This window comes from Pocillopora verrucosa, chromosome 6 (assembly GCF_036669915.1).
Source record: "Pocillopora verrucosa isolate sample1 chromosome 6, ASM3666991v2, whole genome shotgun sequence".
Taxonomy (NCBI): Eukaryota; Metazoa; Cnidaria; class Anthozoa; order Scleractinia; family Pocilloporidae; genus Pocillopora; species Pocillopora verrucosa.
In genome coordinates this window covers 20,958,186-21,028,126 of record NC_089317.1, presented here as the reverse complement: position 1 = coordinate 21,028,126, position 69,941 = coordinate 20,958,186, and the positions used below count along the sequence as shown (strand labels likewise).

General features: G+C 37.3%; 7 protein-coding genes and 1 pseudogene across 8 annotated transcripts in view; all 8 read right to left on the bottom strand.

Annotated features, from left to right (window-relative positions):
* The window catches only part of LOC136281803 (uncharacterized), a 4,945-nt gene extending 1,481 nt beyond the window's left edge, over positions 1-3,464 (bottom strand). Inside the window, exons 1-6 of the mRNA XM_066168810.1 lie at positions 2,910-3,464; positions 2,168-2,262; positions 1,751-1,910; positions 1,327-1,390; positions 412-665; positions 1-131 (exon numbers count right to left, since the gene is read on the bottom strand). The exon at positions 1-131 is cut by the window's left edge and continues 47 nt beyond it. Of these exons, the coding sequence (XP_066024907.1) occupies positions 1-131; positions 412-665; positions 1,327-1,390; positions 1,751-1,910; positions 2,168-2,262; positions 2,910-3,464 (1,259 nt within the window). The remainder of the gene's footprint in view (positions 132-411; positions 666-1,326; positions 1,391-1,750; positions 1,911-2,167; positions 2,263-2,909) is intronic.
* A 5,086-nt stretch (positions 3,465-8,550) lies between these two features.
* Positions 8,551-13,073, bottom strand: LOC136281992 (uncharacterized). The gene is made up of 7 exons (XM_066169027.1): positions 12,519-13,073; positions 11,793-11,887; positions 11,375-11,534; positions 10,939-11,002; positions 10,024-10,277; positions 9,561-9,738; positions 8,551-9,140 (listed from the first exon to the last, which is right to left on the bottom strand). The coding sequence occupies exons 1-7, from the start codon at positions 13,071-13,073 to the stop codon at positions 8,998-9,000; spliced, it is 1,449 nt and encodes a 482-aa protein (XP_066025124.1). The 3' UTR covers positions 8,551-8,997.
* A 10,763-nt stretch (positions 13,074-23,836) lies between these two features.
* LOC131792515 (uncharacterized) lies at positions 23,837-28,029 on the bottom strand. The gene is made up of 7 exons (XM_066168816.1): positions 27,475-28,029; positions 26,969-27,063; positions 26,598-26,757; positions 25,982-26,045; positions 25,586-25,842; positions 24,425-24,596; positions 23,837-23,982 (listed from the first exon to the last, which is right to left on the bottom strand). The coding sequence occupies exons 1-7, from the start codon at positions 28,027-28,029 to the stop codon at positions 23,837-23,839; spliced, it is 1,449 nt and encodes a 482-aa protein (XP_066024913.1).
* A 4,331-nt stretch (positions 28,030-32,360) lies between these two features.
* On the bottom strand, positions 32,361-37,456 carry LOC131792995 (uncharacterized). Its single transcript, XM_059110415.2, has 8 exons — positions 37,418-37,456; positions 35,776-36,342; positions 35,310-35,404; positions 34,919-35,078; positions 34,314-34,377; positions 33,916-34,172; positions 32,911-33,082; positions 32,361-32,506 (listed from the first exon to the last, which is right to left on the bottom strand). Exons 2-8 carry the CDS (start codon positions 36,331-36,333, stop codon positions 32,361-32,363), a joined length of 1,452 nt encoding a protein of 483 aa, XP_058966398.2. The 5' UTR covers positions 36,334-36,342; positions 37,418-37,456.
* Positions 37,457-46,082: 8,626 nt separating this feature from the next.
* LOC131794058 (uncharacterized) lies at positions 46,083-50,352 on the bottom strand. The gene is made up of 7 exons (XM_059111565.2): positions 49,789-50,352; positions 49,277-49,371; positions 48,898-49,057; positions 48,284-48,347; positions 47,880-48,136; positions 46,719-46,890; positions 46,083-46,276 (listed from the first exon to the last, which is right to left on the bottom strand). Exons 1-7 carry the CDS (start codon positions 50,350-50,352, stop codon positions 46,131-46,133), a joined length of 1,458 nt encoding a protein of 485 aa, XP_058967548.2. The 3' UTR covers positions 46,083-46,130.
* A 3,556-nt stretch (positions 50,353-53,908) lies between these two features.
* Positions 53,909-58,783, bottom strand: LOC131794036 (uncharacterized). Its single transcript, XM_066168775.1, has 8 exons — positions 58,665-58,783; positions 57,626-58,187; positions 56,897-56,991; positions 56,480-56,639; positions 56,043-56,106; positions 55,127-55,380; positions 54,669-54,846; positions 53,909-54,249 (listed from the first exon to the last, which is right to left on the bottom strand). Exons 2-8 carry the CDS (start codon positions 58,178-58,180, stop codon positions 54,107-54,109), a joined length of 1,449 nt encoding a protein of 482 aa, XP_066024872.1. The 5' UTR covers positions 58,181-58,187; positions 58,665-58,783; the 3' UTR covers positions 53,909-54,106.
* Positions 58,784-59,452: 669 nt separating this feature from the next.
* On the bottom strand, positions 59,453-61,505 carry LOC136281941 (uncharacterized; annotated as a pseudogene).
* Positions 61,428-68,014, bottom strand: LOC131794084 (uncharacterized). Of its 2 annotated transcripts, XM_066168334.1 has the most exons (9): positions 67,882-68,014; positions 66,834-67,395; positions 66,364-66,458; positions 65,948-66,107; positions 65,511-65,574; positions 64,596-64,849; positions 64,134-64,311; positions 63,548-63,693; positions 61,428-61,514 (listed from the first exon to the last, which is right to left on the bottom strand). In XM_066168334.1, exons 2-8 carry the CDS (start codon positions 67,389-67,391, stop codon positions 63,551-63,553), a joined length of 1,452 nt encoding a protein of 483 aa, XP_066024431.1. In that variant the 5' UTR covers positions 67,392-67,395; positions 67,882-68,014; the 3' UTR covers positions 61,428-61,514; positions 63,548-63,550. The 2 variants fall into 2 exon arrangements, with proteins under 2 accessions (XP_066024431.1, XP_066024430.1); XM_066168333.1 differs by lacking the exon at positions 61,428-61,514 and having other exon boundaries at positions 63,246-63,693.
* Positions 68,015-69,941: the final 1,927 nt, after the last annotated feature.

The window sequence follows — 69,941 nt, the reverse complement described above, 5'->3', positions numbered from 1 at the left end:
AGTAAGTCCCATATTACTCCAATACAAAGCATTCCCGCCAATACTCCAAGCAAAATGTACAGGAGTATTTTAACAAAGCTGGAAGAATCGTCAAACAAACTGAATTGTTTGGCTGGATTACTTTTGGTGTACTGTCAAAAAAGAAAGCATTCATGATTATCTTATAAATATATCAATTCATCATAACTCAAATCGTGCCAATCATGGGATTAAAGCAAGCGATGACAAGAAAGAAGTCATAAGGAATTAATTTCTCCTCTCTTGCATTCGAATTGGTTACTTTTCTCTAAGTGACCTGGGTAACAGAAGTTGCTGACCCTGTTAAATGTTTTTCATGTTTCACGCACAATAGCTGATAAAGCAGAGATCTGAGCTCGCTGTTCAAATAATTCTCTCAACTTAAAGCTGTACCTTATATGTTGCAGTGATGGTTTGAGCCGACCTCAAAATGGTGGAACGCTGATAATTTAAGCAATCTGCCAGGTCTTTTCTGTCCTTTGAAAAGAGAGCCCCGACATCTCTTTGAAGTTCCAATTTCTTGACGGTGAGAAGCGTTTTCAGTTTTTCTCTTGAGTGGTAAAAGGTGTTTGCGTAGTGATCTATGAATAATCCATCAACTTTCTTGGACTGCACATCTTTAATAGCGTCTTCGATACTGTTGCGCACTAGATACAGTATGAAAAAAAAACAACAAAGTATTAACACGGCAGACAGAATGCCGACCCTCGTACAATACAGAGACTGGCATGAATTTAAAAGAAAGAGTGACGAGAAATTAAATAGTGTCATCAACAATCACCTAGTGAAGCGAACTACATCAATAATTGAGATTTCCCGCAACTTTTAACTTACAGCACCAACTACTTTCAACGACTGACTCTGGAAAGCTGGGGTGCTAACTAAGAAAAGACTCCTCAAAAATGTCAACAACCACTTTCAACATACCCAAGAATTTAATTAGTTCATTTAAAAACGAACCGAGCAGAACGACCTGACGTACCAGTCGGTTTATTACACCCAACTGACGTACAAGACTGTAGCTGTTGACTTTTGAATAGGTTGTTGAGACGTCGTTCTTGAGGCTAACGGCTCACAAGGAAAACCAGTTGACTATAATTCTTAAATTAAAGCAATTAATTGAAGCAAATGGATTGATTGAATATGAGGGTGCATACTCCGTCGACGTATCCGAGACATTTTACCCTTTTCGTGTCCAGGGTTGATGGGCCATGCTTGCAACGGGTTGCTTATTCAATTGGTAAAGCTTACACTCTGGTTTTAGAATAACTACTTGCATCCAGTGCTTATGGAATTGTACATATATACCTATTGGTTCAGCCTCCTCCTGTAGTGCATGTTGGTACTCTGTCCCATTTCCTATAACTGCAATCTGATTAAAAAAATTTTTTTTATCAGACAGTATAGTTTCCTACAACACTGTTGTATAATTATAATAATCACTTTTTAGATCGTTTTTAGAAAGGACATGACGACAACGAGAAAGAAAAAGAGGACGGAGGAGAAGAATAAGAGGAATAACGGCAAGAACATGAATGAAATTTAACCAAGAAAAAGAACAGAAATGGGAAAGTCACAACATGGTTACGCGTGTCTTCACATGTAATGATGACATTTTCTTGGTGATCTGCAATCTGTTCGGGAATGCATGGTGTACGTTGCACGGTGTTAGCCTAATTTGTCCACAACAAGCCACATTTTTTTTCATCGTTTAGCAATCTATCAGCCTCACTTTCTTATTAGCAAAGCTACTTGGTTCGGTTTCCAGGGAAAGAGCCGTCAGTGCTGAAGTGACGTTCGCTGTAAAGATTGCCATAACAATCAGGCCCACGAGAATCCAAACAATAGAGAATATCCGTGCAGGAAGAGATTTGGGAGATTTGTCACCATACCTAAGACGAAAGAGATCATTATCACCTAAATCTGCTTGCACACTGATCATGATAGAACATCCAAAATTAGATGGCTGGACCATGCTGAATCGGCTCGAAATAAACATTGGACATCAACGAGGAAGGCTTCTCTGGTCCACTGTTTTGAGGTCCAATTAAAATTTGTAGTGTCCATAAACTTAAATAAAATCTCCAAAATTAATTAGGTGTTTGACAACATTTTTTGCAAAGCTAGTTATGTAACTAAAGAGGTTTACCCTACTGTGGTCATCGAAATAAAAGACCACCAAAATCCATCCCATGAGCCTTTGATGAATGAACGTGGAAACTCTTCACTATTCCAGTAAGTGTCCTGAAAAAAGTGAAGAAACAATTCTTAGTAAACAAGAAAAAAGGTGTTAATATTATTAATGAATAAATAAATACGATCAAATTTCTCAATGTGTATCCCCAAACGGTTGCTTACCCGCTGCAAGATGTGCTGGTCACTGTTGTTGATAAAGAGGTAGGAAGTGAATGATTTCAAAATATATCTTTTTTGCCGTGACACTTCCTAACCGTCTCTTAAGGACACAAAATAGTGCTCCTAAGATCAAATAATCCAAACTCAAATGCTTGCTCCATACTCCACACTTTCGACAATGTTTTTCTAAGTGTAGCCTTTTAGTTCTTAACTACACGAAGAACGCTTGTCACATTTTATAGTTAAGAACCGGGTATAGTTATTAATATTTATAATTATGAACTGCGCAGGTGGCCTAGCTCCCCGACGAGTACCCTCTAGTTAAGTCAGACAGTCTGTGGTTGACTTATTTTTGTCCTTCAATCATGATAATTGTTTCCCACCTTTCGCAGATAAAATGGGTCGTTGACGTTGAAAGATCACATAAATTATTTTGCAAAGGTTTCAATTTATTAAACAGTAAAAAAGTAGTGCATATAGTTAGAAAATACCATTTGGGCGCTAGAGAATGTTTTGTGACACAAACTCAAACTTACTAAAGCCCACATAACAACTCCTGAAATGGCTGTCAGGACCAGAGTAACAGCTAGCAGTGGCCAAGACTTCAGAACGGCATCCAAAACATAGCTGATCTTGTTGTTCCCTTCTTCAGTGGTAATGTAGTCTGTTCCTGGATAATCAACGACTTTGAAAAATGGGAACTCGCTGTAGTGCCTGTCTCCTTTTGGCTCAAATATAGGAGCTGCAACGTGGACTTTGTTTTGCCTCAGAAGTGCGATCATTTCATATTCACTGTTAACTTGGCGGTCTTCTACTTGGTATTCGATGCCATGAAGAATACCGCATTCATACGTCATGTATCGTAAAAGTGTATCTCGGATCAGTCCCTGAGCGCCGCTATCTATATATCCATTGGTGGGTCGAGCGACATACGGTGGTTTGGCAATCCAAGTTATTGTTAGATTTAGGTACCATTCGATCTTCCATTCGTCTTCCTCTGTAGAAGAGTTATCATTGGCTGACACAGTGATGAAATTTGTAACAACAGCTCCGATGAAGACAGCTGAAAACACCTTAGTCCAATCTTTCATTATCACCCTGATTAAAAAGACAATTGTTTTCGTTGCATTATCGAAATATTTTAGGGACGATTTTAGTCCGAAACTGAATCAAGCTTTCCAGGGAATGGTTGTATTAGACCTTCATATTTTTTTATCTTCTCGAATCTAGTAAAAAAAAGTGAATTGCTAATCGTTAAAATTATTAGAGAGTTTAGGTGGCCCGCTTCGAGAAGTTCTTTACTCTTCATCGGCTTTTTAAGATGAAAATTAAAAGAAGATATCTCGACAAAAACAATTCCTCTGAGAGAGCATAATGACGCATAAATTCAGTAAGTAAAATACGTGTCTTGAGCACAACATTCACCAAGCAAAGTAAAACTGTAAATATCCCTGGCATATGACTGTGCGCGTTGATCGAGAAGAAAAAAGAAAAAAAAAAAAGGAATGATGACGAGAAATTTTCGAAGTCAGTCGAATGCCGCAATAGTCGATCAAATTCGTACCGGGCTACCTCAACGTGTAAACTTACCCAAAATTAGAGCTGAGTGTTATTTTCAGAGTTAGAGTACGTCAAAGATACTTCTTAAACTGCTTCGTAGTGTGGACGTTGTCTATGTAACGCATTTGATCTGTGAAATACGGCTAGGCCATCACTAGGCCACTGGATGTATAATCTTAACAACTAAAACGAAGAACCCACACGTTAATTAAACATGAGAAGCACCTGTCGTTAATTTGTACCTCGACTGAGAAACAAAGCACAGAATACGTTAAGTTGCCACACGACCATCCTTATACCGTCAAATTGTTCAATTCAAACTGTATCTTGATTTCGATTGGCTGACACTTTGGTAGAAACTATCGTTTTCTCGCCTTTTAATACCTGAGTTAAATTTTGAATTAATTTTAAATTATCAATGCACTTCTTTGCTCTCTAAAGATGCCTCAGAAAATATCCCATTATAATGAAACAGCCCCAGGACACAGATTTATTTGACTCACTGTATTGATTGTATCCAGTTGTCACCAACTGATTTAGCCTAACGCATAATATCGGCAATATGGTTATTTATATATTTCATAGGTTTACTATTCTCACTTAGAAAAGCTGATAATTAGTAGATGTCGAGATAAAATGAAGCAAGAACTGGCATGGATTCTAAGTAAAAAATTTAAGTCTTATCATTTCGGATAGTCAGTAGGGACATTCTAACTATTCTTTGCCATCGATGTTTTTTATTTAAAAACGCCACTTAGTTAAAAATTCACGCCCTAAGGGTAGTTAAATATCACATTAACATGTATTTGTATAAGGAAAGCAGTGTGTCGAATGAGTCCTCTGAATTTCTAAATAATATACATTGATCTGTTGCGGAAAGGTTTCTTCTTTAAAATCGTCCAGTTTACACGATGAACTCCAAAGGCTAAATTTCAAGTTTTATATTATTTTGACTGGAGAAAAAAAAAATTCGATTTCTTTCACAAGAAGCCAATTAAAATGCAAATTTTGATGCACTATGCCCTTAGCACATTACTGGGAAAAAATACTTTATTATACTGAACAGACTTTGGCAAATTAATTATGAGAAAGCTGGATATGAAGTCATCATCATTTAAGTCACATTTTATTTTCCTTAAAATGAAAAAAAGACCCACCTTTTTAAGGAAGAATCAACACAAAATGAAAACGACTTTGGTGAGAACTTAGCAAATATATTCATCATTTATCAGCTCAATATCTCTTTTTTCGTTACGTTCCTGATGGAAGTTTTAATGTCGATTTACTTCACATGTATTTGCAAATGGTAACACTAAAAATCTAAATGGCATGCACTAGAACCGTAAGTAACTCCGGTTACTTTAAGAAAGATGGGGAGAACAACCTTTATCATTAAAAAAACAAACGTTTGACAAATGTACGGGAATATTTTGACCAGTATTATTATTGGTAATTAAAAAAACGAGAGAGTTAACTCTCATTGAGTGATATTTTTTCAAAGTAACTTGATTCAAGTTGCAGAGAGAGAGCTGTCAATGCAGTAGTGACATATGCCATGAAAATTGCCATAGCTCTGAGGCCAAATAAGATCCAGACGACAGAGAAAATACGAGCCATAGCCGACTTGGGTGCCTTGTCTCCATACCTTGCCAATAAGAAAGGTACGAAATGAAAGAGGTATTGGTGATGATTTTATCTGCACTCGCAGGACGCTGTCCTGGGAAACAAACCTATGGGGCTTAATCACGAAAGAGCATAAGACACATGGACGACTCGTGGACGAGAAAGAAATTACCACATTCTGACCACTTAACAGCTCACCCTACAGTGGTCAGCTTACCCTACAGTGGTCAGCTTACCCTACAGTGGTCAGCTTACCCTATAGTGGTCAGCTTACCCTACAGTGGTCAGCTTACCCTACAGTGGTCAGCTTACCCTACAGTGGTCATAGAAATAAAGGACCACCAAAATCCATCCCATGAGCCTCTGATGAATGAACGTGGAAATTCTTCGCCATTCCAGTATGTATCCTGGTAGAACAAAAAAATTACATATGAAGTTTTTTCTCTTGTTCCCGGTCTCATCCCCTTGTAATCATAAAAATGTCATTCCTATTATTTCTTAACTTTGAGAATTGCAAATAATCGTTTTACACAATCTGACTTTTAATGGGTGGGGGGAGGGGGGGGGGAGGAGGGGTAGGCAAGATTACATTCCGTTCTGTTGACCAGCTTAAAGAGATATATTGGGTGAGATCACAGCTGCTTAAAATACGGGTTTGGTACCAACTTAAAGCACCTTGTCGGCAGCATCTGCTTTCATTTTGTCGGTTCAAAAAACCCTTCAAATTTCTTAAAAGAGACTGACCTGTAAGGATAAATGGATTTGTGCGGGCATTTTAATTTTGCAACCATGCATTGAAATTTATCTCAGAGGACAGCTGTACTTATGAACTTAATCTTAACAGTGCCCACATGATGATTCCAGCAATGGCCGTGAAGATCATGGTCATGGTGACGGCAAGCAATGGCCAAGACTTCGATACAGAATCGAAAACTACATCAAGAGCGTCGTTTTCATCGTTGGCCAAAGCTATGTATTCCGTACCAGGATAATCCAGTAATTTGAAAAAGATGAATTCAGAGTACTTTTGTACTTTTTTGTTGTTCGAATATAGGAATTGCTATATGGACTTTGTTTTGCTTCAGCATTTGTATCATGCCAGATTCACTTTCAGCTCTGAGGTTCGTTATTTCATAGCGATCGGCGCTGCAATCCCATCATACGTATCTTAAAATGGCATCTCGTACTATTCCATGAGCTTGATTGTCCAAGGAACTGTTATCGGGTCCTCCAACGTCGGGAGGCTTGTAAATCCAGGCAATGGTTAGGTTTTTCTTTTCATTATCATCATTATCATCGGATTCGGATGAGCTTGATTTGGCTGAAGGCACTCGGAATTTAAAAGCGACGAGACCAATGAAAAGGGCCAACAATAACTTAAACCAAGTCGCCATTATTGTTATCTGCCAATGAAATGAGTTAATAAATCCATCAATCAATTAATCAACAACGCCAAACGAGCAAGTCGGTCAGTCTGTCAGTCAGTCACTCAGTCGATCAGTGGGTCAGTGTTTATGGGTGATAGACATTCAGTCAGTCAATCAATCTGTCGGTTGGTCAGTCAGTCAGTCGATCAGGCAGCCTGTCAATCAGTCAGTCAGTCAGTCAGTCAGTCATTCAGTCAGTCGTTCAGTCAATTGGTCTGTCGGTCAGTCAGTCAGTCAATCTGCTAATCGTAACATAGATTTATTCTTGATAAACAGGAAAGAGGAAGAGGATTTTGTGGCATCCTTATTTCGCAACATTGACTTGCATTATTCCTAATAAAAAGATACTTGCATAATTTCTCTTCCAACAGATACTTGCAAAAATACTTTTTATATAGATACATCATAAGATGAGATTTTCGTGGACATGCTCCGTGCATGAATTTTTTCTACTCTAACCTTTAAATGTTTTTCAAGTTATTCAACTGTTTCAATTAATTTGGTGACAATCGTCTTCGTGTCCTTCGTGCTTTCCCAAACGCTTCAGCATTATGTAAGGGGTAACTCTCACTTTGTTGGCCTGTTTATGCTTTCTAAACAATAATGGTTCCAAGACACAGGCTCTCGAGCCACGCGCTGCTATACATTGCACGGAGTAAGCAACACTGGGTTTCATTATATGTGCTCTTTGACTTCGAAAACAAGGCATTTTCTGCACACTAATTATCCAATTATGGAAGACCAATTGGCAGGTCAAGAAAATCATAATAATGGAAAGTCCATCTAGGAAACATATTGGTATTAATGATGAACTTCCCAACTTAACTTCGCTAGTAGTCACTGCCACGGTTAACAAAATGTTGTCACTCGGCCAGGCTTATCATTCTTTGAGAAAGTGTGGAATTATATTGCGAGAAAGAAATAAAGCAACACAGAAAAAAAAGCAAAACAAACAAATTGAAAAAATCAAAAAGGACAAAAACAAGAAATAGGAAAGCTTGTATTAGAACTAAAAATCATTAGCATTTAATTCATATTCGGTTTTATGATTTTGAACATATTTTTATTTGTTTTGTCTTTCTTTTTTTCACTAAGTGTTATGTGTACATAAATACATTCGTATTTTACGTATTTTCCATTCTATTGAGCAAGGAGTAATAGATAAACGCGGTTGCTTGCGTGCAGGCCACCCTCGCCATCAAAGAATAGTAGCCTAGTGTGTTTTTAATCTCGCTAAGTCACCTCTGCGGTCGAATTGGCCTCCAGTTAAAATAATCAACCATTTACTGTTCGCAAGGCCTTATGGTAGTCTCACTCCTGCCGCTGGATGCACGCAGCTGGACTTCCTGAACTATTGAACTACTCAAACGACAAAATACAATGCATTTTAACTAAGTAAGAACTTAACAAAGACTTTTGTTGTTATCTATTGAACTGATTATGAGAGACAATGATGAAATAATTTGCTAAGTAAAGTTTTTTTTATCTGAAAAAAGGGGCTGAAAACCTTATGGAAAAAAAAGGCTAAGTTTTGGACTAATACAAGAATTTGAAAACTTTAAAGAGATCGATGATCTGCATTCGTTAAGTTCGTAAGTACAGTGGAAGTAATAAGCTACCTGTAAGTTTACGTAAGAATAGATAACTTTACCCCAAGCCAAAATGTCAAGATGCAGATTGGCAGATATAATAAGGAGTAATTAAAGAAAAATTAAGCTAGAAGCTGGAGAAGAAAAATTCAGTTAACGCATGACGAAATCATACACGGAAGCTATTTTCCAGTACGATTGCTTTAACAAACAAGCACACTGCTTTTCAGCAATTTCCATCAAGTTGTGATAGATAGGTAGATGATGCTGTTCTAGCCTTGTCCTCTTACATAGATGTTGAGATGTTGAATATTGTCTGCCTTTGGAGTGAAATCAGTACATACATAGATATGCAGTCAAGATTTTTTTTAACCTGTACACGTGTTGTATGGTTTGTAACTTGCAAAACTCACTGAACGCACCGTTTACTGGCTACCCCGAAGTTTTGAAACCTTTGATTCCAGTATTGTAAAGTGATCTTGCATTTGTTTAAGAAGTCTTTTGGCTACTTCAAAGTCGTTGAGAATACTTTCTCTCTCAGTTAACACCATCCCTTTGTTTTCAGCTTCTGTTAAATGAATGAAATTGATTATTTCATAATGCCACTTAACCACATTAATGGATAAGGCCCGCCGTTGAAATCAAACTGACGACAATGTTAAATAGAAAAAAAACATGCAAAAATGAAAAAAAGAAGATATATTTGTGGATGAAGTGAATGAATTAAATGGATAAATGGATGGATGGATGGACAGAAGGATGAATGAGTAGATTGATGAAGTGATGGCTGGTAGAAAAAGTAAATAATTGTATAAATGAGTAAATCACTTAATCCGTAATGATTGATATGGGGTTGAATGGATATATTGGAAACTTAAGTGAAATGAAAAGACCGATGGATAAATGGATAGATGAATGAATTACAGGCAGACGATACTATTCTCAATACGATGAACAAATGGACACCGTCAAAAGAAAACAAGCTTACGCCACTCTATCGTGGAATTTTGCTGCTTGCCAGACTTCTTCCTGATGAGTAAGTCCCATATTACTCCAATACAAAGCATTCCCGCCAATACTCCAAGCAAAATGTACAGGAGTATTTTAACAAAGCTGGAAGAATCGTCAAACAAACTGAATTGTTTGGCTGGATTACTTTTGGTGTACTGTCAAAAAAGAAAACATTCATGATTATCTTATAAATAGATCAATTAATCATGACTCAAATCGTGCCAATCATTTCATGGGACTAAGGCAAGCGATGACAAGAAAGAGGTAATAAGGAACTAATTTCTGCTCTCTTGCATTCTAATTGGTTACTTTTGTCTAAGTGACCCGGCTAACAGAAGTTGCTGACCCTGTTAAATGTTTTTCATGTTTCACGCACAATAGCTGATAAAGCAGAGATCTGAGCTCGCTGTTCAAATAATTCTCCCAACTTAAAGCTGTACCTTATATGTTGCAGTGATGGTTTGAGCCGACCTCAAAATGGTGGAACGCTGATAATTTAAGCAATCTGCCAGGTCTTTTCTGTCCTTTGAAAAGAGAGCCCCGACGTCTCTTTGAAGTTCCAATTTCTTGACGGTGAAAAGCGTTTTCAGTTTTTCTCTTGAGTGGTAAAAGGTGTTTGCGTAGTGATCTATGAATAATCCATCAACTTTCTGGGACTGCACATCTTTAACAGCGTCTTCGATACTGCTGCGCACTAGATACAGTATGAAAAAAAAACAACAAAGTATTAACACGGCAGACAGAATGCCGACCCTCGTACACTGAAGAGACTGGCATGAATTTAAAAGAAAGAGTGACGAGAAATTAAATAGTGTCATCAACAATCACCTAGTGTAGCGAACTACATCAATAATTGAGATTTTCCGCAACTTTTAACTTATAGCACCAACTACTTTCAACGACTGACTCTGGAAAGCTGGTGTGCTAACCAAGAAAAGACTCCTCAAAAATGTCAACAACCACTTTCAACATACCCAAAAATTTATTTAGGTCATTTGAAAACGAACCAAGCAGAACGACCTGACGTACCAGTCGGTTTATTACACCCAACTGACGTACACGACTGTAGCTGTTGACTTTTGCATAGGTTGTTGAGACGTCGTTCTTAAGGCCAACGGCTCACAAGGAAAACAAGTTGACTATAATTCTTAAATTAAAGCAATTAATTGTAGCAAATGGATTGATTGAATATGAGGGTGCATACTCCGTCGACGTATCCGAGACATTTTACCCTTTTCGTGTCCAGGGTTGATGGGCCATGCTTGCAACGGGTTGCTTATTCAATTGGTAAAGCTTACACTCTGGTTTTAGAACAACTAATTGCATCCAGTGGTTATGGAATTGTACATATATACCTATTGGTTCAGCCTCCTCCTGTAGTGCATGTTGGTACTCTGTTCCATTTCCTATAACTGCAACCTGATGAAAAAAATTTTTTTATCAGACATATTATAGTTTTCTACAACACAGTTGTATAATTATAATAATAACTTTTTAGATCGTTTTTAAAAGGGACATGACGACAACGAAAAAGAAAAAGAGGTCGCAGGAGAAGAATAATAGGAATAAGGGCAAGAACAGGAATGAACTTTAACCAAGAACAAGAACGGAAATAGGAAAGTCACAACATTGTTACGCGTGTCTTCACATGTAATGATGACATTTTCTTGGTGATCTGCAATCTGTTCGGGAATGCATGGTGTACGTTGCACGGCGTTAGCCTCTTGTATCGCTAATTTATCCATAACATGCCACGTTTTTTTTCATCGTTTAGTAATCTATCAGCCTCACTTTCTTATTAGCAAAGCTACTTGTTTTGTTTTCCAGGGAAAGAGCCGTCAGGGCTGAAGTGACGTTCGCTGTAAAGATTGCCATAACAATCAGGCCCACGAGAATCCAAACAATAGAGAATATCCGTGCAGGAAGAGATTTGGGAGATTTGTCACCATACCTGAGACGAGAGAGATCATTATCACCTTAAATCTGCTTGCACACTGATCATGAAAGAACATCCAAAATTAGATGGCTGGACCATGCTGAATTGGCTCGAAATAAACATTGGACATCAACGAGGGAGGCTTCTCTGGTCCACTGTTTTGAGGTCCAATTAAAATTTGTAGTGTCCATAAATTTAAATAAAATCTCCAAAATTCATTAGGTGTTTGACAACATTTTTTGCAAAACTAGTTATGTAACTAAAGAGTTTTACCCTACTGTGGTCATCGAAATAAAAGACCACCAAAATCCATCCCATGAGCCTTTGATGAATGAACGTGGAAACTCTTCACTATTCCAGTAAGTGTCCTGAAAAAAGTGAAGAAACAATTCTTAGTAAACAAGAAAAAAGGTGTTATATTATTAATGAATAAATAAATGCGATCAAATTTCTCAATGTGTATCCCCAAACAGTTGCCTCCCCGCTGCAAGATGTGCCGGTCGCTGTTGTTGATAAATAGGTAGGAAGTGAATGATTTCAAAATATATCTTTTTTGCCGTGACACTTCCTAACCGTCTCTTAAGGACACAACATAGTGCTCCTAAGATCAAATAATCCAAACTGAAATGCTTACTCCATACTCCACACTTTCGACAATGTTTTTCTAAGTGTAGCATTTTAGTTCTTAACTATACGAAGAACGCTTGTCACATTTTATAGTTATGAACTGGGTATAGTTATTAATATTTATAATTATGAACTGCGCAGGTGGCCTGGCTCCCCGACGACCACCCTCTAGTTAAGTTAGACAGTCTGTGGTTGATTTATTTTTGTCCTTCAATCATGATAATTGTCTCCCACCTTTCGCAGATAAAATGGGTTGTTGACGTTGAAAGATCACGTAAATCAATTTATTAAACAGTAAAAAAGTAGTGCATATAGTTAGAAAATACCCCTTTGGGTGCTAGAGAATCTTTGGCGACACAAACTCAAACTTACCAAAGCCCACATAACAACTCCTGAAATGGCTGTCAGGACCAGAGTAACAGCTAGCAGTGGCCAAGACTTCAGAACGGCATCCAAAACATAGCTGATCTTGTTGTTCCCTTCTTCAGTGGTAATGTAGTCTGTTCCTGGATAATCAACAACTTTGAAAAATGGGAACTCGCTGTAGTGTCTGTCCCCTTTTGGCTCAAATATAGGAGCTGCAACGTGGACTTTGTTTTGCCTCAGAAGTGCGATCATTTCATATTCACTGTTAACTTGGCGGTGTTCTACTTGGTATTCGATGCCTTGATGAATACCGCATTCAGACGTCATGTATCGTAAAAGCGTATCTCGGATCAGTCCCTGAGGCCCGCTGTCTATAGATCCATTGGTGGTTCCAGCGACATACGGTGGTTTGGCAATCCAAGTTATTGTTAGATTTAGGTACTGTTCGATCTCCTCTTCGTCTTCCTCTGTAGAAGAGTTATCATTGGCTGACACAGTGATGAAATTTGCAACAACAGCTCCGATGAAGACAGCTGAAAACACCTTAGTCCAATCTTTCATTATCACCCTGATTAAAAACACAATTGTTTTCGTTGCATTATGGAAATATTTTAGTCCGAAACTGAATCAAGCTTTCCAGGGAATGGTTGTATTAGACCTTCATATTTTTTTATCTTCTCGAATCTAGTAAAAAAAAGTGAATTGATAATCGTTCAAATTATTAGAGAGTTTAAGTGGCCCGCTTCGAGAAGTTCTTTACTCTTCATCGGCTTTTTAAGATGAAAATTAAAAGAAGATATCTCGACAAAAACAATTCCTCTGAGAGAGCATAATGACGCATAAATTCAGTAAGTAAAATACGTGTCTTGAGCACAACATTCACCAAGCAAAGTAAAACTGTAAATATCCCTGGCATATGACTATGCGCGTTGATCGAGAAGAAAAAAGAAAAACAAAAGGAATGATGACGAGAAATTTTCGAAGTCAGTCGAATGCCGCAATAGTCGATCAAATTCGTACCGGGCTACCTCAACGTGTAAACTTACCCAAAATTAGAGCTGAGTGTTATTTTCAGAGTTAGAGTACGTCAAAGATACTTCTTTAACTGCTTCGTAGTGTGGACGTTGTCTATGTAACGCATTTGATCTGTGAAATACGGCTAGGCCATCACGAACAAATGAATGTAACTGCAATCAACGCCACTGGATGTATAATCTTAACAACTAAAACGAAGAACTCACACGTTAATTAAACATGAGAACAACCTGTCGTTAATTTGTACCTCGACTGAGAAACAAAGCACAGAATACGTTAAGTTGCCACACGACCATCCTTATACCGTCAAATTGTTCAATTCAAACTGTATCTTGATTTCGATTGGCTGACACTTTGGTAGAAACTTTCGTTTTCTCACCTTTTAATAACTAAGTTAAATTTTGAATTAATTTTAAATTATCAATGCACTTCTTTGCTCTCTAAAGATGCCTCAGAAAAGATCCCATTATATTGGCAGGATCAGATAAACAGCCCCAGGACACAGATTTATTTGACTCACTGTATTGATGGTATCCAGTTGTCATCAACTGACAAAAGTAATAATATTTAGCCTAACGCATATATAATAACGGCAATATGGTTATTTATATATTTCATAGGTTTACTATTCTCACTTAGAAAAGTTGATAATTAGTAGATGTCGAGATAAAATGAAGCAAGAACTGGCATGGATTCTAAGTAAAAAATTTAAGTCTTATCAATTCGGATAGTCAGTAGTTATCGGGGGAGATAGTTAATATTTTCAGTGAAAATTAAGACATTCTAACTATTCTTGGTCATCGATATCTTTTATTTAAAAATGCCACTATTGGCTGAACCAATAGGTATATATGTACAATTCCATAACCACTGGATGCAATTAGTTGTTCTAAAACCAGAGTGTAAGCTTTACCAATTGAATAAGCAACCCGTTGCAAGCATGGCCCATCAACCCTGGACACGAAAAGGGTAAAATGTCTTGGATACGTCGACGGAGTATGCACCCTCATATTCAATCAATCCATTTGCTACAATTAATTGCTTTAATTTAAGAATTAAAAATTCACGCCCTAAGGGTAGTTAAATATCACATTAACATTTATTTGTATAAGGAAAACAGTGTGTCTAATGAGTCCTCTAAATTCCTAAACAATATACATTGATCTGTTGCGGAAAGGTTTCTTCTTTAAAAGCGTTCAGTTTACACGATGAACTCCAAAGGCTAAATTTCAAGTTTCTTATTATTTTGACTAGAGAAAAAAAATACGATTTCTTTCACGAGAAGCCAATTAAAATGCAAATTTTGATGTATTCTGCCCTTAGCACATTACTGGGAAAAATACTTTATTATACTGAACAGACTTTGGCAAGTTAATTATGAGAAAGCTGGATATGAAGTCATCAGCATTTAAGTCACATTTTATTTTCCTTAAAATGAAAAAAAGACCCATCTTTTCAAGGAAGAATCAACACAAAATGAAAACGACTTTGGTGAGAACTTAGCAAATATATTCATCATTTATAAGCTTAATATCTCTTTTTTCGTTACGTTCCTGATGGAAGTTGTAATGTCGATTTACTTCACAAGTATTTGCAAATGGTAACACTAAAAATCTAAATGGCATGCATTAGTACCGTAAGCAACTCCGGTTACTTTAAGAAAGATGGGGATATCAACCTTTATCATTAAATTAACAAACGTTTGACAAATGTACAGGAATATTTTGGTGACAAGAAAGAGGAAGAGGATTTAGCGGCAACCTTATTTCGCAACTTTGACTTGTATTATTCCTAATGAAAAGATACTTGCACCATTTCTCTTTATATATATACATGCATAATTTCTCTTCGTATAGATACTTGCAAAGAAAAGATGCTTGCATAATTCCTCTTTACAAAGATACTTGCATAACTTCTCTATGAAAAGATACGTGCATAATTTCTCTTTATAAAGATACTTGCACAAATTCTCTATGAAAATATACTTGCATAATTCCTCTTTAAAAAGACATGTATCATTTCTCTTTATAAAGATACTTGCATAATTTCTCTTTGAAAAGATGCTTGTATAATTTCGCTTGGAATTAATAATTCAAGCCATTCAAGGTTGCTTTCGATTTATGTGTGAGGCGTTGTTAAACTTGTACACAGCGAGACAGACACCTATATTTGAATACACCGTTTGTAATGCCTTTAATTTTTTAAGATAAGGCAATCATCTGGTGGCAAAAATGAGTTGAAATACGGCAGCTAAGATTATGTTGCGCCATTCCATTTCCAATTTTTGCTCTAAAAGGAGCTATGATCATACCGCATACGATAAGTATAGATTTATTGTTTTTTGAGAGGGCACGGTAACGAATCTTACAATCTGATTGGTTCTTTACCCGGTCAGTATTTTCCTATCTCTGCCCACGGGCCGCGGTAACGCTTTCGTGAGTCGCCAAGTCCATCCCAACTTTCGTTGCCATTTTCATAAATATATCTCGTTTTTCCGGCTGGGCAGTATTTTTAAGCAAACACGTCGGTCACTACCTCAAGCCGATGAATAACTTATGAATCCTCTCTTTTCTATCACTCAAATCACCTTGGTTGACAGAAAAATATTGGCTTCAGAATGAATTTGTATAAACAATAGTGACATTACGTTGCTTGGCAAGCGGCCTAAAAACCGTCTGCAATTAATTTAATCGTTCACAAAAAGTGCCTAGAAAGTTAAAACGTGAGGTTACAGATTATTTGTTTACAGTTAACCTGAACGATGGAACTTTCATTCATTTAATACCTGAATTTTCTCAAGCAATTTGTTCGCAGTGAAAGAGCGAGCGAAGTTTTAATTTAAGTTCTACAACAAATAAACGCTTTCGGTGAGTCTTTCCAAGTCCGTTCAATTTGAACATCTGTACCGTAAATTGCACAACAGAAACTGAAGGAATTTTTTGAGAAAAGGCCGCATTAAATCCCTTGTGTCTCGTTGGAGTGTGCCATTCGAATTTACTTTTTTTAGAGGAAAGACCAGATTTACACACGCCACTGCAGCAAACAAACGAGCAAACTCTCACAACTTCAAAATAAAAAAAATTGAATTTACTCACAATCACTTTCCTCGACGTTTACTTAATGAACAGAGGTAAATCTTCGAACATGAATGAATCGTCGATGAGAGTGAATAATACTTTCCGTTAAATCAGACTGTTTTTGAAGAGGCATCTCTCTTGAATTGCATCACCCCTATTTTAACTACCGTTTACTCGCTCAAAAACTGTTCAGTTTATGGAAGATCTTGCCGTATTTAAAGCCCTAAACCATTCGGGTTCTTTCGGAAAGAATTTCTTCAAGTTTCAAAAAAACAAATATGTTATTTACCGGCTAAGGGTCGGTCCGTATGATGTAAAACTGTGACCTCGGTCTTGAAAATGCTGCCCTCGGCCTACGGCCTCGGGCGGTATTTTCAAGACCTCGGTCACAGTTTTTCACCATACGGACCTCCCAGCCGGCAAATAACATATATATATCAACATCTCACTTATTTTCAGAGAAGCATCTACGCCACAACAAAGACATATCACATGAAAACTCTTTCTTTGAAATATGAGATTATAGATACTGTGTATGAATAAGCTTACCTCTTAATTCGTATGACTGCTTTTGCTATCCGAGTTTAGGGCTTTACTATATACATAATTAATGCTTCGCTGAAGATTTATTTGCTCTTTTATTGTTTCGTTTAACATCTGTTGTTTTTAATTTGAGAACATCCTCCTCATTCTGTAACTAAGGTCTAACGAGGGACATGTACCGGTTAAAACATTCGTGATAGTGTGACAGAGCATTCATGACTTAACTAAATCATTGTGAAAGAAACATTGAGATGGCCGGTAGAAGGTTCAACCATTGATTATTGCGTGCTTTTAATCATGACAAACATCTTCCATGCTGGGAGAAGCAATAATCCTAAAATACTTTAAAATTCGTGAATCGTGAAAAGAGACTCCTGGGATTCAAATCAATCATGTTAACAAAGATGCAAAGGGTGTTTTGAGGCGAAAATTGTAAATAGCATCGGAACTCTGGAGAGAAACATAAAACAAAAAATTGGTTTCTCATAAAAGAAAACTGTGGGATTTCTATACGACGATGCTTCACTATTTTCTTATGGGAAAATAACCAACAGCGATAAATACAGAGCAAAATTAAAATGCAATCAAATGCAAACAAGAAACATAGGGACTACCTCTCGTTTATTTTCCGGTTTTACTACCTTTGTTGGTTATCGAATTTTATGGGGAAAATTGAGCGAACCTTGCTTTGCAGGAGGTTTTTTTACACTGAGCCTTAGTTCCAATTATCTTTGAGCAAGAGGACGATTCTTAGCAGGAGCGGTTGACGGAAGGCTAAATTTTTACGGAGTAGATGTAAAGCTTTCTTAATTTTTGACAATTTCCTCGAACTTGATTACGACTGCGTGCATAACTGTAAATTTTTCTTTTTTTAGACGATTACAAAAGAACGCCGCCAAACCAATAGTTATGGGTCATTGACTAATTGTGATAGTCAGTAGATTTAGTGGAGCCACAAAGCTGTTTCACCTCTCTCCACCAATCACGAGGCCTGGAAGCGCGCAAACCTTCAACCTTGTTTTCTTAATAGACCTTCCGACAGCGCTTACGTTCTCGATTCACTTTATTTCTTAAGATCTTAAATAGGTACTGGTTCCCGGATGCAAATGCCTTCTGACGACGGGCAATTAGTTGTTTGAGTCGTACAGACAACCAAGGCCGGTCAGTTTCGTGCACCTTTGTAGAACGCTCGGGCATGATCGTGTTCAGCCCAAGGTTAATAATGTCAGTGAGAGTTCTAAGCTTGAGTTCACATGACAAATCAGGTGAGAGAAGGTCGGGCCAAGGCACTTGAAGAAAAAATCTGCCCACACTGGCTCTTTTGCTGAGTCTCTTGTCTCTGGAGAGGATGATCTTGCATTTAGACTTAGAGGGCGCCTCCCTGATTCCCGGCACCATTAACACAGACAGGTGGTCAGATAAACCAAAAGGAGGAAGGCTACATGGAGCAGAGAAAAATTCAGGGAAGTTGGTGAAAATTTGATTCAGAGTATTATTACCTCTAGTAGGAAATGAGACAGTAGGCTTGAGGTGAAAGGCCTTAACAGCAGATTGGACCATAGGAAGGAGCGACCTGTTAAAGTCACCAGCCAAAATAATGGCACAGTTTGAAAAATTTGCCTCAAGAGATATTAAGGATGACACCAAATAGTCCCTCATAGCGGAGTCGTTGGCGTCGGGGGGTTGATACACCACGCCTACGATAATGTTGGAGAATCCGCGCGGTAATCGGGTGGGCCTAAGGGCGGCCCAGAGAGCTTCGTGATCCTCATGATGAAGGTCAGATAGAACCTTGCACTGGGTCGAGTCTTTAACGTACATACACACACCTCCATGTTGCCAGCCGACACGGTCGCGCCTAAAAAGCTGGTAGCCTTTGATGTTAATCGTGGAATCAGGCACACAGCCACTCAGCCAGGTTTCCGTAAAAAGGGCGATATCAGCATCAACGTTGATTAAAGTGTGAGCGATTTCATCAATTTTAGGCGCCAAGGACATTGTGTTAGACAAAAAGATCGACGGAACGAAGTGAGGCCTCCCAAGGGAGCTTGTGGTCACGCTATTGACTTCGGATCTTGATGGGGTCGAAGAGGTGTGATTTTGAATATTTAATAAGTTCCCATGATTTACTGAATCATGCTTTCCCTTAGCCCTCAGACAGCCAATATCGAACTGATTTCGTCTTGAGATAACTGTAGGAATACGGTTAACTCTGTGATCCGCCTGTATTTTGCGTAGGATCCCGCCGCGTGTTCCTCTGGTTGGTTTTAAGATTCCAGCAAGTTTGCAAGCGGTCCACTCCGAATGCCGCAAAGGTTTGATGAGTTGTGTCGGATTTTTCCACCAGAATCTGAGGGAAAGCAGTGTAGATCGGCTGTAAGTCAAGGCCATAGCGTTAGAGACGTGTTCACAACCTTAGAACAAAAAGGGCTTCACCACAAGAGTAGAAAAAAGCGAGAACTGAGGAGCCAAATTTATGCAGCCAGACGGCGCAGTAACATCATGTACGTAACTACAGTCATTTTTCATCAGTTGGATGGTTTATTTGGACCCATCACCTCTCAGTTGGCTTGTTAGCTCAGTTGGTAGAGCGCTGCATCAGTATCGCAGAGGTCATGGGTTCAAATACCGTACGGGCCAAAAAATTTTTTTCAGGTCTTATTTCAGCTACTAGCTCAGTAATGTTCATAGCTGCGAGGATCTTTTATAATCGTTTCTTCACCGCAGCGCATATATATGATTTTCATATATTTACAATCATTAGTCCCAGAGTAGTTTTACTTAAATCCGATAAATCTAGATTTGCGTAAACTTTGTATCAATTGTAATTTCATTTGCTACCTCAGTGATTTAGCATACCGATCCTATTGTATCAACATTCACGTTACTGTATCGAGCTTTCTATTTTAGCCTTGCCGACTGCAAAAAAATGTATTTACGGTAAACCAATAAAAACAAGTAAGCCATATGAAGATCTAATAATAGAAACAGAATAATTTGTTTTCCATATTTTGAATCGACTAGGAATTCAAGTAAGTGTGATAACGACCTCTTTAAATGTACTCTGCAAGGTCAAGCCAAAGATTTTCGTTTGTATGAAGTTTGTGTTTGCTCTCCATCTGATTAGTTAACCATAGTTTTCGGCCTACTCTCACACCTTTTTTTTGCGACACGCTCCGACTTAGCAAGCTGTTTTTTCAACAAAATTTCATTCTATTTTCAGAAATATTTCTCTACGATGCTTCTCCACGATGATTTACAAAATTCAAAAGCGAAGTCTGAAGTTCGATGGTGCTTAGCTCATTAAATTGATACTGTCAATATTTATTTATATTAAGGGGAAAATCATTTCGTAGAGAATATACACCTATAGTGAACCAAGCTTTTCGCTACTCTTTCATCGTTTTGTTTTTGGAGTATGCTATAAAATTATGCAAACATCATTAGTGTCATTCAAGATTATAACATAGCTAGTAAATTTGTCGAATCAAATTCAATCGCGTAAGCGTGCTTCATATTCCTATTGGGCACGCTCATGACGTCAGCAAACAAATCCCTCGAGAAAAAAATTTATCCGCGATTCTTTACTTTGGGATTTTACTATTAAAAAACTGGTTAAGACTTCGGCGACAATTTAAGCTAGACGTGGAAAGTTATGAGCCAGCTGATGAGGAAGAACTGCCTACTTTTTCTTTGGGAATGGAGTTTTTAACTCCCCCAAAAGAACGAGTTCATTTACACGCATGAATTCACCTGTCAGTTTTTTGACCAATCTAAGATAAGATCGTTTTCAGCGTAGCAAAATGTTTTCCTGAAACAAAATCATCAACGCGCTGAAGCATAGCAAAGGGAATATTAACCCTTTTAGAACATTTAAACCATCGGGTTGAAAATGTTATAAAACGATTGGTTCATACATCAGCTGTGCGTTCATTGCCGAGAGCCGGTAGTTCCAATGACAACAAATGCAAATATGTTAAACAAGTAAGCCATACGAAGATCCATGAATAGAAACAGAATAATTTGTTTTCTATGTCTTCAATCGACTAAGAATGCAACTAAGTGTGATAACGACCTCTTTAAATGTACTCTGCAAGGTCAAGCCAAAGGTTTTCGTTTGTGTTTGCTCTCCATCTGATTAGCCAACCATAATTTTCGGCCTGCTCTCACAACTTTTTTCGGCGACACGCTCCAACTTAGCAGGCTGGTTTTTTCAACAAGAAGCTAAAGTTGCTCGAGGCTACACCTCGAGCAAGTTTTACGCATCTTTCGTGCTCTCCAAACTTTCCGCATGCTTCATATCTCGATGAACGCATGCTGACGTATGAACCAATTGTTAATTAATTTTTCATCGTTAGCTTCGAATAAATACTCAAAATGGAATGCTTTTACGCGGATGGAATATAACTTAACCTCTTTTCATCATTTTATCTTATCTTCCGCGTCTGTTACTAATCCGGGAGAGGAAATATAAAACATCGTGGTATCATTGCAGATGAAAGAGAGCAGATGTATTAACAAGCTAGTGGTGCAAACTGGACTCACTCTGCCTTTACGTTTTTAATAAATTAGATCCATTTCTACTTTTTTTAATTGCGTGAGCCCAAGTTAATGATCTCAGCATTTTAAATTCCTGATAAAAAAGGATTGTATATTTCATAGTTTGATACACTGATTTCTTCTTTTTTGAGTTTTGTACCACAATAGGCTTCATTAATAGTAAAAAGGAAATAGTTACCTTTACACTTGGCTTTAGGAGTGATCGGATGAGAATTCTACGCCCTTCTCTTGATTTGCAAATAAATGAAAACACCAAGTATCAATTACACTTGCTGACAGGTAATTGACGGTTTAAAATCAAAATGCTAGGGCCGGTTATTTACACGAGGTCTAACCCAAACCGCGGTTTTACAAAAGCAGTGGGCCGTAGGTTTTCTCTGTAAAAGGGTTGTTTCCATGAAATAAATGTTTAGTTCCACTGTTAGCTTTCGGTCCTCTTAACACTGTTCACAAAAATAAATTGACCCTTAAAGTTGGTCATCAAAAAATGGTCGGGCAAATCTTTGACCATCTCTTGGATGAGATAACTTACAGAATGAGAGGCTCCGATGTGACACCAAGTCATATCTGGACCTTTCAGTGACCAATAGAAAGACTAATATATAACTGATCGATGAATAAGTTTAAGACTCACCTGACAGCGTTAATATGTAGAACGAACCAACTTTCTATTTTCGTCTTCTTGTTTCATGTTTTCTCTTTCTAAGTCAGCTGCATGACGACTCCCGTATCTTGCTGGGGTGATTATTACTTGTCACAATCACAAAGAGAATAACTAATATCGAAGTGGGGCGCTGACTAAATAATTAAAACATCTCTTTTTGTTTAATTGAGGGTATTGTACTGAGTCTATTTTTTCAAGATTGCAATTTTTAGAGCATTTCAGGTAATCACTATAATTTTCATTTTGAAATTCATAAAAAAACGAGCGGCGTGCAGAGATGTGCCTTAGGTGTAGTGTTTTGATTAGGGACCAACAAATTAAAGCAGCAAGCCTCGAGCTAGATGGTCGTAAGATTAACTGACGAACTTTAATCTCGTCGTTGATTGAATGAAAACAACTTAATTATCTGTAAAAGTTATCTTTACAGTTAGTAATACTCCTAAGCAACTGCCTCATTCCTTTGAAAAGCAGCAAATAGGTTATGGGGTCGACCCCTTGAATTTTCTCGAATATGTTAGCACTATTTATATTAATGTATTAGTTTCCTCAAATCTAAGGTTTTCCACTCTTCTTAGCCTAAACGTTCAGTAAAGTAACTCACAGAAATCCTCGAATCAAAATAAGTTGGAAAAAAGCTGCTCTCGAGTATCACAAGATTGAGTTTTGGAGATCGTGCAAACAGAGCGGCGTGCTGGTTTGTATAACTGTTGTTGTTACTAGCACGATTTTCAAGGTAATTCGCATCGCGCTTGTAGATATTACAACAAAAGCTGACAAGCTGGAAACAGCTGATCGACGCTCTTTTGGGAGGATTGACAAAAATATCATGCACCGACACATAAGTATTAGTTTTCACATTAATTATTGCACTATAAGCCGAGTTAAACGGCCTTACTGTCCGTCAAATCACAGGCAAGTCATCCGTCTACGGAGACAAATGGGTAATTGATGTTGCATTGGCCAAACTATGAGGCAGTATTTGAGAATTATCTTTGTTTTCATTGGTAATCTTATCTGCTCCATGTCAAGTTTAGAACAAAAGCTGCCAAATTGTTTTGCGAAACGTTTGCTTCTGTTGTGAATTGAAGTGTTGAATACTCAAAGGAGGCCTAAACCAGAACGTTCCTTTCCAATAATCTTCTTTCTTTCAATAATTCAACCCATTGGTTCCTGAAGCGTTTTACACTCTTGAAACACTACTAACTACCAGGCTCAGAGTAGATGATTTATTTCTTAACTCTTGGAACATGGGTATACATTTGAGTAGCTACGAATTTGATGATAAAATTTTAGCTGGCGTAAATACAATGGCTTATTTGCGCACTCATAAATAAGGCCGAAATCAAAGCCGTAGGGTTAACATTATGCAAATAGCAAGCTAGTCAGCAAGTAATGGCTACATCGTGGAATAACTTAAGACTTTAATATTGTCTCATAACTGATCATTAGACCAGTTTCAGCTTGGAGACTTTGGATTCCAGCTGGTCAAATTGTTCCAATGCTTGACGAAGAAGAACTCGCGTTGTTTCAAGATCGGCACGTATTGTATCTCCTTTGGTTGTCATTTCCCAGCTATCATCCATGGCCGCTGCTAGAGGGAATGAAAAAGGATGTTGGCATTTTTGAATCTGAGAATGGCGTGTATTTAAACTCATTCCGCTGTTCAAATATAACTCAGGGAACTTCGAAGTGATATCGTATCCAAGTATGCCGGTTCGCCAGGTTTGAGAAATTTCAGTGAACGATGATGATGATTAAATGAACGACTCTATTGAGGCTCTGAACCACTATATTTCTTTTCTCATCCCGAGCTTTGGCAGATCTGCTATTTCGTCAGTGGCCCAAGCCCTCGATCGAATCGTCAGTCGGTCAATAAACGTGCTACTGTAAGACAACTTCAAACAATAATAAAAAGGATAATAAAAATGATAATATTAAATCCATAATAATACTAATAAAAGTAATAATAAACAGACTCATTAGGATAATCGATTGAGAACTTATCTATCATAAATAATGCTATGGATACTTACCTATTACGGTATTTTGCTTCCCTTTTCCTTTCTTTCTCAATAATATGTCCCACGCAAGTCCAATAAGAAGCATTAGAACCAATAGTCCAAGTGATATATACATCAAGTACTTAACAAATGGTGAAGAATCATCAAACAGATTGAAGCTTTTTGAAGACGTCTGGTGCTCAAACTAAATAAAAATGGAAAACAAGTACATAGAATAATGACTGTAAATATAAGAAAATCATATATGTGCACTGCGGTTGAGGAAACGATTTGAACTCATGACCTCTGCGATACCATTGATAGAGCGCTGCACCAGTATCGCAAAGGTCATGGGTTCAAATCCCCTGCGGGCCTGAATTTTTTTTCAGGCCTTATTTCAACTACTAGTTCAGTAGTGTTCATAACTGCGAGGATCGCTTCTATTTAAGTACATGGAATTTGTACATTTCTATAATTCACCACATACATTTTAAGCTACTCCAAGACGATCCAGTGAAGCACTTGTCATAGTTGGTAGAGATGATTTCTTGAAAATCCGATAGATTTCTATGTTTTATGTTTCAAGGTTTTTTAAGCACCTGACCATCCGTAACGCTAAATTATTAACAAACCGGCGTATGGAAATTTCCCATTGTTCCAATGTGAACTCATAAATATGACTTTCACGGGTTCTTGGAGCTCTCAAACTAGATAAGAGCACTGTTATTTTCATCCTTTTTTTTTTGGCTGCCTTGCCTTACTTTGAACCTCTTTCCATTAGGTTAAATGGGACAGTGTTATATCAAACCTCTGTTTCCACTCTTTCAGGGTACACAGAAATTAAGAGACTAACGCACTAGAACCTTCCTAAATGTAATAGCAATTAGATTAGACGGAGTTGTCTGCAGTTTTTTTTTTTGCCCCACATTTTATAGGTGGGACTGAAACGCCCTAGCTCCCTTTAATGAACAACTAAAATGCTGAAAGTCCTTGATGTGACAAGGTTAATTAAACACATGTGCATTATTTTTTGTTGTTTAAATATGTCATTTTTCAATTGATGCGAAAGAACTTGTAGACTGAGACGATTAAACAAAGGAGAGATGTTTTACCTTTCATGCACGTGTACGTGAAAGATACTTTTAAACTGTAGAGTAACGTTGCGTTATAGAAACATTACGTTAGACTAGGTACCTCGTAAAACGAAGTCAAGGTTTGCATTGATCTCCAAATGGCGGAGCGATGGTAATTTTGTAGGCATTCAGCAAGTTCTCGTTTGTTCTCATTGAATAGAACTCCTACGTCCCTCTGCAAGTCTAACTTCTTCACAGCGAGAAGAGTTTTAAGTTTGTCCCTTTTCTGGTAATAGGAGGCTGAATAGCGATCTAGTAACATTCCCTTGACCTCTTTTGATTTGAGTGCATCGACAGCGTCATCGATGTTGTTGTAGACTGAGAAAATAGAACAAACAAAACCAATAACGAGAAAACATATCAGACACACACACACACACCAAATGGTTTACTATTGTGTTATATCTTCCCCTTTCCTTAGTTCACAATGCTCTCAGTTTGTACATGCATTCATTACTTTTTGGATGTGCGTCTTCTTTCAGTGCATGTTGATATTCTGTTCCATTTCCTATCACTCCAACCTGAAAAAATGTTAAAACATAATTATGTTAAAACAGAATTATGTTCAGAACATTATTATCTTTAGTTCAATGTTCAATGTTCAATTATGAGAAGTTACTGAAGGACAACTTGGGCAAACTCCTAAAACTTTGGTAAAACGAGAACAGTCTTTTTCTCGCCCATGCCAAGTGATATGAAGCCCTCAGGGAAATTTTCGTACCGTGCCTTCCAGGTTTACGGAAAAGAAAAAACTTCTGTCTGCCAAAGATACCACTTAATTAAAAGATTGGGAGTATGTAAAGATAATAACTAATCTTTTATTCGCACGATAAAAAAATTTCATTTACAGATAGAATTTTCGCGGAATGAATTAGTGTCATTCAGTAGAATAACAATTATACTGCTTTAAATAAATTAACGCTACCTCCGGTAAAAAGATAATTGCAGAATCATATTGCCAATTACTGGAACATTCTATGTTAGTCATAAGGAATATTTTGACCCGTATTATTATTGGTAACTAAACAAACGAAAGAGTTAACTTCTATTGATTGATATTTTTTCAAACTAACTTGAACACCACGAAGGCTGGTTGGTTCAAGTTGCAGGGAGAGAGCTGTCAATGCAGTGGTGACATTTGCCATGAAAATTGCCATAGCTATGAGGCCAAATAAGATCCAGACGACAGAGAAAATACGAGCCATGGCCGACTTGGGTGCTTTGTCTCCATACCTTGCGAAATAAAAAGATACAAAAGAAAAGAGGAATCAGCGATGATTTTATTTGCACTCGTAGGACGATGTCCTGGTTAGAAAACAAACCTATGGAGCTTAACCAGGAAAGAGCATAAAACACACGGACCAGTCTGCAATTGTACTATGACAGAGAACGAAACTACCACTTTCTGACCATTGAACAGCTTAACCTACAGAGGTCAGCTTACCCTACAGTGGTCATAGAAATAAAGGACCACCAAAATCCATCCCATGAGCCTCTGATGAATGAACGTGGAAATTCTTCGCCATTCCAGTATGTATCCTGGTAAAACAAAAAAGTTACGTATGAAGTTTTTCCTCTTTTTCCACTCTCATCTCTTGTAGTTATAAGAATGTCATTTCTACCTTTTTTCAAACATTGAGCACTGCAAATGATCATTTTATACCATCTGATTGTTAATGGAAGAGTAGGCAAAATTATATTCCGTTCTGTTGACTACCTTAAAGAGGAACATTAGAAGAGATCACGGCTGCTTAAAATACGATTTGGGATCAACTAAAAGCGCTTTGTCGGCAGCATCTGCTTTCATTTTTGTTAGTCTAAAAAACCCCTGAAGTTTCTCAACAGAGACTGACTTGTTAGGATAAATGGATATGTGTGAGCATTTTGATGTTGCAACCATGCATTCAAATTTATCTTGGAGGACAGCTGTAGTTGTGACCTTAATCTTACCAGTGCCCACATGATGATTCCAGCAATGGCCGTGAAGATCATGGTGACGGCAAGCAATGGCCAAGACTTCAATACAGAATCAAAAACGACATCAAGAGGGTCGTTTTCATCGTCAGCCAAAGTTACGTATTCCGTTCCAGGATAATCCACTAATTTGAAAAAGATAAATTCAGAGTACTTTTCACTGTTTTGTTGTTCGAATATAGGAACTGCTATATGAACTTTGTTTTGCTTCAGCAACTGTATCATGCCAGATTCACTATCAGCTTCGAGGGTCAATATTTCATAGTGATTGCGAAATACTCCGCTACAATCCTCTTGTATGTATCTTAACATGGCATCTCGTACTATTCCATGAGCTTTATTGTCAAAGGAACTGTTATCGGGTCCTTTTATGTAGGGAGGCTTGTAAATCCAGGCGATGGTTAGGTTTTCCTTTTCATTACCATCATTATCATCGGGTTCGGATGAGCTTGATTTGGCTGAAGTCACTCGGAATTTGAAAGCAACGAGACCAATGAAAAGAGCCAACAATAACTTGAACCAAGTCGCCATTAATGTTCTCTGCCAGTGAAATGAGTTCATAAATCCATCAGTCAATTAATCAACAACGCCAAACGAGCAAGGCAGTCAGTCTGTCAGTCAGTTGCTCAGTCGGTTGGTCAACCCGTCAATGGGTCTGTCAGTTGGTCAGTTGCTCAGTCAGTCTGTCGGTTGGTCGGTCAAAGGTAAGTCTTTTGGTCAGTAGATCCGTTGGTTGGTCAGTCAGCCGGTCGATCCATCGGTCATTCAGTTGGTCAGTTCGAGGGCAGACACTCTGTCAGTCAGGGGTTAGTCCGTCAGTTGATCGGTAGGTCAGTCATTCAGTCGGTCAGTGGGTCAGTTTTTAAGGCAGATAGACAGTCAGTCAGTCAATCGATTTGGTGGTTGGTCAGTCAATCAATCGGTCACTCAATCTGTCAGTCAGTCGTTCAGTCAATTGGTTTGTCAGTCAGTAAGTCAGTCAATCTGCTAGTCGTAACATTTATTCTTGATAAAAAGGAAAGAAGAAGAGGATTTGGCGGCAACCCTATTTCGCAAAATTAACTTGCATTATTCCTTATAAAAAGATACTTGCATAATTTCTCTTTATGTAGATAATGTATAATTTCTCTTCAAATATATAATTGCAAAATTACTTTTTATAAAGATGCGTCATAACTTCTCTATGAAAAGATGCTTCCATAATTCCTCTTTATAAAGATACTTGCACAATTTCTCTAGGAGAAGATACTTGCATAATTCCTCTTAATAAAGATACTTACATAATTACTCTTTGAACAGATGCTTGTATAATTTCACTTGGAATTGATAATTCAAGCCATTCGATCAGTGTTAACAAGAAAGAGATACTGCTTAATTTGTCTAATGGAAAGAAAAGTTTATTTAGATTGATACCATGATATTGGATCTAGAGAGGTTTTTTTCGATTTATTTAGTTCGTATTTGTGAGTGAGGCGTTGTTAAACTTGTACACAGCGAGACAAACGGCTTTATCTGAATACACCGATTGTAATACCTTAAACATTTTTCACCTCCTTTTTTGACAAAGTATCAAATCGAACACTTTTTAAGATAAGGCAATCATTTCCTATTTTTGTGTCGCAAATTTTATAAACTTTATTTTATAAGTTTCATCGTAGTTTTGAATGCGACTTATCAAAAAAGCTGGTGTCATCGTTGAAAAGCTTGATTGATATGCTCAACGTGTCTTTCTGAAATCGTTTGAAAAGCAATTTTCTGTTTGAATGTTAGAGTAAATTACCTCGGCTGACGAAATCTTTAGAATATGAAAGTTACCACAGCTCTTGTTTCGTCGATATTAAATATTGAAAGTTTCATATTGAAAAGGCTCCTTGAGACAAAGGCAGTTTTTCAACTAATTTGCATTTTGGACAAATTAGTTAGGCAGCTTTAACACAAGAAATAAGAAAAGAAAAATATAAGTAAATTGAAATCATTTTCGTGGACGTGCTCGGTGCATGACTTTTTTTGCTGTAAACTTTAAACGTTTTTCAAACCTGTTAGCTATAGAATTGTTCAACTGTCTCAATGAATTTCGTGACAATCATCGTCGTGTCCTTCGTGCTTTCCCAAACGGTTCATCATTATGTAAGGGGTGACTCTTACTTTGTTGGCCTGTTTATGCTTTCTAAACAATAAAGGCATTTAATATTTTTGTCGATTTTCATTTTTTAAATGTCACCAAAACCCAAAATGACTACGTTATGAGGTCTCAAGAAAATTAGGATCGGGACGAATTCAAAATTAACTCATCCCGTTTTTAAAACAGTGCCTATGGGAGAAAATTTTTGACCCGGTCAGATAAGCTTTCTTCCCGTTAGCTTCAAGCTGATTCAGTGATAGAAAAGACAACGGTTAATTTTTTTTCTTATAAAGAATCATTTATCCTCTTTCCTAGATTCGATCCAGCAGAAAACAATTTATTGAAATACATTCATGGAAAACCGAGGTCAAGTGCGTAACTGAAACTTTGCACCGTTTTAAAAGCTATCATAGAACATGTAAAACTACATGTAAAATATTGATTCTCTCTACTTCTGTGAAACAGGCGAATCAGTAAATTTTGTAAAAAGTTAAGGTTTAGGTGAGTTTCCTGTACAGTAGATCCATACCTTTTCGGAAATGACTAGAATCGTTCTGGATCGTGTCCAATGATACACGAGAATATTTAATTAAAAGAACCAGTGCAGTTATGTGTAAAGACATTTTGCAGATGTGCAGATTTTAAAAATGACCTATTTTCCTGTTCTTTGATTCCAAGACACAGGCTCTCGAGCCACATGCTGCTATTCATTGCATGGAGTAAGCAACACGGGGTCTCTTTACATGTGCTGTTTTACTTCGAAAACAAGGCATTTTCTGCACGCTAATTATCCAATTATGGAAGACCAATTGGCAGGCCTGCAGGTCAAGAAAATCATAATAATGGAAAGTCCATCTAGGCACATGTTGGTATTAATAATGAACATTCCAAATTAATTTCCCTCGTAGTCACTGCCATGGTCAACAAAATGTCACTCGGCCAGGCTTATCATTCTTTGAGAAAGTGTTGAATTTTATTGCGAGAAAGAAGTAAAGCAACACAGAAAAAAGGCAAAACAAAGAAAGTGAAAGAATCAAAACAGGACAAAAAAGTTATTAGCATTTAATTCATATTCGGTTTTATGATTTTGAGCATATATTTATAATTTTTTTTTCACTAAGTGTTGTGTGTACATAAACATGTTCATATTTTACGTATTTTCCATCCTGTTAAGCAAAGAGTAATAGACAAACGCAGTTGTTTGCGTGCAGGCCACCCTCGCCAAATGAGTATCAAAGGATAGTAGCCTAGTGTGTTATTAATCTCGCTAAGTCACCTCTGCGGTCGAATTGGCCTCAGGTTAAAATATTTAACCATACTCTGTTCGCAAGGCCTTATGGTAGTCTCGTCGCTGCCGCTGGATGCACGCAGCTAGATTACCTGAACTATTGAACTAATTAAACGACAAAATACAAGGTATTTATCTAAGTAAGAACTTAACAAATACTTTGTTGTTATCTATTGAACTGATAATGAGAGACAACGATGAAATAATAGGCTATGTTAAGTTTTTTAATCTGCAAAAAGGGGCTGAAAAACGCAAGGAAGGAAAAGGCTAAGTTTTGGACTGATACAACAATTTGAAAACTTCAAATAGATCGATAATTAGCATTCGTTAAGTTCGTAAGTGCAGTGAAAGTAATAAGCTAACTGTAAGTTTACGTAAGAATAGATAACTTCACCTCAAGGCAAAATATCAAGATGAAAAAAAATTGAGCTAGAAGCTGGAGTAGAGTCCAAGTGACGAAATCATACACGGTAGCTATTTTGCCAGTACGATTACTTTAACATACAAGCCCACTTCTTTTCAGCAATTTCCATCAAATTGCGATAGATAGGTAGATAATGCTGTCCTAACATTATCCTCTAACAGAGATGTTGAATATTATCTGCCTTTGGAGTGAAATCAGTACATACATAGGTATGCAATCGAGATATATTATAGTAATCCCATTAAACGCACCGTATACTGATTATCCCGAGTTTTTGAAACATTTGATTCCAGTATTGTAAAGTGATCTTGCATTTGTTTAAGAAGTCTTTTGGCTACTTCAAAGTAGTTGAGAATACTTTCTCTCTCAGTTAACACCATCCCTTTGTTTTCAGCTTCTGTTAAATGAATGAAGTTGGATTATTTCATAATGCCTGGTAAGCACGTAAATGGAGAAGGCCCGTCGTGGAATCGAACTGACAACAACAACATTGAATAGAAAGAAAATATGCCAAAATGAAAAAAACAAATGGATTAAAGTGTGGATGAACTGAATGAATGGATGGATGGATAGGAGGATGAATGAATAGATTGACGAAGGGATGGCTGGATCTCAGCAACACCAAGTTAGAGCCAGGAACCATTAAAAAGGAAATTTGCATACACATCCCAAGTATCTAACTGCAAGTAGATTTCAAACGGGGCAAAATATTTTATCTTTTCCTCTTTGCTTGAATTTGATGCGGAAGGGTTCTTCAACAGCTTGAGGAGTTTTACACACTTTAAACACTAATAACTTCCAGGCTCAGATTTATTGACTCTTCGAACATGCATGGGTATACATTTGACTAACTACAAATTTGAACATAAAATTTCAGCTGGCGTATATACAATGGCTTATTTGCTCACTCATAAATAAGGCCAAAATGAAAGCCGTAAGGTTATCATTATGCAAATAGCAAGCTAATCAGCAAATAATAGCTAGATCGTCGAAGAACTTAAGACTTAAATATTGTTCATAACTGATCATTAGACCAGTTTCAGCTTCGAGACTTTGGATTCGAGTTGGTCAAATTGTTCCAATGCTTGACGAAGAAGAACTCGCGTTGTTTCAAGATCAGAACGTATTGTATTTCCTTGGGTTGTCATGGCCCCACTATTATCCATGGATGCTGCTGGAGAAAATGAAAAAAGCGTGCTTTTAAACTCATTCTTCTGTTCAAATATAACTCAGGGAACTTCGAAGTGATATCGCATCCAAGTATGCCGGTTCATCAGGTTTGAGAAATTTCAATGAATGATGATGATGATTAAACGGACGACTCTATTGAGGCTTTGAACCGCTATTTATTCCGAGCTTTGACAGATCTGCTATTTCGTCAGTAGCCCAAGCCCTCGTTCGAATCGCCAATCGGTCAATAAACGTGCTACTGTAAGACAACTTCAAGCAATAATAGTAGTGATAATAAAAATGATAGTATTAAATCGATAAAAATACTAATAAAATCAATAATAAACAGACAGATTAGGATAATCGATTGAGAACTAATCTATCATAAATAATGCTATGGATACTTACCTATTACGGTATTTTGCTTCCCTTTTCCTTTCTTTCTCAATAATATGTCCCACGCAAGTCCAATAAGAAGCATTAGAACCAATAGTCCAAGTGATATATACATCAAGTACTTAACAAATGGTGAGGAATCATCAAACAGATTGAAGCTTTTTGAAGACGTCTGGTGCTCAAACTAAATGAAAATGGAAAACAAGTAGAAGAAACGATTTAAACCCATGACCTCTTGCGATACTATTGATAGAGCGCTGCACCGGTATCGTACTGGGGTTCAGATCCCGTGCGGGCCTGATTTTTTTCAGGCCTTATTTCAACTATAAGTTCAGTGGTGTTCATAACTGCGAGGATCGCTTCTATATAAGTACATAGGATTTGTACATTTCTATACTTCACCATATACATTTTAAGCTGTAACGTCAAAAACTTCTTTATATGTAGAGCTACAACTTCAATATGATCCAGTGAAGCCCTTGTCATAGTTGATAGAGATGATATCTTGAAAATCCGATAGATTTCCATGTTTTATGTTTCAAGAAGGTTTTTAAAGCACCTGACCGTCCGCAACGCTCAATTATTAACTAACCGCGTATGGAAATTTCCCATTCTTCCAATGTGAACTCATATATAAATGACTATCAAGTGGATAACAGCGCCGTTATTTTCATCCTTTTTTTTGCTACTTTGCCTTACTTTGAACCTCTTTGGATTAGCTTGTATGGGACAATGTTATTTCAAATCTCTCTTTTAGGGTACACAGAAATTAAGAGACTAACGCACCAGAACCTTCCTAAATGTAATAGCAATTAGATTAGACGGAGTAGTCTGCAGTTTTTTTTGCCCCACATTTTATAGGCGGGACTGAAACGCCCTAGCTCCCTTTAATGAACCACTGAAATGAAATTGACATGAGAAGGTTAGTAATAAGGTGCAATAATTTTTTGTCGTTTAAGTATATCATTTTTGAATTGATACGAAGGAACTTCTAGACTGAGAAAGTTAGACAAGTACCTCGTAAGAAGAAGTCAAAGTTTGCATTGATCTCCAAACGGCGGAGCGATAATAATTTTGTAGGCAGTAAGCAAGTTGTTGTTTATTCTCATTGAATAGAATTCCTACGTCTCTCTGCAAGTAAAAATTCTTCACAGCGAGAAGAGTTTTTAGTTTGTCCCTTTTCTGGTAATAGGAGGCTGTATAGCGATCTAGTAACATTCCCTTGATTTCTTTTGATTTGAGTGCATCGACAGCGTCATCGATGTTGTTGTAGACTGAGAAAATAAAACAAACAAAGCCAATAACGAGAAAACATAACACACAAACACACACATACCAAATGATTTACTATTGTGTTATATCTTCCCCTTTCCTTAGTTCACAATGCTCTCTCAGTTTGTACATGCATTCATTACTTTTTGGATGCGCGTCCTCTTTCAGTGCATGTTGATATTCTGTTCCATTTCCAATCACTCCAACCTGAAAAAATGTTAAAACATAATTATGTTCAGTTCAGTGTTTAAACATAATTATGTTCAATTTTGAGAAGTTACTGGAGTACAACTTGCGCAAACTTCTAAAAATTTGGTAAAACGAGAAGAGTTTTTTTCACGCGCATGCCAAGTGATAAGAAACCTTCAGGGGAAATATTCATACCGTGTGTTCCGGCTTTACGGAAAAGACAAAATTTCTTTCTGCCAAAGACACTACTTAATCCACTTAACGAAAAGATTAGGAGCATGTAAAGTTAATAATTAATATTTTCTTCGCACGATAAAAGCTTTCATTTACAGACAGAATTTGCGCGGAATGAATTAGTGTTATTCAATAGAATAATAATTATCCTTTTTTTAAAAAAAAAATTAACTCTCCCGCCGGTGAAAAGACGATTGAAGAATCATATTACCAATTAATAGAACATTCTATGTTAGTAATAAGGAATATTTCGACCAGTATTATCGTTGGTAACTAAACAAACGAGAGTGTTAACTTTTATTGATTGACGTTTTTTCAAACTCACTTGAACACCACGAAGGCTGGTTGGTTCAAATTGCAAAGAGAGAGCTGTCAATGCAGTGGTGACATTTGCCATGAAAATTGCCATAGCTATGAGGCCAAATAAGATCCAGACGACAGAGAAAATACGAGCCATGGCCGACTTGGGTGCTTTGTCTCCATACCTTGCGAATAAAAAAGGTACAAAAGAAAAGAGGAATCAGCGATTATTTTATTTGCACTCGTAGGACGGTGTCCTGGCTAGAAAACAAAACTATGGAGCTTAACCACGAAAGAACATAAGACACATGGACCAGTCTGCGATTGTACTTTAATAGAGAACGAAACTACCACATTCTGACCACTCAGACAACCTACCCTACAGTGGTTAGCATACCCTACAGTGGTCAGCTTACCCAACGGTGGTCATAGAAATAAAGGACCACCAAAATCCATCCCATGAGCCTCTGATGAATGAACGTGGAAATTCTTCGCCATTCCAGTATGTATCCTGGTGGTACAAAAAAAAAAAAAATGAAATATGAAGTTTTTTCTCTTTTTCCCGGTCACTTCTCTATGTAGTCACAAATGATCATTTTATACCATCTTATTGTTAATGGAAGGGTAAGCAAGATTATATTCCGTTCTGATGACTACCTTAAAGAGGTACATTGGATGAGATCACTGCTGCTTAAAACACTGGTTTGAGATCAACTAAAATCAATTTGTCGGCAGAATCTACTTTCATTTTTGTTAGTTTAAAAAACCCCTGAAGTTTCTTAAAAGAGACTGACTAAATGGATATGTGTGAGCATATTAATTTTGCAACCATGCATTCAAATTTATCTCGGAGGACAGTTGTAGTTATGACCTTAATCTTACCAGTGCCCACATGATGATTCCAGCAATGGCCGTGAAGATCATGGTGACGGCAAGCAATGGCCAAGACTTCAATACAGAATCAAAAACGACATCAAGAGCGTCGTTGTTTTCATCGTCAGCCAAAGTTATGTATTCCGTTCCAGGATAATCCAGTAATTTGAAAAAGATAAATTCAGAGTACTTCTGATTGTTTTGTTCTTCGAATATAGGAATTGCCAGATGGACTTTGTTTTGCTTCAACAACTGTATCATGCCAGATTCACTATCAGCTCTGAGGGTCTTTATTTCATAGTAATTGCCAAGTGCTGCGCCACAATTCAATTGTATGTATTTTGACACGGCATCTCGTACTATTCCATAAGCTTGATTGTCCAAGGAACTGTTACCGGATCCTTTCATGTAGGGAGGCTTGTAAATCCAGGCAATGGTTAGGTTTTCCTTTCCATTGTCATCATCATCATCAGATTCGGGTGAGTTTGATTCGGCTGAAGTCACTCGGAATTTAAAAGCAACGAGACCAATTAAAAGAGCTAACAACAACTTAAACCAAGTCGCCATTATTGTTCTCTGAAATGAGTCAATAAATCCATCAATCAATGTCAATGTCAACCTGTCAATTGGTCTGTCAGTTGGTCAGTCAGTCAGTCGGTTGGTCGGTCAATCAGCTGGTCAGTTCGAAGGCAGACAGTCAGTCAGTTAGTCAGTCAGGGGTTAGTCATTCAGTTGATCGGTAGGTCAGTCATTCACTCGGTCAGTGGGTCAGTTTTTAAGGCAGATAGACAGTCAGTCAGTCAATCGATCTGTTAGTTGGTCAGTCAGTCAGTCGGTCAGGCAGTCTGTCAGTCAGTCAGTCATTCGGTCAGTCGTTTAGTTAATTGGTCTGTCAGTCAGTCAATCTGCTAATCTTAACATAGATATATTCTTGCTAAACAAGAAAGAGGAAGAGGATTTAGCGGCAACCTTATTTCGCAACATTGACTTGTATTATTCCTAATGAAAAGATACTTGCACCATTTCTCTTTATATATATACATGCATAATTTCTCTTCGTTAGATACTTGCAAAGAAAAGATGCTTGCATAATTCCTCTTTACAAAGATACTTGCATAATTTCTCTATGAAAAGATACTTGCATAATTACTCTTTATAAAGATACTTGCACAATTTCTCTATGAAAAGATACTTGCACAATTCCTCTTTAAAAAGACATGTATAATTTCTCTTTATAAAGATACTTGCATAATTTCTCTTTGAAAAGATTCTTGTATAACTTCGCTTGGAATTAATAATTCAAGCCATTCAAGGTTGCTTTCGATTTAGTGTGTGAGGCGTTGTTAAACTTGTACACAGCGAGACAGACACTTATATTTGAATATACTGTTTGTAATGCCTTTAATTTTTTAAGATAAGGCAATCATCTGGTGGCAAAAATGAGTTGAAAGAGAGCTAAGATTATGTTGCGCCATTCCATTTCCAATTGTTCCTCTAAAAGGAGCTATGATCATACCGCATACGATAAGTATAGATATATCAACGTCTTACTTATTTTCAGAGAAGCATCTACGCCACAACAAAGACATATCACATGAAAACTCTTTCTTTGAAATATGAGATTATAGATACTGTGCATGAATAAGCTTACCTCTTAATTCGTATGACTGCTTTCGCTATCCGAGTTTAGGGCTTTACTATATACATAATTAATGCTTCGCTGAAGATTTATTTGCTCTTTTATTGTTTCGTTTAACATCTGTTGTTTTTAATTTGAGAACATCCTCCTCATTCTGTAACTAAGGTCTAACGAGGGACATGTACTAGTTAAAACATTCGTGATAGTGTGACAGAGCGTTCATGACTTAACTAAATCATTGTGAAAGAAACATTGAGACGGCCGGTAGAAGGTTCAACCATTGATTATTGCGTGCTTTTAATCGTGACAAACATCTTCCATGCTGGGAGAAGCAATAATCCTAAAATACTTTAAAATTCGTGAATCATGAAAAGAGACTCCTGGGACTCAAATCAATCATGTTAACAAAGATGCAAAGGGTGTTTTGAGGCGAAAATTGTAAATAGCATCGGAACTCTGAAGAGAAACATAAAATAAAAATTGGTTTATCATAAGAGAAAACTGTGGGATTTCTATACGACGATGCTTCACTATTTTCTTATGGGAAAATAACCAACAGCGATAAATACAGAGCAAAATTAAAATGCAATCAAATGCAAACAAGAAACATAGGGACTACCTCTCGTTTATGCGGGTATCAGCGGCCATCCCGAGTGGTCGACCCCCGGGCAACCCAAGGGCAACCCACGGGCTTAGCAGGGGATTTGTAGCAAAGGCATGCCCCGCACGCGGGGCACTAGAGCGCTTTTGCGTTTTTGGCAAAATACCCCGGGGCCATACCCACGGGATTTGCACGTAATCAACACGATTTGAAGGTAAATTTGCTTCCAAATAATGGAAATTAACGCGAAAGAAGGGGGAAATTTTCTAAATAAAGGAAATTAAAGTCAGCTACACCAAAACGGCTTATTTAAACTCTAGGCTGATGTTGAGAACTATTATTCTGACGGAAAACAAAGAGAATTTGGGAAAAATACAGTAAAGCGATCTACCATACAGGTGAAAGATTGATGTAAAAATAAGTGAGCAAATAAAATTAAATGTTTGGCTGTGTCAAAAATGTCTGAAGCGTGTCAATGATTTCGGGGGAAAATAACGTTAACGTCGCAGAAATAGCCCAATTTCGATATCTTTCAGCGTGAGAGACTGGTGGCGAAACTTTAACATCAAAGCGAGGCTCCGGGGACTACGGCGCGAATAATAAAAACAAACACTGCAAGGAAAGCTATGTGCGTTTGACAAATCGGGAAATCTTGGCGTCTTTTATTTGTCCTTTGCAGTTTATTTTCCTGTGTACCATGGTCAAGTATTGTGCTGTTGCTCTGTGCCGTAATCGGAGTAAGAAACGACCTGATCTCAGTTATTTTTGCTTTCCTACAAGGCCCAATGAGCGTAAGAAGTGGGAGGTTTTCTGTAAGCGAGCGGATAAAAAATTCAAGACACTCGGCGATCCAAGAATCTGTTCATTGCATTTTAAGGAAAGCGACATCGAGATTTCAATTTCATACGGTTAGTTCGCATTCGAAGCGTCTTGCCGATAGGAAGAGACAGTGTGATGAACAACCGCAAGCCAAGAAAGTTTGCCCCAGAAAGCTCGAATTTGAGGACTCCATAGAGACTTGTGTGGATTTTAGTGCTGATGTGGCTTCAGTAAACCATGATCACTCGTACTTTTGCATCGAGGAACAGGCAACACCGACTATATGTTGCCCAGGTTGCTCCAGGGGTGGGGGTATTTGTCCCAATTTTTTGCCCTACCCGAGAGGCTTTAGTATGTATTTGTCACGGCAGCTGTGACAAATGCCCCTGTGTGCCCGGGGGTCGACCCCTCGGGATGGCCGCTGATACCCGCATTATTTTCCGGTTTTACTACCTTTGTTGATTATCAAATTTTATAGGGAAAATTGAGCGAACCTCGCTTTGCAGGAGGTTTTTTTTCACTGAGCCTTAGTTCCAATTATCTTTGAGCAAGAGGACGATTCTTAGCAGGAGCGGTTGACTGAAGGCTAAATTTTTACGGAGTAGATGTAAAGCTTTCTTAATTTTTGACAATTTCCTCGAACTTACTGATTTCAGGACGCGATCCATACAACAGATATACGACTGCGTGCATAACTGTAAATTTTTCTTTTTTTAGACGATTACAAAAGAACGCCGCCAAACCAATAGTTATGGGTCATTGACTAATTGTGATACATGTTTTAACGCATTTTCAGGTATTTAAAAGTTTCTCCTTGATAGATTTGATAGGTAAATCGTTTCTAAGTCATTCTCGGCCTTAGAGAAAATATGGCAAACGTTTGTGAGATTATCTTTTCGACTTCATTGGCTTTGTTTGGACTCACTCTGGAAATGTTTTTAGTAGAAAGGACAGAATGTAATAATGTAAATAACATGTTCTTGTAATCATGTTGAAAATTTGTTTATTGCCGCTTCAGGGTTGTTGAAGTGTTCTAGAAACTGAGTAAGTTCTCTCGCTGCTTTCCTATCCTTATTAATGCATGCTCAGCCTCGCCGCTGCTCCTGTTACAAAGCATCTCTCCTCCACCATAAGATAAAGGATTCTTCCTAAACTGATCATGTTCTCGTTCACATTAACAGTCCTAGAGTTTTTTCAGGTTTTATTTCAACTACTAGCTCAGTAATGTTCATAGCTGCGAGGATCTCTTATATTCACTTTTTCACCGCAGTGCATGTATATATGATTTTCATCATATATATCTTATCTACAGTCATTATTCATCACTTGGATGGTTTATTTGGACCCAACACATTGATCAGCTCCCAGTTGGCTTGTTAGCTCAGTTGGTAGAGCGCTGCATCAGTATCGCAGAGGTCATGGGTTCAAATACCGTACGGGCCAAAAAAGTTTTTTCAGGTCTTATTTCAGCTACTAGCTCAGTAATGTTCATAGCTGCGAGGATCTTTTATAATCGTTTCTTCACCGCAGCGCATATATATGATTTTCATATATTTACAATCATTAGTCCCAGAGTAGTTTTACTAAATCCGATAAATCTAGATTTGCGTAAACTTTGTATCAATTGTAATTTCATTTGCTGCCTCAGTGATTTAGCATACCGATCCTATTGTATCAACATTCACGTTACTGTATAGAGCTTTCTATTTTAGCCTTGCCCGTGCAAAAAAAGGAATTTACGGTAAACCAATAAAAACAAGTAAGCCATATGAAGATCTAATAATAGAAACAGAATAACTTGTTTTCCATATTTTGAATCGACTAGGAATTCAAGTAAGTGTGATAACGACCTCTTTAAATGTACTCTGCAAGGTCAAGCCAAAGATTTTCGTTTGTATGAAGTTTGTGTTTGCTCTCCATCTGATTAGTTACCCATAGTTTTCGGCCTACTCTCACACCTTTTTTTGCGACACGCTCCGACTTAGCAGGCTGTTTTTTCAACAAAATTTCAGTCTATTTTCAGAAATATTTCTCTACGATGCTTCTCCACGATGATTTACAAAATTCAAAAGCGGTGTAGTGTTTTTATTTGGGACCAACAAATTAAAGCAGAAAGCCTCGAGCTAGATGTTCGTAAGATTAACTGACGAACTTTAATCTCGTCGTTGATTAAATGAAAACAACTTAATGATCTGTAAAAGTTATCAGGTATGATAATGGCTTAAAAAATCTTATTGTAACTGTTTTTGTCTCAGCTAAGATGAAACGTTCTATCTGTTCAATTCGTACATATTTTTTGTAGTAGCTAACCAGCATTAAGGTGAAGAATTTGTATTAATGAGAAAGACTCTTACTCTGCATGTTATCGTTTTCCAAGTCTGGTGGTGACATTTGCATTTTGCAAATTAACGGAAGCTAAAAAGTTTGGAAGGTTTATTGTCAATCATAAAACGGCCCCAATTTTTGCCAATAGTTAGAACCATTGCAATTAGCAGAAGTAGATAATCCAATCTCTTCATGTGGGGGTTCCACTCTATGTCAACCTGCCCAAGTTGTATGGGGCTCACCACCATAAGCGGATCTTAAATCTACTCATTTTGAAATTAGCGCTCATCCTATCGATATGTCACGGTCTTTTTTGGTGTTTGGCGATATCCATATCAAGCCATGGACACTAAATTAATCATACATCAAGAGTAAGGTAAAGTTAAATCTCTTGACTCTATGACAAAGGAACAGTGCGACTCTGGGACATTTCCGAGAGTAGACTACAGCGTTGCTAATTAAAGGTGACTGGAGAGAATCTGACGTCGCATCAAAGCTGCATGCAATCATTCCAACGAAATAACTGCTTGATCAACAAGGAAGATAAAAGGAAAAGATCCGCCACATTGATTAAAATTAGATGCTAAATTCTTTGTAAAAATAGAAGAGAAGTCCCCATAATAACAATGGCGAGACACTCGAAGCACCGTGAGAGCAGCAACAAAGACCGCCCCGGTCAAGAAATCGATTGTCGATTTTTCTAAAAATTTGAGACATGTAGAACCAAATTTTACGTTTGCACGGTTTAGGAGTCATAGTTAATTATTGTTTTGGTATCTACCATAGCGAAACCAAAAAAAAATATTTTTGGCCGAAAACCAACATTGGTCGAAAATTAAACTCTTTTTGTCACGTTGGCTGATCGGAGGTGAATTGCACTTGCAGTTCATTTCAATTCAATTCAAAGTAGCCAATTAGCATTATTCACCTATGTGGTATTTACAGACAATTAGTAATCTCAGCTTTTTTTTCACAAGTAACTATAACATGGATTTAACACAATGACAATTTTTCATTCTTTTATAATTATTAATTACATTGATATGAATAAGCACCAACAGTTTTTAACAAGCGTCTATGTTCCTGAAGGTGCTACACATCTAAATCAAATTACGATTGAATGATATATAAATGAAGTATCAGGAAATGGGTGCTCATTCTACGATGGTAAAAATAGTTGGTGCAACTTGACAAATGCAATTACTGTTACTGATTTGAGCTTGAACTGATAAAAACAGGCCACGTATGGAAAGGGAAGTCCGTAAAGACGAAAGGTTGAATACTCTCTATTGGTTTCGGGTGTTAGGACGTTTTAATAGCTGATGCTGAATACCATTAACATTCTATAAGTAGTTCTACGATTAAAAATACAAGGGGGTGACTGGTACCAAATATATATGTTAAACGTGGCTCCAAATTACAGATGCTTTTTCGACAATTAATCTATGACTTTGGTATGATTTGCCATTTTCTTATAGAATGAAAATATCGTGCGATTTCATTCATATTTTCCACCGAGATGATTACTAACTATTTTTTTCCTTATATACCTTTAGGTATTATTTTCAGTTCCAAATATATTTAATATATGTATGAAATGTAGTTTTCGTTGAATAAGGAGTGGATAAACTAAGAGCTGTAGGCGCAAAGATCTGTTATCGAGACCTTCTGTACCTTTCTTGAAGTGGAAAGTTTTCAGGGCGTTCACAACTTTAAGTTTTGCGAAATATCTTTACTAGACCGGCCCTGAATTCCGGCATCCTTACGGCGTACACGAGTGGATTTGCTAAGGAATTTACCCCGACTGACATATACATTGCTGAGGTAAAATAGAAATATGACCGGTTGGAAAGCGTATTTGAGATATCTTTGTTGAAATACCTCAGGGTTGTTACAACAAAAAATGGCAACCAAGACAGAAGCGAGGCAAATGTAACCCAAATTAAAGTGATGGTTAATTTTCTATCTCTATTGGTTGCACCATGGTGCTGGGGATTGTGACCATATCGAACCTTGATAAATAACGATATGTAAGAAAAACAGATGATGGAGAGAAAAAATACATACCAAATAAGTGAGACCATGAGACTTATGCTAGTATCCCGTTTAAGATAAAAATGTAAAACAGAAAGAGATGTTTCACAGAATGGAGCCACTAACCAGGTACTGGAAATTATAACTCCATACACCCATTTCTTAGTAAAACGATGTTTGAATGGGAAAAAGGTAGCATGTAATCGTTCCAACGAAATAGCTGCAAGATTAACAAGGGAGGTGAGAGGAAAAAGATCCCTCAGAATGACTAAAACCAAAATTTTATATTCTCTCGTTTGAGCGTCATTGTGGTCCCTTGCATAACAGAAGTACCAAACTCGAATCATGGCCAAAGCAGGAACAGAGACTAATCCAACTAAGAAATCGGCTATGGCCAGATTGATGACTAAGAATTTACTCCGGCGATGTAAATGGCGCTTCTTCGTGAATACAATAATAGTGATGAGATTTAAGATGACTATTGCCAGACATTCAGAGATGAGCATCACCAACAGTGTAGTACAATCTGATGTAAGAATGGCTGAACGTGTCCTTTCATAGGTGCTATTTGATGTTTTGTTGCAGGTGTTGCTGGCCATTTTGTCCCTGCAAAATGATGTTAATATCTTCAGTTAACCACCATTCTCTAGGAAAACCACAACGGGTCTTCATTTGGACTCAAAATATTTGCATTATGGAGGTGTTTTTTAACAGTTTTGTTCCCAGGATCGTTTGAAAATGCGAGTGGGATGGAATGGAATATGGATTTTCCTCCGTATTAACACTTTGGTCAAAATCATTACAATTTCCTCGAATGTTATTGGTGCAACAGCTGCTTTATATATCACTTATCTCTCCGTACAATTGTAATCGGATGGTGCAATCGGGCAGTTGGCTGTAATCAGACACCTGTAATCGGACAGTTGAAGCAGCCAATCATACTAAGTCCACTCAGCTAAATCACACCAATCACAGAATTGATCACAATAACCATAGCAACAACCTCTTACCCTGAAAAAAAAAATTGGAAATTTACCAATTTTTTGCTTTAGACATTGTCTCTACGTACTAAAGATGTTGGTCTTAGATATATTCACTTTTTTTTCGGAAATTGTAGTGGTTATGATTAATTGGTAACAGGACTCGTCCAATTCTGACTAGTGATTAACAAATCGGACTCTCGCGTCAGATCTTGTGAGATAAAGAGTTTAAAAGAGCTTAGATCTTCCTCTTCATTTTGTCAGCAGATATTTTTTTCCATTGCCACAAACATTGATATCATTCTTTACTGACATGCATGCTTCAGTATTAAAGAATGAATAAACCGACGGAAAATATGCATGATTGCGAAATGTATATGGCAAAGTTAACAAAAGGATATCTTAGTTCAAAAATAGGAAAATAATGGTCGCATAAATGTTAGTCAAAGAGTATTTCAACTGGTAAAAAATAAAATGCTGGAAACATGTTTGGTTTGATTGATAGTAAGTTGAACAAAGAAATGCACAGTATGTCGTGTTAATTATCAGAGAAATGCGAATGCATTAACCTTGGTCGAGCGTTTCCAATGTATTCTATTTTCCCGTTCTTTAGTTTTCAAATCAACAATATTGTCGTCCTCTTCCAGCTATATGAATTTATTGGGCTGTTGCACCTACATGGAAAACAACGGGTGGAAGAGATTTTTCAAATTTGTTCGTTCAGCTTCACGGTAGCTGCTAAACAATTGCATTCAGATGGTGAACTAACATCAAAATAGATTTGTTCAATATATTTGTAACAAGAGCAGAACAAAATGAAAACGTCTCCTCTGTTTCGCTTCTTCTGCTCTTAAGTAAAGCGAAATCATGGTGGATGTTTAAGGGTCTGTATGCCTGTGTAACCTCTTTGAGGAGCCCAATAATCTCTCTGGCCTTTTTTCTTTACAGTTAGTAATACTCCTAAGCAACTGCCTCATTCCTTTGAAAAGCAGCAAATAGGTTATGGGGTCGATCCCTTGAATTTTCTCGAATATGTTAGCACTATTTCTATTAATGCATTAGTTTCCTCAAACCTAAGGTTTTCCACTCTTCTTAGCCTAAACGTTCAATAAAGTAACTCACAGAAATCCTCGAATCAAAATAAGTTGGAAAGTAGATGCTCTCGAGTATCACAAGTTTGAGTTTTGGAGATCGTGCAAACAGAGCGGCGTGCTGGTTTGTGTAACTGTTGTTGTTACTAGCACGATTTTCAAGGTAATTCGCATCGCGCTTGTAGATATTACAACAAAAGCTGACAAGCTGGAAACAGCTGATCGACGCTCTGTTGGGAGGATTGACAAAAATATCATGTACCGACACATGAGTATTAGTTTTCACATTAATTATTGCACTATAAGCCGAGTTAAACGGCCTTACTGTCCGTCAAATCACAGGCAAGTCATCCGTCTACGGAGACAAATGGGTAATTGATGTTGCATTGGCCAAACTATGAGGCAGTATTTGATAATTATCTTTGTTTTCATTGGTAATCTTACCTGCTCCATGTCAAGTTTAGAACAAAAGCTGCCAAATTGTTTTGCGAAACGTTTGCATCTGTTGTGAATTGAAGTGTTGAATACTCAAAGGAGGCCTAAACCAGAACGTTCCTTTCCAATAATCTTCTTTCTTTCAATAATTCAACTGATTGGTTCCTGAAGCGTTTTACACTCTTGAAACACTACTAACTACCAGACTCAGAGTAGATGATTTATTTCTTAACTCTTGGAACATGGGTATACATTTGAGTAGCTACGAATTTGATGATAAAATTTCAGCTGGCGTAAAAACAATGGCTTATTTGTGCACTCATAAATAAGGCCGAAATCAAAGCCGTAGGGTTAAAATTATGCAAATAGCAAGCTAGTCAGTAAGTAATGGCTACATCGTCGAATAACTTAAGACTTTAATATTGTCTCATAACTGATCATTAGACCAGTTTCAGCTTCGAGACTTTGGATTCCAGCTGGTCAAATTGTTCCAATGCTTGACGAAGAAGAACTCGCGTTGTTTCAAGATCGGCACGTATTGTATCTCCTTTGGTTGTCATTTCCCAGCAATCATCCATGGCCGCTGCTAGAGGGAATGAAAAAGGATGTTGGCATTTTTGAATCTGAGAATGGCGTGTATTTAAACTCATTCCAATGTTCAAATATAACTCAGGGAACTTCGAAGTGATATCGTATCCAAGTAAGCCGGTTCACCAGGTTTGAGAAATTTCAGTGAACGATGATGTTGATTAAATGAACGACTCTATTGAGGCTCTGAACCAGTATATTTCTTTTCTCATCCCGAGCTTTGGCAGATCTGCTATTTCGTCAGTGGCCCAAGCCCTCGATCGAATCGTCAGTCGGTCAATAAACGTGCTACTTTAAGACAACTTCAAACAATAATAAAAAGGATAATAAAAATGATAGTATTAAATCCATAATAATACTAATAAAAGTAATAATAAGTAGACACATTAGGATAATCGATTGAGAACTTATCTATCATAAATAATGCTATGGATACTTACCTATTACGGTATTTTGCTTCCCTTTTCCTTTCTTTCTCAATAATATGTCCCACGCAAGTCCAATAAGAAGCATTAGAACCAATAGTCCAAGTGATATATACATCAAGTACTTAACAAATGGTGAGGAATCATCAAACAGATTGAAGCTTTGTGAAGACGTCTGGTGCTCAAACTAAATAAAAATGGAAAACAAGTACATAGAATAATGACTGTAAATATAAGAAAATCATATATGTGCACTGCGGTTGAGGAAACGATTTGAACTCATGACCTCTGCGATACCATTGATAGAGCGCTGCACCAGTATCGCAAAGGTCATGGGTTCAAATCCCCTGCGGGCCTGAATTTTTTTTCAGGCCTTATTTCAACTACTAGTTCAGTAGTGTCCATAACTGCGAGGATCGCTTCTATTTAAGTACATGGAATTTGTACATTTCTATAACTCACCACATACATTTTAAGCTACTCCAAGACGATCCAGTAAAGCACTTGTCATAGTTGGTAGAGATGATTTCTTGAAAATCCGATAGATTTCTATGTTTTATGTTTCAAGGTTTTTTAAGCACCTGACCATCCGTAACACTAAATTATTAACTAACCGGCGTATGGAGATTTCCCATTGTTCCAATGTGAACTCATATATATGACTTTCACGAGTTCTTGGAGCTCTCAAACTAGATAACAGCACTGTTATTTTCATCCTTTTTTTTTTGCTGCCTTGCCTTACTTTGAACCTCTTTCCATTAGGTTAAATGGGACAATGTTATATCAAATCTCTGTTTCCACTCTTCCAGGGTACACAGAAATTAAGAGAATAACGCACTAGAACCTTCCTAAATGTAATAGCAATTAGATTAGACGGAGTTGTCTGCAGTTTTTTTTTTTTTTGCCCCACATTTTATAGGCGGGACTGAAACGCCCTCTCCCGTTAATGAACAATTGAAATTTTGAAAGTCCTTGATGTGACAAGGTTAATTAAACATATGTGCATTGTTTTTTGTTGTTTAAGTATGTCATTTTTCAATTTATACGAAAGAACTTGTAGACTGAGACGATTAAACAAAGGAGAGATGTTTTACCTTTCATGCACGTGTACGTGAAAGATACTTTTAAACTGTAGAGTAACGTTGCGTTATAGAAACATTACGTTAGACTAGGTACCTCGTAAAACGAAGTCAAGGTTTGCATTGATCTCCAAATGGCGGAGCGATGGTAATTTTGTAGGCATTCAGCAAGTTCTCGTTTGTTCTCATTGAATAGAACTCCTACGTCCCTCTCCAAGTCTAACTTCTTCACAGCGAGAAGAGTTTTAAGTTTGTCCCTTTTCTGGTAATAGGAGGCTGTATAGCGATCTAGTAACATTCCCTTGACCTCTTTTGATTTGAGTGCATCGACAGCGTCATCGATGTTGTTGTAGACTGAGAAAATAAAACAAACAAAACCGATAACGAGAAAACATATCACACACACATACACACACACACACCAAATGATTTACTATTGTGTTATATCGTCCCCTTTCCTTAGTTCACAATGCTCTCTCAGTTTGTACATGCATTCATTACTTTTTGGATGTGCGTCTTCTTTCAGTGCATGTTGATATTCTGTTCCATTTCCTATCACTCCAACCTGAAAAAATGTCAAAACATAATTATCTTAAAACGGAATTATATTCAGAACATAATTATCTTTAGTTCAATGTTAAAACGTAATAATGTTCGATTATGAGAAGTTACTGAAGGACAACTTGCGCAAACTCCTAAAACTTTGGTAAAACGAGAAGAGTTTTTTTCTCGCGCATGCCAAGTGATATGAAACCTTCAGGGGAAGTTTTCGTACTGTGTCTTCTTGCTTTACGGAAAAGACAAACTTCTGTTTGCCAAATACACCTCTTAATAAAAAGATCTGGAGTATGTAAAGATAATAATTAATCTTTTCTTCGCACGATAAAAGACTTCATTTACAGATAGAATTTGCGCGGAATGAAATAGTGTTATTCAGTAGAATAGTAATTATACTGTTTTAAAAAAATTAACTCTCCCTCCGGTAAAAAGATAATTAATGAATCATATTACTAATTACTGGAACATTCTATAAGGAATACTTTGACCAGTATTATTATTGGTAACTAAACAAACGAGAGAGTTAACTTTTATTGATTGGTATTTTTCAAACTAACTTGAACACCACGAAGGCTGGTTGGTTCAAGTTGAAGGGAGAGAGCTGTCAATGCTGTGGTGACATTTGCCATAAAAATTGCCATAGCTATGAGGCCAAATAAGATCCAGACGACAGAGAAAATACGAGCCATGGCCGACTTGGGTGCCTTGTCTCCATACCTTGCGAAATAAAAAGGTATAAAAGAAAATAGGAATCAGCGATGATTTTAGGACGGTGTCCTGGGTAGTAAACAAACCTATGGAGCTTAACCACGAAAGAGCACAAGACACGTGGACCAGTCTGCAATTCTACTATAATAAAGAACGAAACTACCACATTCTGACCACTCAGACAGCTTACCCTACAGTGGTCAGCTTACCCTACAGTGGTCAGCTTACCCTACAGTGGTCATAGAAATGAAGGACCACCAAAATCCATCCCATGAGCCTCTGATGAATGAACGTGGAAATTCTTCAACGTTCCAGTATGTATCCTGGTAGTACAAAAAATATAAATAAAGTTTCTTCGCTTTTTCCCGCTCACATCTCTATGTAGTCATAAGAATGTCATTCCTATCCTTTTTTAACATTGAGCACAGCAAATGATCATTTTATACTTATCTTATTGTTAATGAAAGGGTAGGCAAAGTTATATTCCGTTCTGTTGACTAGCTTAAAGAGGTACATTGGATGAGATCACGACTGCTTAAAATATGGGTTTGAGGTCAACTAAAAGCACCTTGTCGGCAGCATCTGCTTTCATTTTTGTAAGTTCAAAAAACCTCTGAAGTTTTTTTTTTTTAACAGAGACTGACTTGTAAAGGTAAATGGATATATGTGAGCATTTTAATTTTGCAACCATGAATTCAAATTTATCTCGAAGGACAACTGTAGTTATGACTTAATCTTACCAGTGCCCATATGATGATTCCGGCAATGGCCGTGAAGATCATGGTGACGGCAAGCAATGGCCAAGACTTCAATACAGAATCAAAAACGACATCAAGAGCGTCGTTGTTTTCATCGTCAGCCAAAGTTATGTATTCCGTTCCAGGATAATCCAGTAATTTAAAAAAGATAAATTCAGAGTACTTTTGATTGTCTTGTTGTTCAAATATAGGAATTGCTACATGGACTTTGTTTTGCTTCAGCAATTGTATCATGGCAGACTCACTATCAGCTTTGAGAGTCTTTATTTCATAGTGGGGATTGCCAAATTCTCTGCTACAATCTTTTACTATGTATTTTAACATGACATCTCGTACTATTCCATGAGCTTGATTGTCCAAGGAACTGTTATCGGGTCCTCTTATGTAGGGAGGCTTGTATATCCAGACAATGGTTAGGTTTTCCTCCTTTTCATGATCATCATTATCATCAGATTCGGATGAGTTTGATTTAGCTGAAGTCACTCGGAATTTAAAAGCAACGAGACCAATGAAAAGAGCCAACAATAACTTAAACCAAGTCGCCATTATTTTTCTCTGCCAGGGAAATGAGTAAAGAAATCCATCAATCAATTAATCAATAACGCCAAACGAGCAAGTCGATCAGTCTGTCAGTCAGTTGCTCAGTCAGTTGGTCAACCCGTCAATCGGTCTGTCAGTTGGTCAGTTGTTCAGTTAGTCAGTCGTTTTGACGGTCAAATGTAAGTCTGTTGGTCAGTAGGTCCGTCGTTTTGACGGTCAAAGGTAAGTCTGTTGGTCAGTAGGTCCGTCGGTTGGTCAGTCAGCCAGTCGATCCGTCGGTCATTCAGTTGGTTAGTTCGAAGGCAGACAATCAGTCAGTAGGGGCTACTCAGTCAGTTGATCGGTAGGTCAGTCATACAGTCGGTCAGTGGGTCAGTTTTTAAGGCAGACAGTCAGTCAGTCGGTTAGTTAGTCAATCGATCGGTAGGCAGTCATTCAGTCGGTCAGTCAGTCTGTTGGTCAGTCGGTCCGTCGATCAGTTAGTCAGTTAGTCGATGAGTCGGTCAGTCAGTTAGTCGATGAGTCGGTCAGTCAGTCAATCGATCTGTCGGTTGGTCAGTCTGTCAGTCGTTCAGTCAGTCGGTCAGGCAGTCTGTCAGTCAGTCATACAGTCAGTCGTTCATTCGATTGGTCTGTTAGTCAGTAAGTCAATCTGCTAATCGTAACAGATTTATTCTTGATAAACAATGGCGGCGGCCTCATGTCGCACCATTGACTTTCCGCTGTTCCTAATTAAAAGATACTTGCATAATTTCTCTTTGAAAAGATGCTTGCATAATTCCTCTTTACATAGATAAATGCATAATTTCTCTATGAAAAGATGCTTGCATAATTTCTCTTTATAAAGATAGATGAAAAATTTCTCTATGAAAAGATACTTGCATAATCCCTCTTTATAACGATACTTGCATAATTTCTCTTTGAAAAGATGCTTGTATAATTTCGCTTGGAATTGATATTTCAAGCCATTCGATCAGTGTTAACAAGAAAAGAGATACTGCTTAATTTTTCTTATGGAAAGAAAAGTTTATTTAGATTGAGATCGTGATATTGGATCTAGAAAGGTTTCTTTCGATTTAGTTAGTTCGTATTTGTGTGTGAGGCTTTGTTAAACTTGTACACAGCGAGACAGACAGCTTTATCTGAATACACCGATTGTAGTACCTTAAACATTTTTCACGTCCCTTTTGAAAAAGTGTTAAATCGGACACTTTTTAAGATAAGGGAATCATTTCCTATTTTTTTTGTCGCAAAATGTATCAAAGTTTCGTTGTAGTTTTGAATGCGCGTTATCCAAAAAAATGATGTCATCATTGAAAGCTTGATTGACATGCTCAACGTCTCTTTCTGAAATCGTTTGAAACACAATTTACGTTTTGAATGTTAGAGTAAATTACCTTGGCAGACGAAATCTTTAGAATATGAAAGTTACTACAGCTCTTGTTTCGTCGATATTAAATATTGAAAGTTTCATATTGAAATGGCTCAGTGAGACAGTGGCAGTTCTCAACTAATTTGCATTTTGGACAAATTAGCTAGGGTAGCTTTAACACAAGAAATAAGAAAAGGAAAATATAAGTAAATTGAAATCATTTTCGTGGACGTGCTCTGTGTATGACTTTTTTTATTCTAAACTTTAAACGTTTTTAAAACCGGTTAGCTAGAGAATTATTCAACTGTGTCAATGAATTTCGTGACAATTGTCTCCTTTTCCTCCGTGCTTTTGCAAACACTTCATCATTATGTAAGGGGTGACTCTTACTTTGTTAGTCTGTTTATGCTTTCTAAACAATAAAGGCATTTAATACTTTTTTTTATTTTCATTTTCTAAATGTCGTCAAACCCCAAAATGACTACGTTATGAGGTCTCAAGAAAATTAGGATCGGAGCGAATTCAAAATTAACTCATCCTGTTTTAAAACAGTGGCTATGGGAGAAAGTTTTTGACCTGGTCAGATAAACTTTCTCCCCGTTGTATCATTTTTCAGTACCTTATCTTAGCTTCAAGCTGATTCAGTGATAGAGAAGACAACGGCTAATTTTTTTCTTTTACAGAGTCATTTATCCTCTTAGCGTAACTCAAACCGTGCACCGTTTTAACAGCTATTATAGAACATGTAACACTACATGTAAAATATTCATTCTCTCTACTTCTGTGAAACAGGCGAATCTGTACGTAAATTTTGCAAAAAATTAAGGTTTGGGCGAGTTTGCTGTACAGTAGATCCATACCTTTTCGGAAATGACTAGAATCCTTCTGGATTGTGTCCAACGATACACGAGAATATTTAATTAATGGTACCTGTGCAGTTATATGTAAATAAATTTTGCAGATGTGTCGATTTTAAAAATTACCTGTTTCACTGTTCTTTGGTTTCAAGACACAGGCTCTCAAGCCACACGCTGCTATTCACTGCATGGAGTAAGCGACACGGGGTTTCACTGTATGTGTTCTTTGACTTCGAAAACAAGGCTTTTCTGCACATTAATTATCCAATTATGGAAGACCAATTGCCAGATCAAGAAATCATAATATTAGAAAATCCATATAGGCCCATGTTGGTATTAATGATGAACTTTCCAAATCAATTTTGCTCGTAGTCACTGCCACGGTGAACAAAATGTTGTCACTCGACCAGGCTTATCATTCTTTGAGAAAGTGTGGAATTATATTGGAGAAAGAAATAAAGCAACACAGAAAAAAGTAAAACAAATAAACTGAAAAAATCAAAACAGGACAAAAACAAGAAATAGGAAATTTTGTATTAGTTCTAAAAATCATTAGCTTTTAATTCATATTCGGTTTAATGACTTTGAGCAGATATTCATTTCCTTTTTTCTTTTCCACTAAGTGTTATGTGAACATAAATACATTCGTATTTTACGTAATTTCCATTCTATTGTGCAAGGAGTAATAGATAAACGCAGTTGCTTGTGTATAGGATAGTAGCCAAGTGTGTTTTTAATCTCGCTAAGTAACCTCTACGGTCGAATTGGCCTCCAGTTAAAATTATCAACCATTTCCTCTTCGTAAGGCCTTATGGTAGTCTCGTCGCTGCCGCTGGATGCACGCAGCTGGACTACCTGAACTATTGAACTAATGAAATGACAAAATTCAATGCATTTTAAATAAGTAAGAACTTAACAAAGACTTTGTTGTTTTCTATTGAAACGATTATGAGAAACAACGATGAAATAATAAGCTACGTTAGGTTTTTTAATATGAAAAAAAGGGGTGAAAAAATTATTGAAGAAAAAGGCTAAATTTTGGACTAATACAAGAATTTGAAAACTTCAAAGAGATCCGGCGATAATTTGCATTCGCTAAGTTCTTAATTTCAGTGAAAGTAATAAGATATCTGTAAGTTAACGTGAAAATAGATAACTTCACCCCAAGCCAAAATGTCAAGATGCAGATTGATAGATATAATGAGGATTAGTTTAGAGGAAGTTGAGCAAGAAGCTGGGGAAGAGCCATAAAAAATTCAGTTAGCAAATGACGAAATCATACACGATAGCTATTTTCCAGTACGATTGCTTTAACGATAACATACAAGCCCACTTCTTTTCAGAAATTTCCATCAAGTTGCAATAGATAGGTAGATAATGCTGTCCTAACTTTATCCTCTTACACAGATGTTAAATATTATCTGCCTTTGGAGTGAAATCCGTACATACATAGATATGCAATCTAGATATTTTTTGAACACGTACACGTGTTGCATGGTTCATAACTTGCAAATCCCACTGAACGCACCGTTTACTGGTTATCCCGAATTTTTGAAACCTTTGATTCCAGTGTTGTAAAGTGATCTTGCATTTGTTTAAGAAGTCTTTTGGCTACTTCAAAGTCGTTGAGAATACTTTCTCTCTCAGTTAACGGCATTCCTTTGTTTTCAGCTTCTGTTAAATGAATGAAGATGGATTATTTCATAATGCCACATAACCACATCAATGGAGAAGGCCCGCCGTTGGAATCGAACTGAATACAATGTTGAATAGAAAAAAAACTGAGAAAAAATGAGAAAAAATAATTAGATAAATTTGTGGATGACGTGAATGAATCGAATGAATGGATGGATGGATATAAGGATGAACGAGACGACTGATGAAGGGATGGCTGGTTGAAAAAGTGAATAATTGTATAAATTACTGAATCACTTAATCCGTAATGACTGATGTGGGGTTGAATGGATATATTCGGAAATTTAAGTACAATGAAAAGACCGATGGATAAATGGATAGATGAATGAATTAAAGGCAGATGAAACTATTCACAACACGATGAATAAATGGACACCGTCAAAAGGAAACAAGCTTACGCCACTCTATCATGGAATTTTGCTTCTTGCCAGACTTCTTCCTGATAAGTAAGTCCCATATTACTCCAATACAAAGCATTCCCGCCAATACTCCAAGCAAAATGTACAGGAGTATTTTAACAAAGCTGGAAGAATCGTCAAACAAACTGAATTGTTTGGCTGGATTACTTTTGGTGGACTGTCAAAAAAGAAAACATTCATGATTTTCTTATAAATAGATCAATTCATCATGACTCAAATCGTGCCAATCATGGGATTAAGGCAAGCGATGACAAGAAAGAAGTCATAAGGAATTAATTTCTCCTCTCCTGCATTCAAATTGGTTACTTTTGTCTAAGTGACCTGGGTAACAGAAGTTGCTGACCCTGTTAAATGTTTTTCATGTTTCACGCACAATAGCTGATAAAGCAGAGATCTGAGCTCGTTGTTCAAATAATTCTCCCAACTTAAAGCTGTACCTTATATGTTGCAGTGATGGTTTGAGCCGACCTCAAAATGGTGGAACGCTGATAATTTAAGCAATCTGCCAGGTATTTTCTGTCCTTTGAAAAGAGAACCCCGACATCTCTTTGAAGTTCCAATTTCTTGACGGTGAGAAGCGTTTTCAGTTTTTCTCTTGAGTGGTAAAAGGTGTTTGCGTAGTTATCTATGAATAATCCATCGACTTTCTGGGACTGCACATCTTTAACAGCGTCTTCGATACTGTTGCGCACTAGATACAGTATGAAAAAAAAAACAACAAAGTATTAACACGGCAGACAGAATGCCGACCCTCGTACACTGAAGAGACTGGCATGAATTTAAAAGAAATAGTGACGAGAAATTAAATAGTGTCATCAACAATCACCTAGTGTAGCGAACTACATCAATAATTGAGATTTCCCGCAACTTTTAACTTACAGCACCAACTACTTTCAACGACTGACTCTGGAAAGCTGGTGTGCTAACTAAGAAAAGACTCCTCAAAAATGTCAACAACCACTTTCAACATACCCAAGAATTTAATTAGTTCATTTAAAAACGAACCGAGCAGAACGACCTGACGTACCAGTCGGTTTATTACACCCAACTGACGTACAAGACTGTAGCTGTTGACTTTTGAATAGGTTGTTGAGACGTCGTTCTTAAGGCTAACGGCTCACAAGGAAAACAAGTTGACTATAATTCTTAAATTAAAGCAATTAATTGTAGCAAATGGATTGATTGAATATGAGGGTGCATACTCCGTCGACGTATCCAAGACATTTTACCCTTTTCGTGTCCAGGGTTGATGGGCCATGCTTGCAACGGGTTGCTTATTCAATTGGTAAAGCTTACACTCTGGTTTTAGAACAACTAGTTGCATCCAGTGGTTATGGAATTGTACATATATACCTATTGGTTCAGCCTCCTCCTGTAGTGCATGTTGGTACTCTGTCCCATTTCCTATAACTGCAACCTGACGAAAAAGATTTTTTTATCAGACATATTATAGTTTTCTACAACATAGTTGTATAATTATAATAATAACTTTTTAGATCGTTTTTAAAAAATGACAAGACGACAACGAAAAAGAAAAAGAGGACGCAGGAGAAGAATAATAGGAATAACGGCAAGAACAGGAATGAAATTTAACCAAGAAAAAGAACAGAAATAGGAAAGTCACAACATCGTTACGCGTGTCTTCACATGTAATGATGACATTTTCTTGGTGATCTGCAATCTGTTCGGGAATGCATGGTGTACGTTGCACGGCGTTAGCCTCTTGCATCGCTAATTTATCCATAACATGCCACATTTTTTTTCATCGTTTAGCAATCTATCAGCCTCACTTTCTTATTAGCAAAGCTACTTGGTTCGGTCTCCAGGGAAAGAGCCGTCAGGGCTGAAGTGACGTTCGCTGTAAAGATTGCCATAACAATCAGGCCCACGAGAATCCAAACAATAGAGAATATCCGTGCAGGAAGAGATTTGGGAGATTTGTCACCATACCTGAGACGAAAGAGATCATTATCACCTAAATCTGCTTGCACACTGATCATGATAGAACATCCAAAATTAGATGGCTGGACCATGGTGAATCGGCTCGAAATAAACATTTGACATCAACGAGGGAGGCTTCTCTGGTCCACTGTTTTGAGGTCCAATTAAAATTTGTAGTGTCCATAAATTTAAATAAAATCTCCAAAATTCATTAGGTGTTTGACAACATTTTTTGCAAAGCTAGTTATGTAACTAAAGAGGTTTACCCTACTGTGGTCATCGAAATAAAAGACCACCAAAATCCATCCCATGAGCCTTTGATGAATGAACGTGGAAACTCTTCACTATTCCAGTAAGTGTCCTGAAAAAAGTGAAGAAACAATTCTTAGTAAACAAGAAAAAAGGTGTTATATTATTAATGAATAAATAGATACGATCAAATTTCTCAATGTGTATCCCCAAACGGTTGCTTACCCGCTACAAGATGTGCCGGTCGCTATTGTTGATAAAGAGGTAGGAAGTGAATGATTTCAAACTATATCTTTTTTGCCGTGACACTTCCTAACCGTCTCTTATAATTAATTAAGATCAAATAACCCAAACTCAAATGCTTACTCTATACTCCACACTTTCGACAATGTTATTCTAAGTGTAGCATTTTAAGCCTTAAATACACGAAGAACGCTTGTCACATGTTATAGTTAGGAACCGGGTATAGTTATTAATATTTATAATTATGAACTGCGCAGGCGGCCTAGCTCCCTAACGAGTACCCTCTAGTTAAGTCAGACAGTCTGTGGTTGAATTATTTTTGTCCTTCAATCATGATAATTGTTTCCTACCTTTCGCAGATAAAATGGGTCGTTGACGTTGAAAGATCTCGTAAATCATTTTGCAAAGGTTTAAATTTATTAAACAATAAAAAAGTAGTGCATATAGTTAGAAAATACCCTTTGGGCGCTAGAGACTGTTTTGTTACACAAACTCAAACTTACCAAAGCCCACATAACAACTCCTGAAATGGCTGTCAGGACCAGAGTAACAGCTAGCAGTGGCCAAGACTTCAGAACAGCATCCAAAACATAGCTGATCTTGTTGTTCCCTTCTTCAGTGGTAATGTAGTCTGTTCCTGGATAATCAACGACTTTGAAAAATGGGAACTCGCTATAGTGTCTGTCCCCTTTTGGCTCAAATATAGGAGCTGCAACGTGGACTTTGTTTTGCCTCAGAAGTGCGATCATTTCATATTCACTGTTAACTTGGCGGTCTTCTACTTGGTATTCGATGCCATGAAGAATACCGCATTCAAACGTCATGTATCGTAAAAGCGTGTCTCGGATCAGTCCCTGAGCCCCGCTGTCTATAGATCCATTGGTGGGTCGAGCGACATACGGTGGTTTGGAAATCCAAGTTATTGTTAGATTTAGGTACCATTCGATCTTCGATTCGTCTTCCTCTGTAGAAGAGTTATCATTGGCTGACACAGTGATGAAATTTGCAACAACAGCTCCGATGAAGACAGCTGAAAACACCTTAGTCCAATCTTTCATTATCACCCTGATTAAAAAGACAATTGTTTTCGTTGCATTATCGAAATATTTTAGGGGTGATTTTAGTCCGAAACTGAATCAAGCTTTCCAGGGAATGGTTCTATTAGACCTCATATTTTTTTATCTTCTCGAAAAAAGTGAATTGATAATCGTTAAAATTATTAGAGAGTTTAAGTGGCCCGCTTCGAGAAGTTCTTTACTCTTCATCGGCTTTTTAAGATGAAAATTAAAAGAAGATATCTCGACAAAAACAATTCCTCTGAGAGAGCATAATGACGCATAAATTCAGTAAGTAACATACGTGTCTTGAGCACAACATTCACCAAGCAAAGTAAAACTGTAAATATCCCTGGCATATGACTGTGCGCGTTAATCGAGAAGAAAAAAGAAAAAAAAGGAATGATGACGAGAAATTGTCGAAGTCAGTCGAATGCCGCAATAGTCGATCAAATTCGTACCGGGCGTACTCAATGTGCAAACTTACCCAAAATTAGAGCTGAATGCTATTTTCAGAGTTAGAGTACGTCAAAGATACTTCTTTAACTGCTTCGTAGTGTGGACGTTGTCTATGTAACGCACTTGATCTGTGAAATACGGCTAGGCCATCACGAACAAATGAATGTAACTGCAATCAACGCCACTGGATGTATAATCTTAACAACTAAAACGAAGAACCCACACGTTAATTAAACATGAGAACCACCTGTCGTTAATTTGTACCTCGACTTAGAAACAAAGCACAGAATACGTTAGGTTACCACACGACCATCCTTATACCGTCAAATTGTTCAATTCAAACTGTATCTTGATTTCGATTGGCTGACACTTTGGTAGAAACTTTCGTTTTCTCGCCTTTTAATACCTAAGTTAAATTTTGAATTAATTTTAAATTATCAATGCACTTCTTTGCTCTCTAAAGATGCCTCAGAAAAGATCCCATTATAATGGCAGGATCAGATAAACAGCCCCAGGACACATTTATTTGACTCACTGTATTGATGGTATCCAGTTGTCATCAACTGGCAAAAGTAATAATATTTAGCCTAACGCATATATAATAACGGCAATATGGTTATTTATATATTTCATAGGTTTACTATTCTCACTTAGAAAAGTTGATAATTAGTAGATGTCGAGATAAAATGAAGCAAGAACTGGCATGGATTCTAAGTAAAAAATTTAAGTCTTATCAATTCAGATAGTCAGTAGTTATTGGGGGACATTCTAACTATTCTTTGCCATCGATGTATTTTATTTAAAAACGCCACTTAGTTAAAAATTCACGCCCTAAGGGTAGTTAAATAGCACATTAACATGTATTCGTATAAGGAAAGCAGTGTGTCTAATGAGTCCTCTGAATTCCTAAACAACATACATTGATCTGTTGCGGAAAGGTTTCTTCTTTAAAAGCGTTCAGTTTACACGATGAACTCCAAAGGCTAAATTTCAAGTTTTATATTATTTTGACTGGAGAAAAAAAAAATTCGATTTCTTTCACGAGAAGCCAATTAAAATGCAAACTTTGATGCGCTCTGCCCTTAGCACATTACTGGGAAAAAATACTTTATTATACTGAACAGACTTTGGAAAATTAATTATGAGAAAGCTGGATATGAAGTCATCATCATTTAAGTCACATTTTATTTTCCTTAAAATGAAAAAAAGACCCATCTTTTCAAGGAAGAATCAATACAAAATGAAAACGACTTTGGTGAGAACTTAGCAAATATATTCATCATTTATCAGCTTAATATCTCTTTTTTCGTTACGTTCCTGATGGAAGTTTTAATGTCGATTTACTTCACATGTATTTGCAAATGGTAACACTAACTCCGGTTACTTTAAGAAAGATGGGATATCAACCTTTATAATTAAAAGAACAAACGTTTGACAAATGTACGGGAATATTTTGACCAGTATTATTATTGGTAATTAAAAAAACGAGAGAGTTAACTCTCATTGAGTGATATTTTTTCAAAGTAACTTGAACACCACGAAGGCTGGTTGGTTCAAGTTGCAGAGAGAGAGCTGTCAATGCATTAGTGACATATGCCATGAAAATTTCCATAGCTCTGAGGCCAAATAAGATCCAGACGACAGAATAAATACGAGCCATAGCCGACTTGGGTGCCTTGTCTCCATACCTTGCCAATAAGAAAGGTACGAAATGAAAGAGGTATTGGTGATGATTTTATCTGCACTCGCAGGACGCTGTCCTGGGAAACAAACCTATGGGGCTTAATCACGAAAGAGCATAAGACACATGGACGACTCGTGGACGAGAAAGAAATTACCACATTCTGACCACTTAACAGCTCACCCTACAGTGGTCAGCTTACCCTACAGTGGTCAGCTTACCCTACAGTGGTCAGCTTACCCTACAGTGGTCAGCTTACCCTACAGTGGTCATGGAAATAAAGGACCACCAAAATCCATCCCATGAGCCTCTGATGAATGAACGTGGAAATTCTTCGCCATTCCAGTATGTATCCTGGTAGAACAAAAAAATTACATATGAAGTTTTTTCTCTTGTTCCCGGTCTCATCCCCTTGTAATCATAAAAATGTCATTCCTATTATTTCTTAACTTTGAGAATTGCAAATAACCGTTTTACACAATCTGACTTTTAATGGGTGGGGGGGGGGGGGGGGGGGAGAAATTGAAATTTCTTAAAAGAGACTGACCTGTAAGGATAAATGGATATGTGCGAGCATTTTAATTTTGCAATCATGCATTCAAATTTATCTCAGAGGACAGCTGTACTTATGAACTTAATCTTAACAGTGCCCACATGATGATTCCAGCAATGGCCGTGAAGATCATGGTCATGGTGACAGCAAGCAATGGCCAAGACTTCGATACAGAATCGAAAACGACATCAAGAGCGTCGTTTTCATCGTCGGCCAAAGCTATGTATCCCGTACCAGGATATTCCAGTAATTTGAAAAAGATAAATTCAGAGTACTTTTGTACTTTTTTGTTGTTCGAATATAGGAATTGCTATATGGACTTTGTTTTGCTTCAGCATTTGTATCATGCCAGATTCACTTTCAGCTCTGAGGTTCGTTATTTCATAGCGATCGGCGCTGCAATCCCATCATACGTATCTTAAAATGGCATCTCGTACTATTCCATGACCTTGATTGTCCAAGGAACTGTTATCGGGTCCTCTTATGTAGGGAGGCTTGTAAATCCAGGCAATGGTTAGGTTTTCCTTTTCATTATCATCGGGTTCGGATGAGCTTGATTTGGCTGAAGTCACTCAGAATTTAAAAGCAACGAGACCAATGAAAAGAGCCAACAATAACTTAAACCAAGTCTCCATTATTGTTATCTGCCAATGAAATGAGTTAATAAATCCATCAATCAATTAATCAACAACGCCAAACGAGCAAGTCGGTCAGTCTGTCAGTCAGTCACTCAGTCGGTCAGTGGGTCAGTGTTTATGGGTGATAGACAGTCAGTCAGTCAATCAATCTGTCGGTTGGTCAGTCATTCAGTCGATCAGGCAGCCTGTCAGTCAGTCAGTCAGTCATTCAGTCAGTCGTTCGGTCAATTGGTCTGTCGGTCAGTCAGTCAGTCAATCTGCTAATCGTAACATAGATTTATTCTTGATAAACAGGAAAGAGGAAGAGGATTTTGTGGCATCCTTATTTCGGAACATTGACTTGCATTATTCCTAATAAAAAGATACTTGCATAATTTCTCTTTATATAGATACATGCATAATTTCTCTTCAAACTGATACTTGCAAAAATACTTTTTATAAAGATACATCATAAGATGAGATTTTCGTGGACATGCTCCGTGCATGAATTTTTTCTACTCTAACCTTTAAATGTTTTTCAAGTTATTCAACTGTCTCAATTAATTTCGCGACAATCGTCTTCGTGTCCTTCGTGCTTTCCCAAACGCTTCAGCATTATGTAAGGGGTAACTCTCACTTTGTTGGCCTGTTTATGCTTTCTAAACAATAATGGTTCCAAGACACAGGCTCTCGAGCCACGCGCTGCTATTCATTGCACGGAGTAAGCAACACTAGGTTTCATTATATGTGCTCTTTGACTTCGAAAACAAGGCATTTTCTGCACAATAATTATCCAATTATGGAAGACCAATTGGCAGGTCAAGAAAATCATAATAATGGAAAGTCCATCTAGGAAACATATTGGTATTAATGATGAACTTCCCAACTTAACTTCGCTAGTAGTCACTGCCATGGTTAACAAAATGTTGTCACTCGGCCAGGCTTATCATTCTCTGAGAAAGTGTGGAATTATATTGCGAGAAAGAAATAAAGCAACACAGAAAAAAAAGCAAAACAAACAAACTGAAAAAATCAAAAAGGACAAAAACAAGAAATAGGAAAGCTTGTATTAGAAATAAAAATCATTAGCATTTAATTCATATTCGGTTTTATGATTTTGAACATATATTTATTTGTTTTGTCTTTCTTTTTTTCTCTAAGTGTTATGTGTACATAAATACATTCCTATTTTACGTATTTTCCATTCTATTGAGCAAGGAGTAATAGATAAACGCGGTTGCTTGCGTGCAGGCCACCCTCGCCATCAAAGGATAGTAGCCTAGTGTGATTTTAATCTCGCTAAGTCACCTCTGCGGTCGAATTGGCCTCCAGTTAAAATAATCAACCATTTACTGTTCGCAAGGCCTTATAGTAGTCTCACTCCTGCCGCTGGATGCACGTAGCTGGACTTCCTGAACTATTGAACTACTCAAACGACAAAATACAATGCATTTTAACTAAGTAAGAACTTAACAAAGACTTTTGTTGTTATCTATTGAACTGATTATGAGAGACAATGATGAAATAATTTGCTAAGTAAAGTTTTTCAATCTGCAAAAAGGGGCTGAAAACCTTATGGAAAAAAAGGCTAAGACTAATACAAGAATTCGAAAACTTCAAAGAGATCGATGATCTGCATTCGTTAAGTTCGTAAGTACAGTGGAAGTAATAAGCCACCTGTAAGTTTACGTAAGAATAGATAACTTTACCCCAAGCCAAAATGTCAAGATGCAGATTGGCAGATATAATAAGGAGTAATTAAAAAAAATTAAGCTAGAAGCTGGAGAAGAAAAATTCAGTTAACGCATGACGAAATCATACACGGAAGCTATTTTCCAGTACGATTGCTTTAACATACAAGCACACTTCTTTTCAGAAATTTCCATCAAGTTGTGATAGATAAGTAGATAATGCTGTTCTAGCCTTGTCCTGTTACATAGACGTTGAATATTGCCTGCCTTTGGAGTGAAATCAGTACATACATAAGTATGCAATCAAGATATTTTTTAACCTGTACACGTGTTGCATGGTTTGTAACTTGCAAAACTCACTGAACGCACCGTTTACTGGCTACCCCGAAGTTTTGAAACCTTTGATTCCAGTATAATAAAGTGATCTTGCATTTGTTTAAGAAGTCTTTTGGCTACTTCAAAGTCTTTGAGAATACTTTCTCTCTCAGTTAACGGCATTCCTTTGTTTTCAGCTTCTGTTAAATGAATGAAGTTGGATTAATTCATAATGCCACATAACCACATCAATGGAGAAGGCCCGCCGTTGAAATCGAACTGACGACAATGTTAAATAGGAAAAAAAAAACATGCAAAAATGAAAAAAAAAGATAAATTTGTGGATGAAGTGAATGAATCGAATGGATGGATGGATGGATGGATGGATAGATGGATGGATAGACAGAAGGATGAATGAGTAGATTGATGAAGGGATGGCTTGTTGAAAAAGTAAATAATTGTATAAATGAGTAAATAACTTAATCCGTAATGATTGATATGGGGTTGAATGGATATATTCGGAAACTTAAGTAAAATGAAAAGACCGATGGATAAATGGATAGATGAATGAATTACAGGCAGACGATGATATTCACTACACGATGAACAAATGGACACCGTCAAAAGAAAACTAGCTTACGCCACTCTATCGTGGAATTTTGCTGCTTGCCAGACTTCTTCCTGATAAGTAAGTCCCATATTACTCCAATACAAAGCATTCCCGCCAATACTCCAAGCAAAATGTACAGGAGTATTTTAACAAAGCTGGAAGAATCGTCAAACAAACTGAATTGTTTGGCTGGATTGCTTTTGGTGGACTGTCAAAAAAGAAAACATTCATGATTATCTTATAAATAGATCAATTAATCATGACTCAATCGTGCCAATCATTTCATGGGTATAAGGCAAGCGATGACAAGAAAGAAGTCATAAGGAATTAATTTCTCCTCTCCTGTATTCGAATTGGTTACTTTTGTCTAAGTGACCTGGGAAACAGAAGTTGCTGACCCTGTTAAATGTTTTTCATGTTTCACGCACAATAGCTGATAAAGCAGAGATCTGGGCGTGGTGCTCAAATACTTCTCCCAACTTAAAGCTGTACCTTATATGTTGCAATGATGGTTTGAGCGGACCTCAAAATGGTGGAACGCTGATAATTTAAGCAATCTGCCAGGTCTTTTCTGTCCTTTGAAAAGAGAACACCGACGTCTCTTTGAAGTTCCAATTTCTTGACGGTGAGAAGCGTTTTCAGTTTTTCTTTTGAGTGGTAAAAGGTGTTTACGTAGTGATCTATGAATAATCCATCAACTTTCTGGGACTGCAAATCTTTAACAGCGTCTTCGATACTGTTGCGCACTAGATACAGTATGAAAAAAAAACAACAAAGTATTAACACGGCAGACAGAATGCCGACCCTCGTACACTGAAGAGACTGGCATGAATTTAAAAGAAAGAGTGACGAGAAATTAAATGGTGTCATCAACAATCACCTAGTGTAGCGAACTACATCAATAATTGAGATTTTCCGCAACTTTTAACTTACAGCACCAACTACTTTCAACGACTGACTCTGGAAAGCTGGTGTGCTAACTAAGAGAAGACCCCTAAAAAATGTCAACAACCACTTTCAACATACCCAAGAGTTTATTTAGGTCATTTAAAAACGAACCAAGCAGAACGACCTGATGTACCAGTCGGTTTATTACACCCAACTGACGTACAAGGCTGTAGCTGTTGACGTTTGAATAGGTTGTTGAGACGTCGTTCTTAAGGCTAACGGCTCACAAGGAAGATCAGTTGACTATAATTCCTAAATTAAAGTAGCTAATTGCAGCAAATAGACTGATTGAATATGAGGGTGCATACTCCGTCGACGTATCCAAGACATTTTACCCTTTTCGTGTCCAGGTTTGATGGGCCATGCTTGCAACGGGTTGCTTGTCCAAATGGTAAAGCTTAAACTCTGGTTTTAGAACAACTAATTGCATCTAGTGATTATGGAATTGTACATATATACCTATTGGTTCAGCTTCCTCCTGTAGTGCATGTTGGTACTCTGTCCCATTTCCTATAACTGCAACCTAATGAAAAAAATTTTTTTTATTAGACATAGTATAGTTTTCTACAACACAGTTGTATAATTATAATAATAACTTTTTAGATCGTTTTTAAAAAGGACATGACGACAACGAAAAAGAAAAAGAGGTCGCAGGAGAAGAATAATAGGAACAAGGGCAAGAACAGGAATGAAATTTAACCAAGAACAAGAACGGGAATAGGAAAGTCACAACATCGTTACGCGTGTCTTCATATGTAAGATGACATTTTCTTGGTGATCTGCAAACTGCTCGGGAATGCATGGTGTACATTGCAAGGCGCTAGTCTTTTGTATCGCTTATTTATCCATAACATGCCACATTTTTTTTTCATCGTTTAGCAATCCATCAGCCTTACTTTCTTATTAGCAAAGGTACTTGGTTCGGTTTCCAGGGAAAGAGCCGTCAGGGCTGAAGTGACGTTCGCTGTAAAGATTGCCATAACAATCAGGCCCACGAGAATCCAAACAATAGAGAATATCCGTGCAGGAAGAGATTTGGGAGATTTGTCACCATACCTGAGACGAAAGAGATCATTATCACCTTAAATCTGCTTGCGCACTGATCATGACAGAACATCCAAAATTAGATGACTGGACCATGCTGAATTGGCTCGAAATAAACATTGGACATCAACGAGGGAGGCTTCTCTGGTCCACTGTTTTGGGTCCAATTAAAATTTGTAGTGTCTATAACTTAAATAAAATCTCCAAAATTCAATAGGCTTTTGCCAACATTTTCTGCAAGGCTAGTTATGAAAGTAAAGAGGTTTACCCTACTGTGGTCATCGAAATAAAAGACCACCAAAATCCATCCCATGAGCCTTTGATGAATGAACGTGGAAACTCTTCACTGTTCCAGTAAGTGTCCTAAAAAAAGTGAAGAAACAATGCTTAATAAACAAAAATAAAGGTGTTATATTATTAATGAATAAATAAATACAATTAAATTTGTCAATGTATATCCCCAAACGGTTGCCTCCCCGCTGCAAGATTTTCCGGTCGCTTTTGCTGAGAAGTTCCCTGTCGCTAAGTCAGACAGTCTGTGGTGGATTTATTTTTGTGCCTCGATCGTGATAATTGTTTCCCATCTTTCGCAGATAAAATGATCTGTTGACGTTGAAAGATCACGTAAATCATTTTATAAAGGTTTAAATTTATTAAACAGTAAAAAAATTAGTGCATATAGTTAGAAAATGCCCTTTGGGCGCCAAAGACTGTTTGGTGACACAAATTCAAACTTACCAAAGCCCACATAACAACTCCTGAAATGGCAGTCAGGACCAGAGTAACAGCTAGCAGTGGCCAAGACTTCAGAACGGCATCCAAAACATATTTGATCTTGTTGTTCCCTTCTTCAGTGGTAATGTAGTCTGTTCCTGGATAATCAACAACTTTGAAAAATGGGAACTCGCTGTAGTGTCTGTCCCCTTTTGGCTCGAATATAGGAGCTGCAACGTGGACTTTGTTTTGCCTCAGAAGTGCGATCATTTCATATTCACTGTTAACTTGCCGGTCTTCCACTTGGTATTCGACACCAAGATATTGACTGCATTCATACTCAATGTATCGTAAAAGCGTATCTCGGATCAGTCCCTGAGCACTGCTATCTATGGATCCATTGGTGGGCCGAGCGACATACGGTGGTTTGACAATCCAAGTTATTGTTAGATTTGGGTACCGTTTGATCTTCCTTTCTTCTTCCTCTGTAGAAGAGTTATCATTGGCTGACACAATAATGAAATTTGCAACGACAGCTCCGATGAAGACAGCTGAAAACATCTTGATCGAATCCTTCATCATCACCCTAATTAAAAAGACAATTGTTTTCGTTGCATTATCGAAATATTTTATGGACGATTTAGTCTGAAGTTGAAGCAAGCTTTCCAGGGAATGGTTGTATTAAACCTTCATATTTTTTATCTTCTCGAGTCTAGTAAAAAAAAAAGTGAATTGATCATCGTTAAAATTATTAGAGTCTAAGTGGCCCGCTTCGAGAAGTTCTATACTCTTCATCGGCTTTTTAAGATGAAATTTAAAAGAGGATATCTCGACAAAAACAATTCCTCTGAGAGAGCATAATGACGCATAAATTCAGTACGTAAAATGCGTGTCTTGAGCACAACATCCACCAAGCAAAGTAAACTGTAAAGTATCACCAGCATATGACTGCGCGCGTTGATCGAGAAGAGAAAAGAAAAAAAAGTATGATGACGAGAAAATTGTCGAAGTCAGTCGAATGCCGCAAGAGTTGATCAAATTCGTACCGGGCATACTAAACGTGTAAACTTACCCAAAATTAGAGCTGAGTACTATTTTCAGAGTTAGAGTACGTCAAAGTTACTTCTTTAACTGCTTCGTAGTGTGGACGTTGTCTATGTAACGCATTTGATCTATGACATACCGTCAGGCCATCACGAACAAATGAATGTAACTGCAATCAAAGCTACTGGATGTATAATTTTAAAAACTAAAACGAAGAACCCACACGTTAATTAAACATGAGAACCACCTGTCGTTAATTTGTACCTCGACTGAGAAACAAAGCACAGAACACGTTAAGTCGTCACACGACCATCGTTATACCGTCAAATTTTCAATTCAAACTATCTTGATTTCGATTGGCTGACACTTTGGTAGAAACTATCGTTTTCTCGCGTTTTCATACCTAAGTTAAATTTTGAATTAATTTAAAATCATCAACGCGCTTCTTTCTTCTCTCAAGATGCCTTATAAAAGATCCCATCATATTGGCAGGATCAGATAAACAGCCGCAAGACAAATTTACTTGACTCACTGTATTGATGGTATCCAGCTGTCATCAACTGGCAAAAGAAATAATATTTAGCCTAACGTATAATAGGAATTCAGCAATATGTTTATTTATGTATTTCATAGGTTTACTATTCTCACGTAGAAAAGTTGATAATTAGTAGATGTCGAGATAAAATGAAGCAAGAACCGGCATAGATTTTAAGTAAAAAGTTTAAGCTTTATCAATTCGGATAGTCAGTAGTTATTGGGGGAGATAGTTAATATTTTCAGTGACAATTAAGACGTTCTAACTATTCTCGACCGACTATTCTCGAAAGCGCACTCCAACATCCGTCAGAAGGAGGTCCTCTTGGGTAGATCTCCGATTACGAAATCCGAGCTCGCCCGATGTTGTCTTCGTGAGGAAGGCCCTATTTAGCATATTAGACCCGCAAAACAGAGTAGAAACGAACACGTGCTTCGTTTTCGCTCATGACTTCGTATTAGCCGTAAGATATTTGCTTTTTTTTTCGTTGCTTACCTTTATTACAGACTCCACAAAATTTCTGCGATGCCTCCTTTTCACGGATGGCCGATTACAACCACAATATAGTAACACCTCCACGAAATCTGTCAAAACTGAAAAAAAACTGATTCTCAGAACTTCCCGGTAATTGTTTATTAAGATAATCGTCGAAGTGAAATATATCTATGTAGTAATTTTTATCTATGTAGAAGTCAGCTAAAAGAATTTTTAAAATATATTCATGAGAAACTGTTTCTTGTAGATCTTTCCCTAAGTACGCTCTTGCGTTTAGAATTGAAAATCCTCATCTAAATATTGTAAAAAACATTATCGTAGAATATTTTCAATGATGATCATGGCACAACGCAGATAGAGAAAATGTAGTAGGTGAAACAAGTCACGGATTATCCTTGTCGACAAAAGTAATATCGCTTGCTACATTATATTCAAACTTAATCTCCGTCCAATCGAGGTAATATACAATTTTTTAAACAATTACCATATTAGAAATAACAATATATCGCTTAAACTCTGAACGTAACTGCGTTAAATTTATTTCATCAGAAATCCAGAAGATTTCCGGTGTTTTAAAATCCTCCTTTTGACAGATTTCGTGAAGATGTCATTACGTTGTCGTTGTGATCGGCCATCCGTGAAAAGGAGGCGTCAAATGTATTTTATGGAATCTGTCACATAGGTTAGCAACGGAAAAAAATGCAAATATCTTAACGCTAATACAAAGTCATGAGCGAAAACGAAGTAAATGTTCCTTTCTACTCTATATTGCGGCTCTAAAATGCGAAATAGGGCCTTCATGACAACATCGGGCGAGCTCGGATTTCGTCATCAGAAATCTACCCGAGATGACCTCTGGTGTTTTAACATCCTCCTTCCGACAGATTTCGTGGAGGTGTCACTATGTTGTAGTTGTAATCGGCCATCCGTGAAAAGGAGGCATCGCAAAAATTTTTTGGAGTCTGTAATATAGGTAAGCAACGGAAAAAAATGCAAATATCTTGACGCTTATACGAAGTCATGAGCGAAAACGAAGCACGTGTTCGTTTCTACTCTGT

What these genes read in the sequence shown, in the direction of transcription:
- LOC131794058 (XM_059111565.2), bottom strand. Translation starts at nt 50,352, where the DNA reads ATGGCGACTTGGTTTAAGTTATTGTTGGCTCTTTTCATTGGTCTCGTT. An exon ending in ATTTCTATGACCACTGTAGG is followed by an intron (nt 49,058 to 49,276) that starts GTAAGCTGACCA and finishes TTATTTCGCAAG; the next exon opens with GTATGGAGACAAGGCACCCA. An exon ending in GAAGCAAAATACCGTAATAG is followed by an intron (nt 46,277 to 46,718) that starts GTAAGTATCCAT and finishes CATTCCCTCTAG; the next exon opens with CAGCGGCCATGGATGATTGC.
- LOC131792995 (XM_059110415.2), bottom strand. Translation starts at nt 36,333, where the DNA reads ATGGCGACTTGGTTTAAGTTGTTGTTAGCTCTTTTAATTGGTCTCGTT. An exon ending in ATTTCTATGACCACCGTTGG is followed by an intron (nt 35,079 to 35,309) that starts GTAAGCTGACCA and finishes TTTATTCGCAAG; the next exon opens with GTATGGAGACAAAGCACCCA. An exon ending in CTTTGACTTCTTCTTACGAG is followed by an intron (nt 33,083 to 33,915) that starts GTACTTGTCTAA and finishes ATTTTCATTTAG; the next exon opens with TTTGAGCACCAGACGTCTTC.
- LOC131794084 (XM_066168334.1), bottom strand. Translation starts at nt 67,391, where the DNA reads ATGATGAAGGATTCGATCAAGATGTTTTCAGCTGTCTTCATCGGAGCT. An exon ending in GAGTTGTTATGTGGGCTTTG is followed by an intron (nt 66,459 to 66,833) that starts GTAAGTTTGAAT and finishes CACTTTTTTTAG; the next exon opens with GACACTTACTGGAACAGTGA. An exon ending in GGAGGAAGCTGAACCAATAG is followed by an intron (nt 64,850 to 65,510) that starts GTATATATGTAC and finishes TACTGTATCTAG; the next exon opens with TGCGCAACAGTATCGAAGAC.
- LOC131794036 (XM_066168775.1), bottom strand. Translation starts at nt 58,180, where the DNA reads ATGAAAGATTGGACTAAGGTGTTTTCAGCTGTCTTCATCGGAGCTGTT. An exon ending in GGAGGAGGCTGAACCAATAG is followed by an intron (nt 55,381 to 56,042) that starts GTATATATGTAC and finishes TACTGTATCTAG; the next exon opens with TGCGCAACAGTATCGAAGAC. An exon ending in CCATCACTGCAACATATAAG is followed by an intron (nt 54,847 to 55,126) that starts GTACAGCTTTAA and finishes CTTTTTTGACAG; the next exon opens with TCCACCAAAAGTAATCCAGC.
- LOC131792515 (XM_066168816.1), bottom strand. Translation starts at nt 28,029, where the DNA reads ATGGCGACTTGGTTCAAGTTATTGTTGGCTCTTTTCATTGGTCTCGTT. An exon ending in GAATCATCATGTGGGCACTG is followed by an intron (nt 27,064 to 27,474) that starts GTAAGATTAAGG and finishes TTGTTTTACCAG; the next exon opens with GATACATACTGGAATGGCGA. An exon ending in GAAGCAAAATACCGTAATAG is followed by an intron (nt 23,983 to 24,424) that starts GTAAGTATCCAT and finishes CATTCCCTCTAG; the next exon opens with CAGCGGCCATGGATGATAGC.
- LOC136281992 (XM_066169027.1), bottom strand. Translation starts at nt 13,073, where the DNA reads ATGAAAGATTGGACTAAGGTGTTTTCAGCTGTCTTCATCGGAGCTGTT. An exon ending in GTAGCTTTGCTAATAAGAAA is followed by an intron (nt 11,003 to 11,374) that starts GTGAGGCTGATA and finishes TTTTTTCATCAG; the next exon opens with GTTGCAGTTATAGGAAATGG. An exon ending in GGAGGAGGCTGAACCAATAG is followed by an intron (nt 10,278 to 10,938) that starts GTATATATGTAC and finishes TACTGTATCTAG; the next exon opens with TGCGCAGCAGTATCGAAGAC.